This window comes from Pteronotus mesoamericanus, unplaced genomic scaffold (assembly GCF_021234165.1).
Source record: "Pteronotus mesoamericanus isolate MK-2021 breed Mesoamerican mustached bat unplaced genomic scaffold, CSHL_Meso_final contig_101, whole genome shotgun sequence".
Lineage (NCBI taxonomy): Eukaryota > Metazoa > Chordata > Mammalia > Chiroptera > Mormoopidae > Pteronotus > Pteronotus mesoamericanus.
The window spans coordinates 16,939,047-16,993,136 of record NW_026555001.1 but is presented as its reverse complement, the minus strand read 5'-3'; the positions used below and the strand labels follow the sequence as shown (position 1 = coordinate 16,993,136).

The 54,090-nt window shown below is 43.0% G+C and overlaps 1 protein-coding gene across 1 annotated transcript; it reads right to left on the bottom strand.

Annotated features, from left to right (window-relative positions):
- Nucleotides 1-18,666: 18,666 nt before the first annotated feature.
- Nucleotides 18,667-47,469, bottom strand: DNAJC27 (DnaJ heat shock protein family (Hsp40) member C27). The gene is made up of 7 exons (XM_054566363.1): nt 47,230-47,469; nt 40,102-40,184; nt 36,547-36,616; nt 26,398-26,562; nt 25,598-25,720; nt 23,567-23,727; nt 18,667-19,804 (listed from the first exon to the last, which is right to left on the bottom strand). The coding sequence occupies exons 1-7, from the start codon at nt 47,314-47,316 to the stop codon at nt 19,672-19,674; spliced, it is 822 nt and encodes a 273-aa protein (XP_054422338.1). The 5' UTR covers nt 47,317-47,469; the 3' UTR covers nt 18,667-19,671.
- Between the last annotated feature and the right edge of the window lie 6,621 nt (nt 47,470-54,090).

The window sequence follows — 54,090 nt, the reverse complement described above, 5'->3', positions numbered from 1 at the left end:
ATCCACTGACAAGACAGACCCTCAGCTGTGTACGGGGGCAGCCAGGGGAACCTGAAACAGGGCCTTTCAGGGCTGGAGGGAAGGATCTGATCAGGTGACTGGAGCCTCCTGGCAAAGTCTCAACAACAGGACAGCACCCATCACAGCACATCCCCATCACTGCTGTGCATTCTGGGTTGTGGACACAGCCCTTCCCTGTGGATGTGGGAACCCCCTCTGGTCAGCTGCAACCCTCCCCGTGCCTTCCTGGGAGCCAGAGGCTACTAAGTAAAGATTCCAGAGCAAGAGAGCCGCTTGAGGTCCTGCCCACAGAGCAGATCAGGATAATACAGCTAATTGGAGATAGGCAGCCGGGCCAAGAGCCTCCTCCGTCTCTCTCACAGCTGCTTCTCCAATACATGACACCCAACGGGTACTCGAAACAGCCATTGAATGAGCATGGTTGCCCTAAGAAGAAATGGCACTCTGTAGGTGCACTGGCTGTCATGAGGGGAACAACAGGCCTCATTGATGTTGAAACTGTCCTGGCCCAGGGACAGTTAAATATAACCACAATCAAGAAAAAAGCTATACATTTTGCATCGTTGTAATCTAGATGATCGGCATACATTGCTTTTACAATGAAAAGATACAATAAGTCTGCCCTGACCAGTGTGGCTCAGTTGGTTTGCCATCGTACCGCAAAGCAAAAGGTCACCAGTTTGGTTCCTAGTCAGGGCACATGCCTGGGCTGCGAGTTTGGTCCTTGGTCAGGGCACATTCGAGAGGCAAAATGATCGAAGTTTCTCTCACACATCACTGTTTCTCTCCCTCTCTTTCTCCCTCCCTTCCTCTCTCTCTCCAAAAACAAAAAACAAAAAAAAAAAAACCCCAATAAATCTATCTTTAAAACACGCACACATGCATGCATGCACCCACACAACCCAAGACCATGAATGGCTACATGGGTGACTTGTCTATGACACGTGTCCCACAGTGAACACAGAGTCATGGACTTGGGTAGACACATGGAGGGCATCCTGACCCCCATCCTATCCCTATCTCAGGATCCGCTTGGATAGGATACCTTTTGGTGGAAGGCATCTTTTGTTTATATGGTTTGAGAATAGAGATGATTGCTTAGAATTACCTGTTATTGGATAAACAAGAGTGATTTGCCCCCTGGGGAAGTGTGGTGGCTCCGGAATCCAGCAAACAATAGATCAGAGCAGAGCCCTGGAGTCCTGGGGAAAGAGAAGTGGGAGGAGCGAAGATCATTGGCTCCCCTGGTGCTGGGCCCGGGAGAGCCTGGTTTGAGGCTTTAGCTGAACGCTGAACCTGAGACCGGGGCCCCAGCAAGCAACTTAATTGGGAGGCGATTCCTGGGAAAAGGCGGCACAAAAGCTGGGGAATGTGAGTGAGACAGAGCAGCTGCTGCTGTGGGCAGGGGGGAGCCGCCCCTCTGGGACCCCCCCAGGAGCCCCAGAGAAGGCACCTCAAAGTTTTTCACTGGGGCCAGAAGAGAACGTTCACCCACCTGCACCCCTCCCCCATCGGTTAGGGTCACCAGCTGGGGTGTCCACTCCCGAGTACTCCCAGGTGGGTACAAGTCTCAGGTGGTGCCAGGATGGAGAGGCAAGCAGCCTGCAGGGTGTACCTGCAGCAGTGACAGGTGGCCTGCAGGGATGTGGCACCTGACACACAAGTGTCCCAACAGGGCCCAGAGGGTTGGATTGTGTACCAGGAGGAGAGAGACACATGGCACAGGAGAAAGGGTGCACGCTCATTAATGGAAAGCTCAGCCTGTGCTCTGCCCCTGATGCTCCATGGGACCTTTGGACAAATTATTCAACGTCCTCAAACCTCAGGGTCCTGGTGGTGTGATGGCCGGGTACTATCCCCGGGAAACAGAGCCATTGGGAGGAAGGAGGGATTAATGGGAACCAAAACGTTTGGCAAATCTCCACAGGACAAGTCAAGTGGAAGCTACTGTTCCCTCCTCCGCTGGACCCCCGCAGAGCTCTGGCCATTTCTGACCTGCACAGGGCAGGGATGGGGGCTGCCTCCCGGGGCCCTTTCCGCAGTTACGTCCGGGAACCTCTCGGGTTCCATTGCCACTTCCCTCTCTGATGTCGTTGGCCTGTCCTCCACACCTTCGTCTCTCTCTGTCTGTCTGTGTCTCTCAGTCTGCCTCCATGTTAGGGTCTTCCTGACTCTGCCTCTGTCACTCACTGGGCCACGGTGTGTGTATGTGCGTGTGTGTATAAGCATGTAAGTGTGAGGGAGTCATGTATGCATGTGAGTATATGTGATTTTTTAAGAGTATTGTGCATATGTTTTATATTAATAAGTTTGCACATGTGTGAGTGCATGTGAGTGTGATCTGTGTGCTTGAGCATGTGTGCAATCAATGTGTCTGATCAGTACACGTGTGAGTGAGCATGTGTCACTTTGTGCGCATGTGCAATGAGTGTGAGTGAGCGTGCACACGCTCACGGTTCAGCTGCACTGCCCTGCCCTTGCAGATCCGCCCCCGGCCTCCCCGCCGCCTCCCCCGTCTCCAGCTGCTGTGCCCATCTGCACAGGCCTGTGCCAGGCTCACTGCCCAGGGCACAAGGAAGCCCCCCATCCATGCTCTGGTCTTCCTGGGCTGGGTGGGTTTTGGGATCTGTCTCCTCTACCATGTCCCCCTCTTACAAGTGAGAAGAAAACCTAGGGCTCAGGGACATGAGGTAACTTGCTCTCGACCCCACGGCTAGGAAGAGGCCAAGGGAGGGTGGGTTCCAGGCGCTCTGACCGCGCCTGAGTCCGGAGGCTTCCTCCGGTCAGGAACTGCTTCTCTAACCCCTGGGACACCACGCTCTCAGGCTCGATGCCAATCAACAGCCAGGGAAGCCTGGAGAATCGCAGCTCTCTGGATGTCAGCGCTGAAACGTGAAATGCCATTCTGCGCCAGCCCAGAGCGGGGTGCTGCAGCCCAGACAGGTCAAATTTGGGGAGAGGAAGAAACACGCCCAAGGAGCATGAAGCAACATGTGAATGCTGAGTAATCGTGAAGCCTCCGCGGAAATGTCACGTTTCCAAAAGCACTCAAGCCAAGGCCCCTCTGGGAAGAAGTACCATAGAAATATGCACTAACAAGCCTCTCCCCAGCCTGTTGGGGATAAGAAGGAGCAGAAAAAGATTTTAGAACAACAGGAGATGGCTGAGGAAGGCCCAGGCCGGGAGGAGATGGGGCTTCCACCTCCATGGTCCTTCTCAAGGGTAGAAAGCCGCCAGTACCCAGGAGAGTGAGGCTAAGAGACCCCTGGGGGCGGGGGTGAAACTGGAGGGACTTACAAAGGGTGGGTGCAGATTCCTCAATGCAGATAAAAAACAATCTACCATCCCAGGAGCTGCCCCCCCACCTCCCTCATCTCAGGAATCACCCTTGACCACCCCGTCCTCTCACCTCCCCCCGCCCATTCTCTATACCCCAACCAGGGCAATTGATCCAAGTCGAATCTCGCCTTGTCCCCCAAATCATGGGAACCTGTGAAGGCGGTCTTATTTGGAGTCTCTGCTGATGTAAGTAAATTATCTCGAGATGGGTCATCCTGGATTACCTGGATGGTCCTCAATCCACTGAGTGATGTCCTTAGGAGAAACAGGCACGGAGGAGGAGGTGACGTGAAGAGGGCGGTCAAGGTTGGAGGGATGTGGCCACAAGCCAGGATACATGTGGAGCCACCAAAAGCCGGAAGAGGCAAGGACAGGTCCTGCTCCTGAGCCTCCCAGGAGCGTACAGCCCTGGTGGCCGTCTTCATTCCAGCCTTCAGGACTCCAGCCTGTGAGAGAATGGATTTCTGTTGTTTCCAGCCACCAGTTTGTGGTACCCTGTGCCACAGGAACCAGGATCCAATTGCACATTTTCTATACCTATAGTTAACACTTGCTAGCATTTGTTGTGATTTTACATGACTGCCACCCCGCTCACTGGACTTTGAGCCCAAGGTCAAGGCCTTTATTCATCTTTGGACCTGGGATGCAAGCCCAGGGAGAGTCTCAAAAAACCTTGTTGAATTAAAAAAAAAAAAAATCTGTTGGACTCTCTCCAACGACAGAGCCCCTTCGGTTAGGGTCATGTACCCCCAGGTTAGCCCAAGACGGGCCAGTGGGTGGCAGAAACCACCAAGCCCACCTTGTAGTTTATTCCTGGACTCCAATTTCCCTGGAAGCAATTTTTTTCCTCCTTGGAGGGAAGTTGAGTGATTTAACTGGTAAGTAATTTTAATCACTATTTTTACTGTGAAACCATCGGGGATTGATTGTAGAGTGGAATGCGCACATTTCTATCTGTTTTAAGGAACGAGGCAAGGCTGCAGGAAAATGGAGACACAGTCTCTGTGGATCACACCCCAGACCTCTGCTGGGCCCTTTCTCTCCGTCTGCAGGAATCCTGGAGACGCCCAAGGCCCACGCCGAACCCCGGGGCTGTTCTGCGGGGGAGCCACGAGCTCCTCCGTTCTGAGCATGCTCTTCCTGCCCTCGTCATTTTGAATATGCTGTTCCCTTTGCTCAGGTCTCCAATCCCCTCGTTCACCCACCTGACGAACCGCTACCCATCCTCAAAGTGCCCCTTCCCATGTCACCGGCTCTGTGAGGTCTTCTCTGGTCCCCAGGCATGGGCGGCCCCTGGGGAACCTGCTGTGAGGACAGACTGCTTGTCCGTCTTCCACTCAGGATCGGTCCCTCAAGCGGGGACAGTGTGTTACATAGCCCACCCCCACACTCTGCTTTCTATTTCTTCGCAGTGCATTCTGCCTGAAACGACAGCGTGTCATTGTTTATACACTTTGTTTCTCCCTGCTGAACGTGAGTTCAGTTGGAGAAAGGACCTAGCCTTGTTTTGGTTTTCTAACTATGGATTCCCCTGTGCTAAGCACCAAGTTGGCCCACAGTAAGTGTATCCATGTGCTGTAGCTGCCCTAACAGATGACCACAAACAGAGGGTCTAAACAGTGCAAATTTACTCTCACAGTTCCAGAGAGCAGGCATCCAAAATGGGCCTCACTGGGCTAATGTTGCAGCGTTGGCAGGGCTTTGTGCTTTTCTAAAGATTCCTGGGGACAGCCTGTCCCTTCTCCCGCTTCAAGAGGCCACCCGCATCCCTTGGTTTGTGGCTCCTTCCTCCATCTTCAAAACCAGCAATGTCACGTCTCTGACTATACTTCCGTAGCCACAGCTCCCGCTGATCACAGCTGGGAGAGGCTTCTAATTTTAAGGACCCATGTGCTAAGTTTGGATCCACATGGATAATGTCCCCATCTCAAGGTTCTTAATCACATTTGCCAAATCCCTGTTGCCATATAAGGCAGCATAGTCACAGTTTCTGGAGAACAGGATGACAATGGATGTGTGTGTGGAGGGGAGCCCATGATTCTGCCTATCACAGTGGGCTCCTCATACACCCCGGCAGGGCTGGTTAGAACGAGGACCCAGTTAGTTCATCTCCCCATGCAAATCTTCCCCAGAGGTTTCTAATCTTAATGCTGCACTAAATGACACCAGAAGGTTAAAAGTAGAGGTTGTAAGCATCATAACGGTCTGGGAGAAGGTGCTTTTTTGTTGTTTGTTTTTGAGAGGAAAGAGACTCTTGACATCTTCTCACGCAAGAGAAAGCTGTAGAAGGAACATGCTCCCCGGTGGCTCTCCCTGCCCCCGATCCATGTTACCTGAGCCTCAGGAACAAGGCAGCTCCGACATTCCACCACGGCTCGGGGGGAGCCAGGAAAGACCTGGCACAGCCCAGGAATGGCTGGCTGAGGCTCACAGGATTCACCTCAAGGCGCTTCTCCACACCCCCCACCCTTTGCCACGGTTGGAACTCTCTCCCAGGAGCACAGTGTAAACTGTTTCGCTCCCTCTGAAGTGTCTATGGTTTTCCTACTTCCTTTAGCTTCAATTCTAAAAGCCTTAGCATCCAGGATATTTCTTGGTTGGGTCCCAACTTTCTTAGCTCATGCAATCTTCATCAAATTCCTATGGTATAAATATAATCACTACGTCCATTATACAGATGAGAAAACTGAGTCTAGGCTCATAACTTGCCCAAGGTCAAGGGCACTGCCAAGTGTACACCCATACGTCTGACCCCACGGCCCAATACCTAGGCCCTGTGCAATCTGACCTGCCCAGCCTCATTGCTGGAGGACTGACTGAGTGCGTGGCGTGCCCCTCTGGATGGGGGTCAAGTTAGCCCTGGACCCCAGGGAGCAGGTCAGGGGAAAGCAAAGCCGGAGCGAGCAGTACAGAGGGAAGCTGGGCCTTTGCCTGAAGGGCATAGCTGTTCAAATCCGGAGCCATCCTCCCCACCCGGGAGGGAGGAAGGCAGCCCGGTCGGTCGGAGGGGTGGCGAGCCAGACCGGGGTGCAGAGCAGGTCCACCACCAGGCAACACCGGAGAGGAGGCCGGTCACCTGGTCAGGAAGGACTCTGGCCAGTATGGTTCACATTCTACTGAACCATTTCCATATTTTAAAATAAGAGCCACTTAGTACATGCTCCAGAAATTATATTCATCAGGACAGAGCAGAGTGAGGCCCAGGCTTATGATGCTGAGGTTTATCTGCCCACCTTGGTTTTTTGGGACACCCTCCCTGCCCCCCTCGCCCAGTGCCTGAGCCTCTCCCCCTCCTTTCTTCTTCCCTTCTTCCTCCTCAAAACATAGTGGCAGGACCAGATCCCAGCGATCCCTGAGGGGCTGGAGGGATTTGAATGTTACTGCTGAGGTCTCGGGACAATCCTTAATTCTGCCTCTGCCTGCTCCCACCTCCGAATGACTTAGGAAGTAGACCCAGGAATCAGGCAGCGGAGGCACACAGATCGGCTCCATAGGGATGGACGCTGGGTTGGAAGCTGGGGCTCAGGCGGGTGGCCACAGCCTGGGATACTGCTTCACTCCAGACGTGAACCCCTCTCCCAGTCCCAGGTACGAGGGGTGATCGCAGCCTCCTGGGAGGGGTGGGGCCTGCTCTGGGCAAAGGGAGATGAGAGGACAAAATGTACCCCACTTCCTCAGCCAGGCAACACATGCGAAATGACAGGGCCAAGCAGATGGGGCTCAGTTCCTGCTCCCCATTTCACCAGCGGAAAAGTTAGTGAGGCCACGAGAGCATTCGAAGGGGGAGGCTCTATGAAACAGGAGACCAGAGGGAGGGCCTCCACTGACAGAGATCTACACACACACACACACACACACGCACACACGCACGCACGCACGCACGCATATGCACATAGGCTCACCCCTTTGATCCATAGCCAAAGCCACCTTGAGTCAAAGGAGTAAGTCAGAAGGGTGGTGTTCCAGGTTTTCGCTCAGTAAGTAGGGAAGAAGGTATTTGTGGGCAAGGTGGCCTCCCACCCCCTACCCCCATCATCTCACATCGTCTCACAGCACAGATGACCCAGGAAGTGCAGTGGAGATTGTGGGGAGGAGGTCCCACCGCCCGCATCCCCCTCGGGGTCTTCCCCTTCTCTCCTGGCACTTGCAAGACCTAAAGCTTCTCCCATCCTAAAACAAACAGCGCTTTTCGCCTCTCATCCCCCTCCCCCCCACCAGCTGCCACCTGGGTTCCTCCTTCCTTCCGGGTCAAACTTCTCACGGGAGTTTCCTAAACTGCATGGCGAACAGTGTTCCTACTGTTGACTGCAAGGCCGTGGACAGAAGAGGCTCCGTGCGGCAGGGCGCACTGAGAAGGAAGAGGGAGAGAGTGTTTGCCCGCAGATGCCGAAAGGGCCCCTGGGAAAGGGGAACAGTGTGAGCAGAGGCGGGGAGGCAGGGGCGCCCGGGGAGGCCGGGGGGGGGGGGGGGCGGTGAGCGAGGATGGGCAGCGGGAAGGGGGCGGAAGGGAAGGGGCCAGGCAAGAGGGGCAGGGAGGGCCGGGGCCACAGAAAGCCTTGAATGTCGAGCTGAAACTACTTTCTACTTCACGGCTGTTGGCAATCCATTTGAGCAAATGTCGTGGCCTGGCCAGGCACATTATTTCAGAGGATTGATTTGGGATAAAAGAGGGTTTGGAGAAAAGAGGCTGTTAAGAGAAAACTGGCAACAAGGCACAAAATAGAAGCCAGTGACCCAAATTCAAGACTCTAGGATTCATCCCACAAAGTCCCCAGGCATCACGCAAGAAAGGCCAGGCCGACTACACGCGACTTCGACACCGTCAAGTTTTTGGTTGACCCTCTCCAGGTGTCTTCAGAGATAATAATTTTCGGATAAATAATTCATGCTGGCATTGCCTTTCCTCGTGTTCTTAAAGATGCTGTTCACTACGCGAGCGGTAGTGGGAGTACATTAGCGACGCATTTCGCCACCCTTTGCAGTCCTTCCGCGCCACACGGGGAGGCCGGCACGGCCAGGCACCGCGCCTTCCGAAAGCATTACATTCAGCACAATACATGCTGAGCTTTTTCAAAACCTTTAAAAATGTGGTTATTTTAAAAAAAAACCTCAGCTTTCATTTTAACATTCTTTTCCCCACTCTATTAAAACTCATCTCACCGAAGTGGGTTTCGGCAATTCCGCCTCTCACCCACGCGCTCTTCAGGACGCCTCGGGCTGTCCTCGCGCCCGTCCTGCCGAGGGGCGGCGAGTGGCGGCTTGACCCGTAGCTGAGCAAGGACCCAGAGGCCCCGTGTAACGCTCCCGGGTCAAGACGGCTCTAACCCTTCCAGTCATGAATAGCCCTGCAGCCCCGCGCTACCTGCCAGCTTTAAATTTGTCTGGACAGGAAAGTTTATGACCCTGCTCCGCTATTTTTAGCCCCTGCCAGGTTGAGTCAGTCTTTCTGCAGGCTTGGGGCGCCCTGCTCGGCCTCTCTCACGCTGCTGGGGCCTCGCTCACCTCTGCGGCCGGGAGCGAGGCTCCTGTCTCCCTCGCCCACGCAGCTTTCACCTACCCCGCTCTGTACCCACTTCGTCGGGCAGGGGCGGGTGAAGGGTCTGTGCTTCTTTGCTTCTCTTGGTAAAAGCCTCCCCAGAAGTCATCATGTACCTTGGAGGGAGCTGGAGACTTTTCATCTTATTCACAATTTTGCATTAAGTCTAAGTTCAAATATGCCTTTAAATGAAAATAATTATGTTAAAATAACTTCAGAGAGGAGGATTTAAATGATAGCTATAAATTGATACTCATTGTTCATCATTTGTGATCCCAGAGTATAGCAGAATGACTGGCATAGAGAAGGCACTTAAATGCTTAATGGAGGAAGGAATGCTTAGGAATAAATGAATAAATTCAAAGGTCTTAAAAGCCCCGTGATTTAGCCCTCTCAAGGGTAAGACTTGTAATTTAACATGAAACTTTTCTTTAATAAGTTGCAAATGGTGGAGTTCTCAGGCACTTCTCCTGTGGAAGGGCTAGAGGTATTGTTGGCTGTTGGGTTGACTTCTGTCCTAAGTCACCCCACATCCCACTCAAAGTGGCTTAAACAGTATAGAAAGTGTGTAAGAGTCTCTGAATAGGACCTCTACCCAGTCTTTGGGTAGAGCAGGTCTAAGGTTGGTTATTCAGAAGCTGAAAACCAACGTTAAGGCCCACGTCACTTCCCATCTCTGCCCTGTTCCTCTTCTTCTGTGGGACGATATCCTATCTGCAGGCTGTGAGATGGCACCACAATCCAGCGTCACATGCAGATATGACATTGTCCCACAGAGGAAGAGGAACTGTTTTCTTCCATGTCTCACCTTTCAGGAGTGCAAAATTCTTTCCCAGAAGCTCCCTAGGAGAATGCCCAGTATGTGCTTTTGGCTACAAAAGAGTCACATGCCCACTTCTGAACCAATCACTGGCCACAGCATTGGTACCACTGTGAATGCTTCAGCCACTCACGATGGACCAGAGCCACGTAGTAGAGGGAGGGGCAAGGAGCAAGGGAGGACTGGCTCTTGGAAGGCCATCAACAGCGTTGGCTCTGATGCCCTTCAAAGGCCAGGCCTGATTCCCAGGAAAGCCAACTCTCCTGTCATTTTTCCAAGGAACTTCCCTCAACCAGGCAAACACTTAAACAAATTTCTTCAAGAAAATTACACCAAGATTTGATTATTGAGCAACATATTTGGGTGCTAAGGGCATTCATACTTTTCTTATTTTCTTACACTCTCTGGCTCCTTTTTTTTTTTTTTTTTTAAATCAATGTTCAGTTGTGTTCTCTGACTTTTTTTCATAATCTGTTGGGAAGTATGTGGTTAAAGGATCTGTAATCTATTTTACATTTCAGCAAAGAGGTTGTTCATTCATTCATTTATTAAATAGTTACTGTGCTTTTATTCAGCACCAAAGACACAAAGGTAGGAAAGATAAGGTCTTTGTCTGCCAAGAAGTAGTACATTGGAAATGAAACTAGACCACCTTCTAACCCCACACACAAGAATAAATTCAAAATGGATTAAAGACTTTCATGTTACAACCGAAACCACAAAAATTGTAGAAGAAAACATAGGCAGCAAAATCTTGGACATTGCTCATAGCAGTATTGTATTGGTTATATCTCCCCAGACAAGGGAAACAAAAAAAATAAACAAATGGGTCTACATCAAACTAAAAAGTTTTTGCACAGCAAAGGAAAACATCAACAAAATGAAAAGACAACCCACAGAATGGAAGAACATATTCACCGATATATCTGATAAGGGTTTAATATCCAAAATTTATAAAGAACTCATAAAACTCAACACCAAACAAACAAACAACCCAATTTAAAAAAGAGCAAAGGACCTGAATAGACACTTTTCCAAAGAGGACATGCAGATGACCAATAGACACATGAAAAGATGCTTAACATCACTAATCATCAGAGAAATGCAAATTAAAACCACAGTGAGATACCATCTCACACCTCTCAGAATGTCTATCAATAAATCAACAAACAGCAAGTGTTGACTAAGATGTGGAGAAAGGGGAATTCTTTTGCACTGTTAGGAAGAATGCAGACTGGTACAGCCACTGTGGAGAGCAGTATGGAGATGTCTCAAAAAATTAAAAATGGATCTGCCTTTTGACCCAGTGATCCCACCTCTGGGAATATATCTGAAGGAACCCAAAACACTAATTCAAAAGAATACAAGCACCACTATGTTCATTGCAGCATTATTTATGATTACCAAGATATGGAAGCAGCCCAAGTATCCATCAGTAGATGAATGGATAAAACAACTACAGGATATTTACACAATGAGATGCTACTCAGTTGTAAAAAAAAAAGAAAGAAAGAAAGAAAATTTTACTATTTGCAACACTATGGATAGACCTGGAAAACATTATGCTAAGCAAACGAAGCCAGTCAAAGACAAATACCATATTATTTCACTCATATATAGAATCTAATGAACAAACTGAGCTAACAAGCAAAATAGAGACAGACACAGAGAGCAGGATGACAGCAAGGGGCAGGGGCAGGGAGGGGGTGGAGGGATTGAGCAAAAAGGAAAAAGTACTCATGGACAACAGTGTGGTGATCATGGGGGCGGGGGAGGGAGGTATAAGGGGACAAAATGGTAAATAAGTAAGTAAGTAAATAAATAAATAAAACAAGAAGTAGTATATTGTGGAGGCCCCTACCCTGCTAAGGAGAAAAATCTAAATGTGCCCGGGCAACAAAGGTGAGTCTAGAAAAATTTCAGAGAAGGCATTTTGAGCTGGATATAAAAGTTCAATAAGAGTTTGCCAGGCCAAGAGACAGGCTGCTGTCACAAAGTAGCACAACCTGGGTGGCTTAAACAACAGACAGTTCCATCTCACAGTTCTGGAGGCTGGCAGTCCAAGACCAAGGCACCAGGGGATTCAGTTCCTGATGAGGGCTCCCCTCCTGGCCGGCGGTTGTCTTCACGTGACCCAGACAGGAAGCTCTGATATCTCATCCTCTCCTCTCACTGGTCCCATTTTGAGGGCTCCACCCTCATGACCTCATCTGAACCTAATCCCCCCCAATACTATCACATGGGGGGTCAGGGCTTTAATGTGTGAATTTAGGGGGTGCCCAAACATTCAGTTCATAACAGCATGGCAGGTCGCAGCACTGCAATTGCAGAGGCCCAAGGCTGTGGACAGCATAGTGTGTTGAGACAATGCCAGCGAGTCCCATGCACCTAGGGCACAGAGCAGGGTGAAGAGGTGCAAGTGTAGAGACGGAGGATGGAAGGGGGGCTGGCTGGAGCCAGGCAGAGGCAGCGTGGTGGTGCCACAGCAGAGAGACGGGCTCCAGTCCAGCCCCGGGTTGAACCCAGGTTCCACTCTGACCCCGGCTCGATGGCAATGTGTCCTGGAGAAGGTTCCATGTGCAGTGAAGAAGAAGACATGAATGCTTTTAGATGGAATGTTCCATATGTATCTAAGAAGTTCATATCATTGAATGTGTCCTTTAAGCCTGATGTTTCCTTATTGATTTTCTGTCTGCCCCTCCCCTCCAACCTCACCCCAAGTTACTTCTTCGATTCTCAGGTTTACTTAGCTTTTAGTTGCTGGCTTGAGTGAATATCCCTTAACATATCATTTTCAAGCTGTTCTGGAGGTGTAAGTGGTTCTACAAGAGTCAATTCAAAATTCACTAAAAATAAACCCTGTTAATAAATATATTCAAATATACTGTCCTCTGTATTTTAAACACACTGTTAACTTCAGTTGTTATATTAACTTCCTCTTGGCTTGGGCACACCCCAGAAAGAACTTTCTTTCATTCCTACTCACTCATGCAGGATTTGCACTTGTGTCAATGATGAGGAAAATTTTACCTCTGTGGTCTTTTTAAAAATACAGGCCTGTTTATGTCCATGTAAGCAACATGGAATGAGCAGGGACAATATTATGAGTGTGAAGCAGACTATTTTAAAATCTGGATCCTGAGGCTGGCAGCATAGTCAAGGAGCCTGGGTTCTCAAGGTGGGCAAGTTTGGGCTTGAATAGCTTTCTGTGTGGCCTTGAGCAAGTCACTTCCCTCTCTGAGCCTCAGTTTTCTCATCTCTAAAACAGCGGTAACATGGTAGAAGACATCCATACTCAAAAAAGCCCTTCAGTTCTGCCACTGGGGAGCGCTCTTTGGCTTCCTTTCTAATACTATCCAATATTTAGTGATTTTTAGTATCTAGTACCTTTCCCATTATCCTCCTCAGTCCCACCCCCTTTTGTGCCATCTAAACCTTTCTTCCTCTTCCTGTGGACAGCTCCAACCCCTAGAAGTCCTGTTCATGTCTGACGATGAGCAGCTCAGCTCTTTTCCTCTTACGCAAAGCCAAGGCACTTGACCCTGCAATGAAAATGTTTAACATTTCATTGGGACACCCCATGAAGTCGAGTCCCTGTCTAGCACTGTCATCAGTAGGGCACCTGGCCGGAGCCTTACCTTTTCTTGAATCTGATCCCTTTAAGGCACCTCCTCGCCAGCACCTGTGAGGACGAGGGCGTCGCCTGGGGTTCATCATGTCCTGATATAAATGCTGCCATCTCCCTGAGGGGGAAGGGCTGCCTGGTGATTACTTTTATATAGTGATGTTAAAAGGGTGAATTCATCCTGATAAGATGTTGCTCTTAACTCTTGTTTACATAGAGGTCCCCTGTTGGAGTTCACTAGAAATTTAGCGTTCTGTCACTAAAAAACATGAGACAACCACTGACTTGGGCCTTTTCTATTTGCTCCCTTCTAGTCAGAACAGAGGAATTTTCTTTTGTTTCCTTTTATTTTGCTACTGAGCCACTAAGATGCCTTTTCTTTCCTTAGCATTTATTTTATTAACCTCTTTGTTTTCTCTCAAACTCAGAAACCAGCAGAATGTTCATGGAATGTTCATGTAGTGACATCTGAGGCAGGGAGACACTTGTCATGTTAATTTCTCTCATCACAGCAGACTTTTACTGTCTCTTCTCTGGTACAAATGCTTTTATGGGCTGTATCTGCTGATTTTATAATTATCACTAACAACTGGTTTGGAGGCAGGGAGGAATAATTTTCCTAAAGTCATAATATCCTTTAGAACAGTTAACTTATCACAGGTGCACACTATGCATTTAACTAAAACAACAATTGAGATTCTAGATATTTTCTTTTAAAATGAATACAGCCATAACAACTGCTTTGGAAGAATATACTAATATTGTGGTTATAATTATAAAATACATAAAGAAATGCCTGAAGTCTAGAACTATATGCTCCGGGCCCCACGTGAACGACAGCTTTGTGTAATGATAACATTCTAAAAAAAAAAAATTAGTACCCCATTTTACCAGCCTCCATGGTCTTCTGTATGTAGTAGCAATCAGTGTTAATTATAAAACTGCATATAAGAAAGAAAACTATAGAAACTAAACCTAGAAGAAAAAAAGAACTTTCTTCAAAACTCCACAAATTTAAAAGAGAAAAAATGGAACTATAATATAAGCTCCATAGGGCAGAGATTTTTGTCAGTTCTGTGCTCTGCTATGTCCCAAGTGCCTAAAACAGGGCCAGCACATAGTAGGTGCTCAATAAATATATACATGGTGAATGACTTTTTAACAATAAAATTTGATCAGAAATTTAAGAAATTAGAAGTGCCCCTGACAGGCAATGGATGAAATAGAAACTAAAAAGCTAGATAAAATGTGACATTTTAAATTGACCCTGAAAGAAAATGAATAAACCTAATATTTCTTTTCAGTTTACGACTGGTTATTATTGGTTTAAAACATAGTCAACGACTCCAGGTAAGAAGCACCAAGTATTTGGCTATATTTTAATATACAAAACGTTAAAACAAAGCTATCAAATACCGTGTCAGTCTATAGACTCCAGCTGCCTCATCCCTGCTTACAATCCTTAGTGTCTATTACTATCTAGCGTTCTGTTAGTTGCAAGTAACAGAAAACAAACTACCTAACTGAAGCAGAAAAAGGGAGGTGGAGGTTTATTGGAGGGATTCTGGGGTGGCTGAGGGGCTTGAAGAACAACCAGTTTAGAGACCTAGAAGGAGCGTCTTAGCCACCAGGGCTCTCTCTTTCTGAATGTCTGCTTCACTCTTGAATTTTTTCCTTGAGGGTATAATCAAGGTTGCCAGCATCAGCAAACCCTTTCTGTCTTCCTTTCCCGAGAGGAAGTTTGTTTTCATAGATCCAATTAGAGAGATTCCAGGAAGGGGTGCCAATTGGTTCAGCTCGGGTGACATTCCTGTCTCATGGACCAATCTCTGCGGCCAGGGAGGCAGGGTGGCACATAGCAGGACTGGGCAGCTCCTTCAAAGCATGGTAGCAGCGTAGAGCTAGAGCAGCTCCCCCCGGCGAGTGGTGGACATTCTTGGTGAGAACAATGTCCTTCACAACGAAAATTCAGGCTCCCGTTGGGAGGCTCCATAGACAGACTGCCTTCTGGAGGTTGGCCTTACTAGGCTTTCCACTTCCAGTTTCTGGGTTCACAGAGGTCTATTGCTTTAGGATTCTTGTGGCCCAGAGACGAGTTAACTGAACTATTAAGATCTGCATTATTAAAATGAGATAACAACATGCCCTGGCCAGGTACCTCAGTTGGTTAGAGCATCATCCCATACACCAAAAGATTGTGGGTTCGATCCCTGTTCAGGGCTCATGCCTGGGTTGTGGGTTTGGTCTCTGGCTGGGGTGCATGTGGGGTGTGGAGGATCAATGTTTCTCTTTCACATCAATGTTTCTCTCTCTCTTCCCCTTCCTCTCTCTCTAAAATCAATGGGCACGTCCTTGGATGAATATTTAAAAATAAAAAAAAAGTTTTATCTGAATTAAAAAGGCAAACATGATATTAGTATCTTTAAGTGATCAAAATACTTTCATCACAACTTAGTAAGGTTAGATTAGCCTGATGCATTGACGAATAAAAGTCTCTTCCATTTTACCAACTGGAAACTGAAGCCAGATGTCTTACTTGAGGTTGCAGTTGGTGAGGAACTAGACTGGCTTGTAGACTAGCATGTTTCACGTTAAAGACCAATGTTTCAACAAATAAGTGCAGCTCACAGACCAGTGTTTGATATTTGGCTTTACTTTATAAAAATACACAACTTAAATACATATGGCACTCTCTATACAAGACATAAACAACTGTTAGATTTAACATCTTCAGTTATTTTAACAGAAAGCAAATATGTAAATCAGTTTCTTCAGAGACTCTGCATTCACAGTCAAAGGGACAAATGCCCCCTTGAGCAATAAATGCAGGGAAGTAACCCAAATTATCCAACTTTCCAATAGGTCAATTCACCAACAGGGCCTGTATTGCACAGCTTAATATTGCACTGCTTGTTAGACACAATCTAATGTATCACATCACAAGTTTAAACTTCTGTCTTATCTAGAGATGTTTAATGGAAAAACCAATGCACAAATAGCATTAACTATGTCTTACAATTGTGCCAAATAGCGATCACAAGAAGTGCGAACTTCCTTTCACGTTGCAAAACTTGCAATGGAAGGTGGTTAGGTATATTTTGCAGCTAAATTCATTTTCAAGTCTTACCAACTCAGCAGCAGACTGGGTGAGCTGGATGGAGTGCAGTGGAGAAGTGATAGTTCGGCACCTATTGCGGGTGCTGTCAGAAGGGCGCTGCCAAGTGTCAGACACAACGTGCACCCAGCCCCGCCCTCTCTGACTTGAACCTGCACCGCCTGCCCCCCTCCAGGCTGTGTTCTGCGGGGAGCAAGCAGCGCCCTCCTCGTGGGTGCTGCATCCCTCCTCGACTGCCTCTCGGAAATTCTGCTGCCTTATCGATGGCTCATTTAACGAACAGTGAATTAGGTTCTAGTTTATGGGTATAAAGAAATATTTACCAGTTGAGAATTCGATGCTGAGAACATACTAGAGTAAGTTTCCTGAGGTACCTGTGAGCCTTAAGGGACAGGGTGCAAGCCAGCGGGTCAGAGCAGTTTATGTTGGGGGCGGCAGAATGCCCGGGTCTGGACTTTTCAGCTGGCAGGCTCCCAAAGCCAAGGACGTGTGGAGGTGAGGAAGCAGGTGACAAGGCTGAAGTAAGAGAAACGTTGACAGCTGGGAACATCAATCCAAAAGGAGGCAGGAAAGAGGAACTGAGGAACAAAAGGCGGGTGTCTTTTGAAGCACTTGGGTAGGTAGGAGGCTGATGGGAGGTCCCCCTGGGGATTTCTAACAAGTTTTAAACGTGTTAATTCTCGGTGACTCAGACAAGGAAGAAATGGCTTTTCTTTAATAATAGCTGTTCAAACTTTTTATCTTTTTTTGAAAAACAAGATTCTCTATAATTTTTTTTTTAGCCATTGAAATTATTCTGCAAGTTGTTACTTTCACTGATGTATTTTGAAATCCTAACTGGCTGAATAATTTTTAAGGATGAACTACAAAAGGTACATTTGCACCACGAAGTTAATGTACATAGGTCTGTAAAGTCTGTATGAAGTACTACCAAAAAATTTTTCATTGCAGATCAATCTTCATTATCATTTGATATTCTTCTCAAGAATTATGAAATCAGAAAAATTCTAGGACCTTGAAGCTTAACTTTCTCCCTTTCTTTTACATAAATAAAGTAGTACATGGCCATCCTTAATATTCATCGTGATGGTGCTGGGAACTGAGTCCCAAGACCTAAGAATCAAGATTAGGCTGAACTTCAGCAGGTCACTCGTTGCATAAGGATGTGAATGGGAAGCCCTAGAGAACTCTCTGTTGTACTTGCTCATCTGTACGCTTTCACTGAATAGGGTGCCAATCTGGTGTTTAATAACTGGCACCTGCTTTTTACACAAAGGCCTCACACTCAGTGAGCTGTTAACTCGATTTGGGCTGACGCTACCATGTATGATCCCTCATTCATGCGACTCCTAAATTCTGTTGCAAGAACAGATCGATGTTTAATTACTGTCAGCATGATGAAGGCCTTAAGCGACACTTAGGTCCTGAAGAACTTTGGATTGGAGTTCTGCCGTCCCAGGGCTAGTTAAAATTAAAAGGCCAGAGGAAAATCCCCCAAGAAATCGTATCTTAGATCTCAATTCATAATGAAGAACATTTTCAGCATCGCCAAGATGGAAACTCATACTAGAAAACAATGCTCTGGTTTACAGACAAGCTCCCTGCGGCCCAAGTGCAGCCGCATGGAGGAAGCTGCTTTGCTGAGGGGAAGAATCCGGAATAATCCGGAAGACCGTGTGGGCTTGAATTAAATGAAAGTGGCTTTCCTCCTGAGGTGGTTAGCTAGGCTACCTGGCGGTCAATATGCAAGAGCTGTTTAAAAGTCAGACAGTAACGTCCTGTCTATTGTAAAGCCCCGATGAGTGCCGTGGTCACAGCTCTAAGTGTGGGCATCCCAACGAGAGTGACGAGGTCACGAGCAGCAGTGAGAACGGCCGTGTGAGCTCCGGAAGAAAGGTCAGTCCTAACACTTAGTCTTCATTCATCCCTTGCAGACGGAGGGGGAAGACTATGGCAAGAAATTGCTTTTCTCTATTGAAATGTTCATAACCTGTAGTTAAAAAATAGGACTATTCGGAAATTTGGAACCTAAGCAAAAGCATGGAGATTCCTCCCCTACCAGCTTTAAGATCTCTCCCTCCACCGCTACCCGAAGGATCCATACTTGTCTCTGGTCAATCAGGCCCAAAGGTTGGAGGAGACGGTGGCTGGAAGCCGGTGCGGGGTGGGGCGGGGAGGGGGGGGTGCGCCAAGAAGAGAGAAATGGTGGCAGATGTGGTGTATGAACAAACAGGAGGGGAAGTAACACTGTGAGGAAGCGGAGCGGGGCCTGGCTTGCCGAGAGGCACCCCGCCTTTCCCTCCGGTCTGTGGCGAATGAGGCAGACACACAACACAAGGCAGAAGCCTCACACGGGGGCTCCCCTACGGCAGCAACGCGCCGAGCGAGCTGGCTGTGCACGCACAGGACGGTCGCGCAGCCTGGCCTGGCCTGCCCGCACCGTCCCGGGTCTCATTCCTGATCCCCAGGCGATGATGCTGCGCACAGAATCAGCACCCGCCTGCACAGCCAGGGAAAGGCCTCCGGTCCAGGAGCACGACGAGCAGCACAGTGCACCCCTAAGGGAGGCTGCCATTGCTTTGACTCACTTAGGACTGGCCTGTCTCTCCCCCTAGTGGCTGGAGAAGGGAACGCGCTCCATGTCATAAATGGGCTGCTTAATTCAGAACTGTGTCACTTTGTTTCACAAACTTCCAAAGGGCTGCTGCTGAGTTAATTAATTTTTGATTGATGTTTAAAATAGCACCTAAGGAACTCATTCTGAAAGGAGCGACTTGCTTGTGAGGTCACACCAAACTTTCAGGGGCTTTGATATTGTCTGCTTCTGTTTTTCTTGTTTTTTTCTCTGATGTTGGAGGGAAGGAGGGAAGAAGGGAAGGAAGAAGGGAGGGAGCGGGGGAGGGAGGGAGGGTCCTCCTGTTCTCTCTCCTCCTCCCTGAAACCTCAGGGACTTCCCGAGGGAGGGGCCTAGGGGAGCCCTTGACTTCAGTTTGGAAATATGAACTGAACTCCAGTGTTCAGGTGGCGCTTGGTTCTCTTCATTTCATCTCCCTGTAAAAATGGTAACAGGCCCCTGAATCATCGATTTACAAATGACAACAGATGAGTGAAAAGAGCGGTAAGAATCTGTGGAGGAAATAACCCACGTTGGCTATTCCACCTCCAGGGAAAGTCTGTTGGCACTGGAGCCCGACACCTGTCTTTTTTCCTCGTTTCTACTTGATATTTTTCAGGAGGGCTGTCCGGGCATTCACCACCGCTTTGAAGGCATCTTCGCTGCCAGGCGCTACGCACTTGTCAGGGTGGAGCAGCACGGCGAGCTTCCGATATGCTTTGTTGACTTCATCCCTGCGAAAGCAAGCAAAGCTCTCTGTCAGCGGCAGGGGCCGCGCCACACACTGCATTTAGCCGTTTGGGTACTGTAATAGCTTTTGCCTTGAGCATCTCTCTACCCTTTCCAACCACTACCCTTTCCAAAGAAGGGACTAGGAAACAAGCGACTAACAAACAAATAATACGTAACATACAAGTAGCAAAAACTACAACGCAAAATGGTATATAAATGCCAAGGAAACGCCTGGTAAAGGAAAGATCAGATGAAGGCTGACAGCGCCAGGCACCTCGCAGGCACGCAGCACGCCTCCGCGGACTGCAGGAACGAGGACACGGGGGTCGGGGCAGGCCCCCGGACCACGTGGGGGACCCGGGCTCCAACAGGTGGGCCTGGGGGTTCCCACAGGGGTGGGAAGTACAGAGCAGTGTGGCGACCGGTGGGGGCTGGGAACGGAGCATGCGCAGGCGTGGAAAGTAGGAGAAACCAAGTGGGTGGGGCAGGGGCGAGTAAGTGACGGTGGTGAAGGCCAAACAACAGGAAAGCTAGGTTTGATCAACACAATAGCAGGCGTTTCATGACAAAATGCTGCTGGGGATGCTGTTTCTTGGAGCTAGGAGACAGGTAGGAGGAGGTTGTTACCACATCCCAACCAGAGTGTAAGAGTTTAGATTACAGTGTTTGTGGAAGGGAAGGGAAGAGGGAATGTAAAGAACGAGCTGGCAGAAGCAGGTGATGAGCTGGGCCTACAGGTTGATAAGATGTGAGGGAAAGGGCCGGAATGAGTTCCAGGGTTACAGGGAGTCTGAGGCCAGGGCAAGGTGGTGACACTGATGACCACAAAGGGGGCACAGAAGGGGCACCTGAGACCAAAGGAAAAACGAAGGGCATTACTCTTATCTAGAGAAGAAAGGAGCAGTAACAATGAGCACTTCTCCAAAGACCAGCAGAGCCCCAGGGGAGGCCTCTGGGCCTCTGAGCTCCTCAGAGAACAGGAACCGGTGGGGAGGGGCCTGGGGGCCGCCTTCCTGTAGCTGCCCTGCTCTTCATCCTCAGGGGTCAGGCCTCGAGAGGCTCTGCACTCCCAGCCACTACCCTGGTCAGAGTCTGGCTTGGTCGCCACCAGACGGTTTTCTTTCCTTTTGTAACTCAGGGTTCCCGTTGCCCTATAAGCTGGGATACGGTGCTTTCCCGAATGCTCTGACTTTTCTCCTTCATTTTGTACCAGGACTTCTAGTTTGGCTCTGCAAATTAGGGAGACGGACTTTGACATCTTAGACGTAACAGAAAGTCTGCGTGTCGGCTTGGAGAGGCAGAGGTCCTGGGCCACGTTAACAGTTCCCCACGGCTTGGGCATCCATTCTAAGGCTTTTTCTGTTGTCTGTTTTTAGGGGAGTCCTGAATTTTCCTGTTTTTATTTGCACGTAGCTTTTCTACATAGGTGCTTTTGATATTAGCTAACAAGGATCGCATTCCCTGCAAAAGACTCCCTGTCCTGAGGCAGGAACAGCTTCCCCCTGCCCCGCCCAGGGAGTGCTGGGCCGGCCCAGCCCCGCTGCTTCCCACGGGAGCGGGCAGGCGGCCCCTGCGCCACAGTCGGGCTGGGGCTCTGCGCTAGCAGGGCTTTTAAATGCTCTCAGCAGCAGGGGAGACTTGCAAGGAAAATTTGGAGAAACAAGACTCAGTCAAGTGTGTAAGAAATGTATCAATTCTACTGAAGATGAAGATTTTCCTAAAGTTCAAGAATAGTAAACAGGACTGAACAAACATTAAAACTCTCTGTAACTTAAAAAAGTCTCCAGGTTTTATCTAAAAGTGTTCAATGCCATTCAAAATTAGTTTGATATACCCAAAGAGCAAAGGTAAGAAAAGTACGTGTTGCCCTGGAAGGCTCAGTTGGTTGGGTGTCATCCCGCAAACCAAAAGGTCATGGTTCAATTCCTGGTCAGGGCGTGCGCCTGGGTTGCAGGTTTGGTCCCCAGTCAGGGCACATGCAAGAGGCAACTAAGTGATGTTTCTCTTTTACATTGATGTTTCTCTCTTTCTCTTTCTCCTTGCCTTCCCTCTGTCTAGAATCAATAAAAGATTTTTTTTTTAAAAAAAAGAAACTACATGTTTATATTGGTTAAGAGAATTTACAGAGGTCCTGTAAATTTTGGTAGATTCCAATTAACCACAGTGAATAAACAAGAAACCAAAGTTTCTTTTTCCTTAATATTGTTCTAAGTTAATTCATAAGTAAAGTAATATTTTCTTAGTTTTAGAGCCAATGTTCCTTGAGGATCAAATGGAAGAATTTAGAATGAGACCATGGAAAGTCTAAAGGGACTTCTAAAAGACACCGGCTAACTTTGTGTCATGTACACGGGGCCATCTGAATTCCCTCTTGGGGCGGAAGCGGCTGCAGCAGTGCCTGGCCAGTCACAGGTGACCAGCAACTACCTTCCTCTCCCCTCCCTCTTTCATTCTGGACTGAAGATCTGCTGTGAGACAAAAGTGGAGAAGAGATGTTTAATGCTGTTGATGCAGGCAAGGCCATTTCCAGATGTACCTTTCTGAGTGTGGGAATCAAGGTGAGAGAGTAGAAAGGGAGAGCCGTGGAGAGGAAAGCTACAGTGGGAAACATAAAGATCGGGGAATTTGTCAGTTGTACCATGCACAGTAATAGCAGTATTATGTAGTAAAAGTTCATGGAAACATAGAAAGTTCTTAAGAGAGAAGATCCCAAGAGTTCTCATTACAATGAAGCTTTTTCTTTTTTTTCTATATGAGAGGATGGATATTAACTAAACTTGTAACTTTTTCATAATATATGTAAGTCAAATCATTAAGCTATATACCTTAAACTTATACAATGCTGTATGGGAATTATATTTCAAGAAATTGGAAAAGAAGTTATATAACCATACTAAACATGATTTATTCTTGCACAGCAACAAAGAGTAGTGATTTATTTATTGTTCTCTGAAATAATTCTTTTGGCTAAAATAACAAACACACAGATGAAGTAGCAGGACTTTTGAAAAAGACAGACAGACAGACAGACACACACACACACACACATACACACACACACACACACTGTTCAGGGTCAAAAACCAATTTTACCACTAACTCATGAGGTTATTGAATGTGTTTAATCACTAAGTCCCAGTTTTGCCACCTATAAAATGAAATGTTTGGACAAGTTGGTTGTTAACGTTCCTTCCTCCTCTATAATTTTATAATTTAAGAATTCTCTTTTGTAAGGTATTTTTAAAAAAGATTTTGTTTACTTATTTTTAGAGAGAGGGGAAGGGAGAAAGAGAGGGAGAGAAACCTTGATGCACAAGAGAAACATAGATTGGTTGCCTCTCGCACGCCCCCAACTGGGGACCTGGCCCGCCACCCAGGTATGTGGCCTGCCTGGGAAATGAACCGGCCGGCTACCTTTCTGTTCACAGGCTGGCATTCAATCCACTGAGCCACACTAGCCAGGGCTATAAGGTATTTTTTTTAAGGATACATTAGCTTTAAGGCTTTTATTCAACAAAAGCAGAGCATACCATTTCAGAAAGTATTTATGCATATACACTACATAGTTCCCACATTAGGCAACTGCTATCAACTGAATAACTGATACTCAGTTAATTCAGTGAAAGAGCATTATTAAGTAATCTATTTCCCCACATCTTCATATTTCTAGACAATTACAAGAAGATGTATTGTGCCTATAATTTGGACAACTGAGCCTTTCTCTATAATAGAGCTCAGCACCAGTATCACAGAGCCCTGCTTACCTTGAGGCCCCAGGTTTGACTCCCAACATGTCCCAACTGTCTTTGCTATTTCGAATTCTGCGAATGGTGTCGGCCTGTTCCTTGGTGAAGCTAGTACTGCTATTTGTGATGGGACGCTTCCCTCCATTTTCACATAATTCGACTATGGATGCATAAAAGGTCTGCAAAAAGAAAACACATCCCACAGTAGAACCGATTTTGCAAAAATAGGAATTGCCTTTAAGCATTATCTTAAAAGATTTTAATATATTCCAATACCTTAAAATTCATAATAAAGCAAATATTTCAGAGATAAAAGAAAACATGATCAAATAATTAGAGGAAAATATACTCTTAATGAGTAGATAAAGAATCTCAAGAGAGAATTGGGAACTACACAAAAGAACCAAATGCAAATTCTAGAAGTGAAAAATACTGAGTTAAAAAATTCAGTGGATTTAACAGCAATTGAAGTCAAAGCAATAGAGATTATGCAATCTGAAAAACAGAGAAAAAAATGGAAAATAAACATAATCTCAAGGATTTTGGGACAAAATCAACTGATACATATTACGCATATATAGAGAAATAAAGGTAAAAAAAATCTCCCCAAATTTAAGGGAAAACACTTGCACACCCATCTGAGAAACTCACCAAGCCCCAGTTAGGGTAAATATGAAGAGAACCACACCCAGGCACAAAGCACAAAAATAAAGAGAAACTCTTGAAAGTAGCTAGAAGGGGAAAAAAGACATTATACACAAAGATGTAAGAGTAAGAACAGGTGCTAACATCTCAGGAGACAACAGACAGCAAGAGAATGGACTAGCATCTTTAAAGTGCTGATTTAATCTTTAACAATTATTATTTATCACTCTTGGACAAATTACTACTACTCTTAGGTGCCCTCATATCTGAAACAAGTATGATACCTGACAGACATTAAGAGTGCTGAATGTGATGAAATATGTAAACTCCTCCAGAATTGTAAAGTACTAGTCAAATGGGTAAGGATTATTATTGCATATATATAGGCACAAACCCACAAAAGTCTGTGTACTCAAAAGAATACAAATGTGGCAATCCAACCTCAACCTTATTTGGCCTTGAAACAGAAGCTATTGATGCCCAATTTCACCTGTCAGTCAAAGATGAAACCTGTCTTCTAATAGGAGGGGTGACAGCTTGTGAGAAGAAAATTCAGCATAAAAGGTTAAGTAAAATCCCACTCAATGATTAAGAACAACTCTTTATAGTATAGCTACATTATCTGAAGTGCTAAAAATTCCCAGAGTATCAGATATATTCAGAAGAAGAATGCATTATTCATTCCACCACTTCCAAATGGATTTATAATCAAGAGTTAACTTGACTTTATAAATTAAGTGTTTAAATACCTTCCTCCCCTTAAAATTATTCAAGATTAGTAAATTTTAAAAAGTGACCATCTACGCGGGTTGCAGCGTGAGTACAGCCTTCTACGGCCCACTTGATTGGCAGACCTAATGTTTACATGTGTCTGGCTGGATGCCGCACTGACGCCCGTTCTCCACCTGCACGCCCAGGGGCACAGCCCTGGGTTCCCTTAGCTTCAGCAAGGCGGGTCTGCAAAGTGAGGCTTCCGCTTCCTTCTGCATACAAGCGTAACCAAAGGTAGTTTGGAAGTAATCCTTTGTTCCAGTTCAGTATATAATGTTGTTAAACTTGACGATCATCAGAATCACCTAGAAAGCTTTCGCAAAATAATAGATTCCTGGCTCCTTCACAACATTAAACTTCCAGTAGCTCTGGAATCCAGCAATCTGTATTTTGAAATTTCCCCACGTAATTCTGATGATCAGCTAGGTCTGGTCTAAAATAGACAGCAGACAGGTATCACACGTACACACATACGCATATTCATATCCTCGCTCTTTTTGTTTCTCTCACCAGCTTCTGAAAAGAAAGCGCTTATTCTAATGAAACATTCCTTTTTTGCTTCTCATGATTTAAACTAAACTTTGGCGCGGGCTGCCTGGACACAGTGTCTACAACAGCACACTGCTGGGTTACCTGGAACATCTCATTAATTCCTTCTCCAGTTTGTGCTGAAGTTTCAAAGTACAGGAAGCCTCTGCTTTCGGCCCAGAGACGCCCTTCGCTTTCATCGACGCAGCGGTGCTTGGCACAGTCGATCTGAAACAGTAAATGGAGGGGCAGGGAAGGGTCCAGCCTTGTCCCGCCAGAGAAGGCCCAGGGAGGTCTCTGTCTTTCTTTTACCAAGTGAACACTAGTCTTACATGAGTCCCAGCACTAGCACCTAACACCACCAGGACCAAAAGGGACAGAACATTTACTGATGTTGGATGCGGGCTGATTTTCTGTGGCAAAGTGAGTGCCTGTTACTGCATTTTCAACTTTGTCCCTTGGGAAAACTCCTGCTGTTTACACTCAAGGGGCTTGGTCTGCTTTTCCCACCCTTCCATAGTCCTCTTTTCACCTAACGACCACCCCTCCTCCAACCAGATTAAAGCGTGATAATTAGGATCCATGTCTCCCCCTCAGCCACCAATATCATTTCCAACTATGGCACCAGCCACATTAAAAATGGATAAGGTTACATTAGCTTCAAGGCTCTTATTCAACAGAAGCAGGATACCATTTCAGGAAGTATTTATGCATATACACTAAAATCTGATATACCAGATTAAAAAGAAAAAAGTTCTTGTTTTAGGGATACGTTTTGAAAAGTTGTTCCTTTATCATCAAATAAGGACTTTTTCTTTTCTCTTTATCCGTTCCTCTCAACTCAGAGCTGCACTGGTCCCAGTATAAATCTAGAAAGGTGAGCATGCCGTTTCCAAAGCAGGTACCTTGTTGGCACACACGGCAAACACAATGTTCTCCATGTTTCCGTGAGGTCCAAGGTCTTGCTTCATTTCTGCCAGCCACGCATCCAGGGCGTCAAAGGAGTCTTTCTGCCCAACATCATAGACCAGTATCACACCCTGCGTGTCCTTGTAAAACTCATTACGGACCTTCACATAAAAGAACAGATGTACAAAATCTGAAACAGTAAGTTAGGGGGTTTGTGATTTTATAAAAATGTATCTCAGTCATTAACTTAGCAAAGTTATTGTTCTTTTGTGTATTCACGGTATTTGCTGCTGTATTTCAATATCTGGTCTTTCAGGGACTTTTTATAAAATCAAAATAACATAATAATAAAAAAAAGGATGTGTAATGGACACAAGGCTTCCTGCCCTACCCTTCCTCACCTCCAGTCCCCCTCTCCAGAGGCAATGGATCTTTAAGTGTTGTTAGTAGACCTTAAAAGAATACAAATTCATAAAGTTCTTCTCAGGAACAATTAAAAAGCACGTAAGGCAAAAATGACACAAATATCAGCAACGGGCACAATCACCGACATATCACACCCAAAGCTGGCTTCCCCAGGAGGCCAGGCGGCTTCCCTGTGAGCCTGGGACCCGGACACCAGCTTCAGAACTCCAGACTCAGAGCCTCAGTGGAATGTAGCGGGAAAGAGCTCAGGCTCAGGAGTCAGACACGTCTCGGTTCACACTTACTTACTAGTTGTGTGGTCTTGGGCAAGCCACTTAACCTCTCTGCGTCTCAGTTTCCTCATCTGTAAAATGGGGATAATACCACTTACTCCACGGGGTTATTATGAAGATCAAATGAGATAATGAAGGCGAAGCACCCACATGGTGCCCAGAAAACAACAGGTATTAGCACCTTCTCCCTTCCTTCCTTGCATTCATTCTCCAACTGTCCTCCTTTGATGTTTTCATCAGAAATGGCAGCCCACCTCTGGGGCACCCCTTTTAGCCTACAGTCCTGGGAAGAGGCACCACGAAGTACAGGGCGCACGGACGGGGCCGAGGCAATGGCAGGCGGAGCGGGTGAGGAGCAGCGTGGACAGACTGGGGGTTTCAGTGACAGAGGCCATGCATTATGAATTCTTTTCAAAGTATTCCAGCATGCTTTCAGAGTCACACTGGACATAGAGTCAGAAATAAAGCCATCTCATACACGTCAGGCGTGAAGTGCCTCTGGTTTTCTGAGCATAGACAGCTGGACCAAGAATGTGTCTATTAAATAACAGAAACGTAAGAAGCTATCCCCTGAAACTAAACCCAACAAAATCAGTAAGAATTTAAAGTGCTGAGGACCAGGGGCCTTCCCCCTCCGCCCTCCCGGTCCTTAGCCCGCCTGTGGTGGTGAAAACGAGACTCCCCTTCCCGGGAACCTTGCTGCCTGGGCCTCCGTAGGCCGCATTCCCTCCCCGGGTCCTCACACCTCGTGCACCGGCTCCCCTTCTCGCCACGGTTCCCACCCCAGCCTGCCACCATCGTGCCCGGATCCTGGCCTGGGCCCCCTTCCTGTCTCTTTTCCTTCTTCCCTGTCTCTTTTCCTCCTGTCCAGTGGGAGCGCAGTCTCGACCACTCTCACAGTTTCAGTTGTAGGAACCTTCAGGATGAGCCCTTTCATCTCTGCTCCCAGGCCTGCATTTCCAGTTAGCTCTAGACGCTTCCAGCGGAAGGGGATCTCAAGTTCAGTCTGTACAACAGGAAACTCTGCCGCTCATTCCCCCTAGGCTTTTCCTCCTCGTGAACGTCTAATGATGGAAGTAGCAGGCCACTCTCTCGGTCACTTGGGTTGACAGACTGGTGTCAATCTTTGCTGCTTCCCTCTCCCTTTGGTCAGCAGATTCAAATAATCCTGCAGAAGCCACCTCTGCCACATTTCTTGTGCCTGTCACTTCCTTTCCATTTCCACTGCCAATGTTATCTCTGCAAGTCTTCTAAGTAATCTCCCTAGCAACATTATACACTGTGCATATTAATCTTTTTAAAACCATGGCTCAAAAATTCTTTTATTAAAATTATATTTTATTGATTATGCTATTACAGTTGTCCTGATTTTTCCCCTTTGCCCCTCCATCCAGCACCTCCCATTCCCTCAGGCAATTCGTCATCATTGTTCTGTCCAAGGGTAATGCGTATAAGTTCTTTCACTACTCCATTTACTATATTGTACTATATCCCCATGGCTATTCTGTGACTACCTATTTGTATTTCTTAATCCCCTCACCTCTCCACCCATTCCCCCATACCCCCTCCTATCTGGCAACCATCAAAATGCTCTCCATATCCATGATTCTGTCTCTCTTCTTGTTTGCTTAGTTTGTTTTTTAGATTTGATTGTTGATAGATATGTATTTATTACCGCTTTATTGTTCACAGTTTTGATCTTCTTTTTCTTAAATAAGTTCCTTTAACATGTCATATAATAATGGTTGGGTGATGATGAACTCCTTTAGTTTTTTATTGTCTGGGAAGCTGTTTATTTGCCCTTCTATTCTAAATAATAGCTTTGCTGGGTACAGCAATATTAGGTGTAGGTCACTGTTTTTCATGACTTTGAATATTTCTTGCCAACCCCTTCTGGCCTGCAAAGTTTCTTTTGAGAAATCACCTGTAGGTAATTAACTTCTTTTCTCTTGCTGCTTTTAAGATTCTCTCTTTATCTTTAACCTTTGGCATTTTCATTATGATGTGTCTTGGGGTGAGCCTCTTTGCATCCATCTTGTTTGGGGCTCTCTGTGTTTCCTGGACTTGCATGTTTATTTCCTTCATCAAATTAGGGAAGTTTTCTTTCATTATTTTTTCAAATAGAGTTCCAATTTCTTGATCTTTCTCTTTTCCTTCTGGCGCCCCTATGAAGTGAATGTTGCATCACTTAAAGTTGTCCCAGGGACTGCTTCTATTACACTCATCTTTTTGGATTCTTTTTCCTTCTTGTTGTTCTGATTGTTTGTTTTTTGCTTCCTTATGTTCCAAATTATTGATCTGATTCTCAGCTTCATCCACTCTACTCTTGTTTCCTTGTAAATTGTTCTTTATTTCAATTAGTGTATCCTTCGTTTCTGACTGGATCTTTTTTATGCTGTTGAGGTCCTCATTAAGCTCCTTGAACATCCTTATAACCAGTGTTTTGAACTCTGCATCTGATATAGACTGCTTATCTCCATTTCATTTAGCTCTTTTTCTAGAGTTTTGATCTGTTCTTTCATTTGGGTCTTATGTCTTTGTCTCCTTGTTGTGGCAGCCTCCCTGTGTTTGTTTCTATGTCTTAGACAGAGCTGTTTTGATCCGTGCCTTGGTAGTGTGGCCTAATGTAGTAGGTGTCCTACAGGGCCCAGTAGCACAGCCTCTCCTATCACTCAAGCTGTGTACTTGAGGTGTGCCCTTTGTGTGAACTGAGTACAACTTCCACTTGTAGTTGAGCCTTGATTGCTATTGGCAGGTCAATGGGAGGGATTTTCTCAGGCCAGTCAGCTGCAAGGACTGGCTGTGACCACTGACCACCACCCTCTCTCCTCTGTGGAGGACCAGCTGTGCAGGGGCAGGGTGGTGGTTCTCTGATGTGGTCTGTAGCTGTCCAGTGGGAGCTCAGACTCTGGGGTTTCCCGGGTGGTGCAGGGCAAGGTCAGCAGCTCCCTGTGCTTTGCCCAGGGCCACACTACCTGAGCTATTAAGCAATCTGGGATGGCTGCCACTTATGCTGGGCTTGGAGATTCCCAGGCAAAGCCAAGTTGTTAATCTAGGCTGGCTGCTGCTAGTGTTGGGCCTGGGACTCATTGAGGCCAACTGTTGCTTGTTTGATAGGATTTAGGAAGTTGTGAAGCATGAGCCAAGACCAGCCATTCATATGCAAAAGCAGCTTGGGCGGGGTAGAGCGTCAGGACCTCCAGGGTGGGGCAATCAGTGTTAGCCAAGTTGATGGGAGTCTCAGAAATAGCACCAGCTTGCCGGCTTTATTAGGAGGAGAGTACAGAAAAGGGACAATGGCCTCTGCTCACCTTTGATGCCAGGTACTGTAATTCCTCCCTGTATGCCACTGGTGCCTTTCAAGCTGCTACCAGGTGCTGGAGCTCAGAGAGAGTGAGTCTGAGGAGGTGAGCCCACATGTGGGTTAAGAGGAACTGCTTGGGGCTGCAGCAGTTTCTTCTACCGACTCCATCCCCACTAGATTTTACAGGCAGAAGTTGTGTGGACTTAACTTTCTGGCACTGGAACCCTGTGCTGGGGGTGCCTGGTATGGGGTTTGGACTCTTCAGTCCTGAGATATCCCTCCTGAATTTTTATTCACCACACATGGATGTGGGACCAGACCGTTCTGCATCCGTGCTCCTCCTGCCAGTCTGGATGGATGTGGTTTCTTTAATTCTGTAGTTGTCAGACTTCTATTCAACTAGATTTCTGATGGTTCTGAGTGACGGGTGTCCTTTATTTTAGTTGTAATTTTGATGTGGTTGTGGGAGGAGGCGAGCCACGTTGGCCTATGCCACCATCTTGACTGGAAGTCCCAAAAATTCTTTAGTGTTTTTCCACTGCCTGCTCCTCAAAGTTCAAACTCTCTTTATTGATGTTACAAGTTTCTGATCAATCCTCTCCCAACTTCTTAGTCTCATCCTCCTCCTAACTCCTGTACTTCAGACTGGATAATCGCTCATCCCCAAAGCTGCCCTATGTCTTCTTAGCTCCATCTGGAAATGGACACCACTTTATCTTCAATCTCTTAAAGTCTACTTACAATACGGTACCTTTCACATAGTTTTCTGCCCTGTTCCTCACCATTGAACTCCTTACCCCTGTCAAACAGAACATAATCTCTAACTCCCCTAGAATATCACGGCATTTTGTACTTTTTAGAGTGCCCTTTCTAGTTTTACAGTTTACAGCACACCCGGCTGCCTCCTCACTCGACTGTAAGCTGCACGGAGGCAGCATCTTGATGCCTCTGTCTTTGTGTCACCCACTGAGCCCAGGAGGTTCAGACATATTTGCTCAGTCAAATGGCTGAATGCACTTTGGAGGAGAACAAAATAGAGGTCAAAGGGGGAAAGAAGTTCAAAACATGGATCTTGAGGGGGATTTGTGTATAAAAAGAGACTTAAGTAAGTGATTTTACTACCTCAAACCTTAGTTTCCTCATCTGTAAACTGAAAAGGCCAAAGAAGATGTCTCAATGGTCCCCTACCACTCTATTGTTCCTGTCTCCCCAGACAGCCTTCTACTCTTAATCTTGGCAGACCTGCTACATCCAAAGTTTAATTAAATAGGATGCTAAAGAAATTGGTATTATTTAATTCTTAATGCAAAGATGGCAAACTTTCTAGCTTGTAGGTTAGAAAAAGTTGTTTAATATCACTCAGGCCTCAGAAAGTTTCTGCGGACCCACTAACTCCCACCAAGAGACCCCAGTGGAAGCAAGACGGGTGGTGAGAGTCAGGCCCCGCTGCTCCGTTGACAGTCATCTCTTTGACACTTGCCTCTGAGGTTGTTGCCTCACAGGCTAAGCAGACTGTCTTTTTACAGTAGGCCCTTTGGGCAAAGCTGTTGAGAGAACGGGTGACAGGGGAGGCTTCCGTACAGGATGGGCAACAAGAACTGGAGGAAGCCAGGGGTGACGACGATGGCTGGGAGCGCTCCCCGAGGTGGGTGCTCCGAGAAAAGGCACACCTGGGCGGCCTGGAGCTTCGGGAGAGGGGATGGCTTTGGTCTTGTCAAAAACGAAGGTTTGAGCTACAGATAGCAAATATTTGACAGCAAAGGAGAGATCAAGGCAATTTTGCAGAAAGGCCTCTTTAAAAGTGATGATTTCAAGGAGCTTCTATTAAGCACACTACCATCTTTATGAGCTGCTGAAAAAAAGCTATTACAGTTTCTGGTCGCATTACTGAGAGTCTAGTGTCTCATGATAGAAAGTAACAGAACACTTGGTGTTTTTCACTAGTTAGACAGTATCTGGAATGTCCTTCAGTTCTCAGCTCCCTGCCTAACTAGAGTTCATTCACAAAAGATGCTGATAGGTCTAGCTGTGGCAGGAATTAAAAATATATATATTTTACCGGGATAGGAACAAATGAACACATATTAGAAAGGCTCTCTTGTAGAAGAACCAACTCAGTCTATGTTGCTTCAAAATCAAGGTGAAATCAGTGGCGAAAGTCAAAGGATGGCAGGCTTCAGAAGGGAGTTGTTCATCTAAAGTTTTTAACTCTGTAAAACAGTAACTTGTGAAGCAGCGAGACCCCATCATTAGAGATCCTCACTCTCCAGCCTCTTACAGTCTGCACCACTCAAAACTGTCCCATGTACGGTATTGTCTCTGCATTCCCACCAACCTACAGCGCTCTTACTTATCCGCCTGCACTCAGCTTCCATTAACAGCACTTCCTGACCCTCATAAGCTGGGTCTGGGTTTTAAGTGCTCCCAAGCATTCTGTCCTTTGTTTAACATGTGTCTTCTCTGACATATTTATGTTCCATGACAGCAGAGGCTATGCATTTCCAGTGTTGACCACAGAAATTGGCATACTGGTATCTGGTGAATGAATAAGGCCATCAATCAAGAATGCCACAGAAAGAAACCTTACAATAGGCAGGGGTCAGGACCACATTAATTCTCAGGCTTCTTCTGACTCGGTTTTACATGATTTGGTGTAATCTAAGATTTGTGTCAGCACTTCTGGGAGTTGGGATGCATGTCAACCTTGTGGTCATCCAGAACCTCCATGCTTTTTCCAACAACAATGCTTGTGAAATTGATTTAGCCCACTGTAGAGGTTCACATTTAAATGGGTATATTTATACTCTTTTTTGGGTATATTCACCAGATGAAAGATTATTCAGCCATTAAAAGTTAGGTTTCCTCCAGGAAGATGGAACAGATGTAATTTTCCCTATTCCTTCTTCTAAGCACAAGTAAAAACCCTGGACATTACAGATATAAAATATACATAAGAAGACTCTGGAAGGTGGAGAGAAAAAGGCAGACAAGCTAGGAACCTCAGGACCTGAGGAACAAGACAGTGGTAGGTTTCCTTAGCTTTCTTTTGCCTCATATATCCATGACTTGAAGTTGAGGAAGTCCGACTTGGAAATGCCAAAGGGTGCGGACAACCAGAAGCCCCCCAAAAGCCTGCTCTCTTTAGACTAAAGAGCAGAGGGCAGCAGCCTCACAAGGTAAGAAACTTCAGACCACAACCATTCTACTTCAGCTAGACACCTCAACAAATTCTGTCTCTCTACCCCCACCACTCGAGCAAAGGCTGAGTGGAAATTTTAGAAAAATAAATTACTGAAAAATACAATAACTGAAGTAAAAAAGCTTAGAGACTGAACTCAACAACAAATGGAAGGGACAGTGGAAAGAATCAGAGAACTAGGAGGCAGCACAATAAAAATTACCCAATCTAAGCAATAGAGAGAAGTAAAACTAACTAATTAACTCATTAGTTAATAGAACAGAGCCTCAGGGACACACTGGACCACAACAAGACCAGGGTTCCCGTGGGAGAGGAGACACAGGGTAGGGCTGAGAAAGTGTTCAAAGAAATAACGGCTGAAAACTTCCCAAGTTTGGCAAGAGACATAAACCTACAGATTCAAGAAGGTCAGAAAACCCCAAACAGAAAAAATACTCCAAGTCATTCATGCCAACATATATGAATTAAACCTCTAACATTAAAGACAAAGGAAAAATCATGAAAGTAGCCAGAGGAAAAAACGATACCCCTCATGAGAAAAAACATTTCAAATGACGGCAGATTTCACATCAGAAATTGGGGAGGCCAGAGGATCTGCAAGTGCTGAAAGAAAAGATGTACCAACCCAGAATCCTGTAACCTGCAAAAATGTTCTTCAGGAATGAAGGGGAAATCAAATAATTCTCAATTAAGGAAAACTAAAAGGATGGCCAAAGAAGTTCTCTAAACAGAAAGGAAGTAACAGAAAGGAACCTTGGAAAATAATGGGATGATAGAATAGAGTAACCAAATACGGGTGAATATAATTGGCTTTCCTTCTCGCTTAAGTTTTCTAAATTATGCTTGACAGTTAAGCAAAAAGTAAACACTGTCTGACGTGGATCTAAATGTATGTAGAGAAAATATTTAAGGCAATTTTATTATAAAAAGGGGAGGATAAAGGAATATAAAAGGAAGAAAAATTATAGTACTACACTCAAACTGTTAAAATGACGACACTAGTAGCCTGTGATAACTTATATCCAGTAAAAGAGCTACATAGCAAAATTTTCTAAAAACATTATAGACAAATCAAAATAGATTTCAAAAAGTGTTTCTGTAACCCACAGGGAGGCAGAAAAAGAAGAAAACAGAAATGAAAAACAGAAAACAAAAAACAAAATGGTAGAGTTAAACCCTAACATGTAACAATTATATTAAATGTAAGTGGTCTCAATACACCAATTAAAAGACGGAAACTGGCATAATAGATTAAAAACACGCTACAACAATGTACTGTCCATATGAGAGTCATTTCAAATACAATGATGTAAGCAGGCCAAAAGTAAAAGGACAGAAAAAGATGTATCATGTAAACATTAATGAAAGTAAAGCAGAAATGTCTATATTAATGTTAGCTAAAGTAGATATTAGAACAAAGAAAACTTCCAGAGACAGAGGGGGACATTATATAATAATAAAATCATATAACAAAGACAACGCAATCCTAAATGTTTTTGTACCAAACAACAGGGTTGCAAAATACGTCAAGCAAAAACTGATAGAAGTGAAAGGAGAAAGAGACAAATCCACAATTATGGTTGAAAACTTAGACACCCCTCTCTCAGCAATTAATAGAACAACTAAACAGAAAATCAGCGAGGACATAAAAAATTTCAACAACATTACTGAACAACAGAATCCAATAAATGCTTATAGAACACTCCATCCAAAACAGCAGAATACTCTCAAGTGGAATGTATACCAAGATAGACCATACACTGGGCCATGAAGAAAAACCCCAAACCTTAAACAAATGTAAAAGAATCAAAATCATATACTGTGCTCTCTGATCACAATGGAATTAAACTAGAAATCAATGACAGAAAGATATCAGAAAAAAATCTCTAAATACTTGGGAACTTAAACACTTCTAAATAATCCATAGTTCGAAGTCTGAAGGAAAAAAAAATATATATTTAAATCCTCACTTGATATGTTTTTATTGATTTTAGAGAGAGAGGAAGAGCGAGAGAGAGAGAGACCCATCGATATGAGAGAGAAACATTAATCAGATGCCCCCACACGTGCCCTGACCAGGGATCAAACCCGCAATCTAGGTATGTGCCCCAACTGGGAATCAAACCCACAACCCTTTGGTGTATGGGACAACATTCCAACCCACTGAGCTACCCGGCCAGGGCGTGAAGGGAAATAAAAGGACATACTGAATGTATGAAATGAAATATGAATGAAAATTAAAATACAATATATCAAAATTTGTGGGACACGGCTAAGCAGTGCTGGGAGGAGAATTTATAGCACTAACTATGTACATTAGAAAAGAAGAAAGTCTCAAATTAATCATCTAAGCTCCCACCTCAGGAACACAGAACACGATAAACCTAAAGCGTGTAAAAGGAAGGAAATAATAAAGATAAGAACTGAAGTGAAAGGCCAGATTACAAAAGAGCAAAAAGGAAGCAAAAGGAAGGAAATAATAAAGATAAGAACTGAAGCGAAAGGCCAGGTTACAAAAGAGCAAAAAGCTTCCTTAGGGAAAATGAAAAACCCAGGGAAGGAAAAACAGGAGAGAATGGTCATGAGATGCGTTTTAAGACTACTTAGGGCTGAACAACAGGTGCAAGTAAACGAGTGGGGCTCTCTCCGGGGACGGAGCTTGCACGGCTGAGGCGCGGACCGGAGAGGTCCCTCCAGGACCCTGCTATGAAAGCAGTCACATTACGTGATCCTTAGGCCCAAGTATGAATGTAAGTATCCTTTCACATTCTGAGCTAAGGTATTAAGTAAAAGGCAACAGTCCTTTGAGGGTTAAAATGTCTTACACCAGCTACATTTACCTGTTTTTACACAGCATTTGATATGGGTTGTTTCGGAAAATTTAGGATCTTTCCCTAAACCACTGACAATACTAGATACAAGTTTTCTCAAAAGGCTTTCTTACCTCATAGAAGAACGGGTGTCCAGCCATATCAAAGATGTTAACTTTGACTTCTCTGTCTCTGACTTGTACCCTGAAATGTTCAAATGGAAAAAGATCCCTAAGAAGGTCATGGTTTCTGCATTCACATTAATATTATTGGTGACTTACACACTTCAAAAGCGTATGTGTATGAAATTTAAAAGAACTTAGCACCTCTTCTTAATTCCAGGTAATCTTCACAGCAGGAGCCAGCAGCTTCTGTGTTTTAACAACGCTGCACCCACTTGGAAAAAGCACCCTCATTTTCCTCAATAATTCACCTCAAGACACTCAGTCTGTACCCCTTACTAACAAACGGTGGCAACTACTATGGTACTAAGAAAAACTGATTTGTGACAAGTAGGAGGGAGATGAAAGGAAAACAAAATATTTTATTTCATTTAGTAAGACATCTTATTTACTACTGGTTATACCTGGTTACCATGCAGAACAGGAACAAAGATTCTATTATTAACAACGTCTGTTTAATTTTCTTGTGATCTCCATTTATTTGTGAGCAATTACAATAGTCAATTTGTTTTCAGAAATTTGAAAATAGAGAAAAGAACCAAAAAGTAAACAATCATTTGTATTAGAATTAACTGCTGTTAACATCATAGCATATATACTGCTAGTCCATTTTAAAAAAATCACTACTGGAAAGTGAATGAATAAAACATTACAAATAATTCAAACTAAAGGAAACTACAAAGATGAAAGCTTAAAACTAAACCCAAATCATATCACCCAGAAAAAAACCTTCATTAATATAGATGAAAATCACTGCAGATCCTTTTTATGCATAGGTAGGACTAAAAACCAAACATTTTAATAAATATGGGATTATACTATTTTAAAATAAAAAGGAATAAAATTTACTTTTTATTGAATTTAACAACAACAACAAAAAAGAAACTGAAGTGAACTGGGAGGAATTATTGAGCTTTAAATATAAATGTGTCCTTACTACAGAAATATTATTTCCTAAAATATTTCTCTAAGGTTAAAGAATAGAGATTATTAACAATAAATTAACAAATCAGAGACTTTAAAAAAAATAACGATTTCAGTTTTAGACACCATTGCTCTGACCCCCTCCTGTGGAATATGAGGACGTCGGCACTTGCTCTCACTGACCCTATCCTCTCTCCCGGTTTATTTCTTATTATTCTTTGTCCAAATATATAGCATCTACTTTCAGTTCTGAAACCCTAATTCCCACAGTTTTATATTACTTGTATAAAATTAATCAACCACCACTGATAATCCTACCATGATTTCTTCACTGCTGAATTCTCTACCATATTTTCATCAAGTTTAAGATGCGTTTTTGTAAAATAAGAATCCATCTTATAAAAGAGTGTGAGAATAGCAAAACAAAACAAAATAATAACAGCATTTGAGAGCATCTAGAGAAGATCTGGTATAATAATTCATATTAGAAAATTTTACTCTAAAGAGACAGCATTTGAGAAAAGATAGAACCGAAATATATGAGAGTCAGGAAGTAACATAAATGTGTTCACACGCTGAAACTCAAAAGAGGTCTATTTGATTTGGAAGCCAGAGAAAATTACCTCAAGAAACATGGCAATTCACTACCTCATGGCTGCGCTTTCCTAAGTTCTGGCCTGAAGACCACCAGCATCATGATTAAGGGAAGGGGGTGTTACAAATGCCCCACCTCTGACCCAGTGAACCTTCATAGGTAGGTATCAGGAATCTGTTTTGACAAACTCTACAAGTAATTCTTAAGCATACTGAAATTCAAGCTTCACCGTATTGAAAACAGGACAGAAGGAAAGGGCATCTATTGCTTTGCGGGACCAAAAGAGCACTTGTACCACCCCTCACCCCTTTATTCCCCCAACTGTGGTTCAAATGGGTTCTGCCATGTTCTTAGTGACCCCACAGCTGAGCTGGGGAAAGGAGTCTGTCCCCACCTGACAACCAAACCTTCCCTGGGAGCTTTAAGCTTGGAACACTAGTTTGGTCCCTCTCTGGAAGTAAAATTTACAGCGTGAGCCTGAGAGCTGCTGGCGGCTGTTCAGAGAAAGCCAAAAGGCAGCGAGAGAGATGCAGTGAAATGACGTGGCTCTGTTCTGTCCTTGGTTCGGCTGTCTCTGAGGCCCAGCTACCTCTGTGTGATAGGATTATGTGGGTTGATTAATGTTCTTTTAAAATACTTTTATTTTGAGTTCGTTTGAGTTGGGTTTCTGTCAATTACATCCTCCTGACTCGCACAGGACAACCATCTTCTCCAAAAAAATGTCAGCCAGAAACAGAATGATCTGCTGAATAAACCGCAGTTCTGTGGCATAATATGGTGGTTCTCATTTCTGGATGAATAAACTAGCTACTTGTATGATTCAAAACAAAACTGCCTTAAATAGGAAATCCTACCACATCACTGGTGAAATACTGTGTGCCCTGAAATGTAGATACACCCCACACCACTTTATCTACCTTTTTGAATGTTGCTCTAATATTCTAATCTTGCAAAATTCCTACTTAGATATACCCATCTTACCTCACAATAAATATTTATTGAGTATCTACTATGTACAAGCGCTGTGCCAGGAACCTGGAGATAATTTACGCAACTGCCCCCTTTTGTGGAGTTTATAATCTAGCAGGAGACATTAAATACATACAAATAATAACACAAGACAATTTATGATAAGTTCTATAAGTAGCAGAGAATTTTAATATTTCTGTCATTCGCAACCAAAGTGAGTCCTGCCTGGTAAAGGAGGCATTCAGAAGGCCTAAGGGGAACATTTTACCCCAGAGGGACAGACAGGTGGGGAGCTGAGGGGAAAGGCCATTTCAGGTGGACAGAGTGAACAATGGCACTGAGACAGGAAAGCATGACAGCCGTTCAGCGTGGATGGAGAATAAAGCGTGAAAGGAACGTAAGAGGAGAGAAGGCGGGGCAGGTTGGGACCAGGAGAGTGGGTGCCTGAGATTCCACCCTCAGGGGGTGCGCTGTCTCCCTCAGCTCTGCCCTTTGGCAGTGTTAGCTCCTATAGTGTAATACTATCTCCCCAAGCTCAACCTCTCTTGATTCATCTTCAAATAACTCCCTAATTACACCCAATTTCACCCTTCCTGGATCATTTTTTTCTCAAGTCCAATAGGCTATAAAGACCACAAGTCAATAAAGTTCTCTGATAGAACATTTTCCACATAACATTTAGACTTTTTAGAGAGAATATTTCAAAATGCTCTAAAAACATACCTGCTAATAGGACCTCCTTCTATAGAAACAAGTTTCCTGAAAAGTGTATTTGCCAGTTAGGGTCTGTGTTGACACGCTCAACACTGCACATCCTATACCTAACACAAGACCCGGTGACTAGGATGTGCTCCATGAAGAACTGATAGTGATGAACGATAAGATCTCTACTTAACTGTAAAGGTTTCATTCCTATTCTTTCCCAATTTATCTTCAGAATCTCTATTTAAAGACAGATCATTTTAGAAGGGTTCTGAATTTCTATGTACTTTACAAGCCCAAAGAAAAGATATACTCACTTTGTGACTCCATAGTCAATTCCAATTGTTGCAAGGTATTTAGAGACAAATCTTTTCTCACAGTATCGCTTTATAATACAGCTCTAAAAAGGTGAAAATACATGCTTTTAGTAAATATTTTCTGAGAACATATGCAAAATAAAGACATTTCTTCATTATGGTTTCTTTATTCATCACTATGAGAAAGCATTTTTAAACCCCAAAAGTATAAAATAACTGAAACAAATGCCAAAAGTGAAGATTTTAAAGAAAAATTATTTAAATTCTTCCCTTAATGTCAACCATGGGTACACTCTTAGTTTAGTTCTCAATCCTTGTGTTCTTTTCTTTGAAGGCCTCTTCTATTGGACTTTCAGCAATATAACCAAAATAGCGAAGCCTAGCCTTGACCTCCCTCCCAAGACCCAATGCCCATCTCCAAATATCTGCCGGACTACTTTCTACTTAGATGTCCTGCTGTTCCCTCAAATTCAACAAGCCCAAAAATAAACTAATCTCACAGTCAATACATAAAACAGCTCATCCTGCTGACATCCTAGTTCTGTTAATAATACTACCATTTTCCCAGTCACAGAGGATCAAAATATTAATGTCATGTTTAATTCTGAGCCTCTCTAAATCTTCTTCCAAATGTTTCTTCCACCTTTCTCTCTGTCCCGGCTGTCATTGATGCTGCTTTGGTTTAGGTCATCATTCGCTCCTGGACAACTGTAGGAACTTCTTTATCGGTCTCTTTCTGCCTTCTTTTCCTCCCAACTTCAGCCACTAATGCATACCACTAACATTATTTCAACTCAGAAATCTTCAGTGACATCTCACTGCCAAGAGTTCAAAGTCCATGTTCCTTTGTCTGTTACTCAAGGTCTTCCAATAACCTGGCCCTAATCTGTCTTCTCTGTCTAAACTCTTCTATACAAACTCTCCATCCATTTCTGCAAAATTCCCAGGACATGACTTTCAGAATAAGCTTTCTCTCATCTTTTCAAATCTTAGTCATCCCTTAAGGCTCAGCTCAAACTCTGAGTACTCAGGTTATAGGAGATCTTGTCTGCATCTGAATTCCTCTAGCTCTTGACATATACACTATTACACACACACACACACACACACACACACACACAATGCATTTGCCATTAGTCACACACTGCCTTGTATTGTTGATTACCTGTTCACATGTGTATATTTGCCTCATTTCTAAAGCTAGACAGTAAACTATGTGAGGGCAACACCAGTGTTTTTCTTCTTTATATCTTTTGCAGAATTAGCTCTGTGCCAATGATAAAAAAATTAAAAAGCCTTATATATTAATAATAATCCTTAGCACTTACGAAACCTATAATTTCCTTGGAGTGCTGGTAATAGAGTTTATTGTGCTTAAATCCTTTCCTGATGAACCACAATCTGAATTAAATAGGACAGTTACTATAAAAAGGACTTAGTAAGCTCATTGTGAACGGAAGGAAAAACTTGTTTGAAGTGACTACACTTTTTAAAAACACATTATAGCTTGAAAGTACTTCACAAATGTTTTCTCTCACAATATACTAAAAAATAAATACAGTCTTTCTCTAAATTATTCATGAGATTGAGGGGCCTAGAAGTCCTTTAACTCTAGTATGATATTTCAACACTAGTCCAAAGTGTTTAAAGAGACACACATTTAAACACTAGTGTTAATAACAACTCCCTATAACACGAAGGGACAGGGGTCCTGGTCCTTAGGCTCTGAGGAGCTAAGTTAAATAACATAAAATAGATTTTTTTTGCTTTCGATAGTTTTCTTAAATAGATTTTAAGGCACTCCTCTTTTTTTAATGAAATTCCAGTTAAAATCTTAACAGGTTTGAGTCTTTAAAAAAAATATAATTATCCTAAAATTCATATGAAGGAACAACTGAGAAGAACTAATCAAAGTATGAAAAATAAGAGGGATTTGCCTTGACAGATATTAAAATATACACTGAAACCAATTCAGACAGTATTACATTGGCATAAGAGTAGACAAATAAGTCAGTGGAACAAAACGGAGAGCCCAGAAATAGATCTCATTATGTAAGGAAATTTAAAAAGTGATGAAGGGCACATTCAAAATCAATGGGACAGAATGATTTATCTGGTTAAATGCTACTGGCACAATTGATTATCCATCTGGAAAAAAATTAAGTTGGGTGCTTAACTTCCCTATATACAAAAATAAATTACAGATGAATTTATGATTTAAGTATCTAAAAATAAAACAACACAAGTTTCAGGAGAAAATGTGCAACATATGTACAGCCTTAGCAAAACTTTTTCAATCAAGAAAGGAAACCCAGAAACCATAAAAGAAAATATAGACATAATTGAGTACATATAAATAATAAACAATAAAAACAATTGTATGGTAAAATATCTATAAGAATATTAAAAGGTAAATAACATACTTGGTCAAACATTTGTAACTAATATGACTGGTAAAAAGTTAATGTCCCTAAGTCTCCAAACTAGAAAACTTGAGTACAGGGAGTGTAAAATCGGGCAATACACAGAGGAGGAAATCCAAATATCCAATAAGCATATGAAAAGATGTTCCACTTCATCTGTAGGCAGTGAAATGCAAATTAAAGTAACAATAAAGTTACTTCTCATTAATTAAAAGAATGACAACACCTGTTTAGGCAGGGATTTGGGGGGAAAGGGTACCTGCCTACTAGTGATAGAAATACACCTTTCTGAAGAACAATTGGCATAACTACTAAAATTTAGAAATGTGTTCTTCAATTCAGCAATTCTACCCCGGGAATCTAGTCCATAGAAATCAGAATACCAGTATTTAAGGATATATATACAGGCATACGTTGGAGATAGAGCAGGTTTGATTCCAGACCACAGCAATAAAGCAAATGTGGCATTAAAGCGAGTGACACACATTTTTTGGTTTCCCAGTGCATGTAAAAGTTATGTTTACACTATACTGTAGTCTATTAAGTGTGATCAATAGCATTATGTCTATAAAACAATGTACAATATTTAATTTAAAAATACTCCACTGCTAAAAAATGCTGAACATTATCTGAGCCTCCAGCAAGTCACAATATTTTTGCACGTGGCCTATCTTCCAAGGTATAAAAAACAACAATATCTGTGAGGCCCTATAAATCAAGGTCTGCCTATATTTATACACACAGACCCACAACAGTATTTATTGCAAAACTGTGGTAGGGAAAAAGCTGGAAATAAAGTGAATTCTCATCAATAGAGGGACTGCTTGTATATTATGGACTATTATGCAACCATGAAGAAGAGTGAGTTATTTGTCAGGTAACTTGGAAGAATTGCCATAATCTATCATTACGAGAGAAAAGCAAACTCCAGAGAAGTATATATTACAATAGTGTATGGTGGGGGTACTTCTGACTGCAAGTAAGAGAAACCAAATTCAACAGGAAGGTATTTATTTACTACAAATGGAAATCTAGAATTAGGGCAAGCTTCAGAGCTGGTTGATATAAAGATTCAGTGGTAAGTATATTAGACAAGTTCAGATCCTAGAGGACCCCGAGAACTGGGGTGGGGCTCTGGGAGCAGGTTGACTGCCAATGCTGCACGTTGAGTTGGATATAAACAAACCACACAGAGAAACCTCAGGATTCTCCCAGAGGGCATATTGAGCCCTTTGGAATCTTTTTCTTGTTGCATCTCCAGAACCTCCAAAATGCAATGCTAAATAATAAAGGAAAATAGCAAGTATCCTTTTTTTTGTACCTGTATTTCATGGAAATGGCCTTAGCATTTTACCATTTGGTATGTTTGCTTTGATTGATCACAAATATTGTTTTATCATAAAGCGTTTATTAGAATTGACTTGATTATATCAAATGTTTTTACAGTACATACTATAAATATTTCCTCCAGTAATCTGTTGATATAACAAATTATGTTGATTGACATCTTGATATTGAACCATATTTGCATTCATATAATAAACCCTATTTTTTAATAGTGAATTACTTTTATATATCGCTGAATTCTATTTGTTGGTATTTAGAAATTATGCATCTCTATGTATATGTGAAATTGGTATATGCTTTTCTTTTTTGACACTTATTGAGTTTTGCTATTTAGGTTACCATGATTTTATATAGTAAATTGGAATCCTGTTCATATTTTTCTTTGCCTTGGAATAACTTAAGAAACTGAAATCATGTGTTATTTAAAGCTTAAATGATGCTTCTTAATGAAGCCACCTGATCCTGATACCTTTTTAAATGGTAAATCTCTAAATTTATTTTGTAATTTCTCCTGGGGTAACTGGTCAGTTGGGTTTTCTACTTCTTTTTTAGTCAATTTTGGTAATTTATATTTTTCTAGGAAATCCTCCATTTTCTCTACATTTTTAAATGCATTCTCACAGAATTGCACGTAGTATTCTCTAATCATTCTTTTAATCTCTTCCAGAAAGTGACTGTCTCCTTTTCAGTACAAATCTTATAGTTTTTTCCTTTCTCTATTTTTTTAAAACAGATTTTTAGGCACTTTTTCATTAATCTTTCCAGAAAATTCTCTTTTAGTTTATTTTGTGTCCTTTTTCTAATATAGTAAGTTCCTCTAGTTTTTTAAATTGAGATATACCATACCATAAAATTCACACTTTAAAAGTGTATACTTCATGGTTTTTAGTATACTCACAAAGTTGTGTAACCATTAAATTCCTTTAGTTTTTATCTCTCTTCTTTAGAAATGAATAAAATAATGCATTTTCCTTTGACTACAGCTTTAATTTTGTCCTGAAGGTTTTTATATAGATTCTATCCTTTTAATTGCTTTATAGTTATTTTTGTCATTTGCTTTGATTTGCCTTTTGATCCAAGGATTATTTACAAGAGCATTCCTTAATTTTTAACTTAAAACTGTTTATCTGTATATCTTTCTATATTTTCCAAATTCTTTGAAGTGAGTTTGTGCTACTAACTTAATAAAAAAAAATTTTAAGTAACATTTAAATCTTTTATTCACATAAAATTTATTTTTGAGAGAGAAATGCAATAGGAATCTACTCTACTTCCAAACAGTAGGTACTTGTTCCAGTAGTACTGATTATCCCATGATTTAATTACAACTTTTGTAAACTGAATTTCCTTATACATTTGGGTTTATTTCTGGACACTATTCTATTCCAGTGATGTCCCTATATTTTCTTTCCAGTATCAATAGGAAAATCGTGGTAACTTTAAAATGTGTTTTAATATCTGGTAGTGTTATCCTCTCATATCTTTTTTCACAGTTTTCTTGGCTATTCCCATGTTTAATTTTTCATAAGGACTTTTAGTACCTTTTATGTTGTGAAGAAAAACCGTATTGGTAATTTAACTGGAACTCAATTATATTTGTGTATTTTTTTTTAAAGATCTGACATCTCTACGATATTGAGTGGTCCTAATTAAGGAGAAATATCTTTCCATTAGCCTAAGTAATTTTATGTCTCTCATAGAGTCTGAAATTTTTCTTCATATAGGTCCTACCTATTTCTCCTCAATTTTAAACCTAGGCACTTTATTTTGGTTTTCACTGTAAATTAGTTTTTCAATTATATATTCCAAACAATTATAATTTTGTATAGTAAAGCTATTAATTTTTGTATATTAGTTTTTCATTGCTAAATTTTATTATTGTTTCTAATAGCTTTTCAGTTAATTCTCTTTGGGTTTCTACATAAACAATCATATCATTAGCAAATAATGATAATGTTGCCTTCTTTGCAGTGCTTCATATTTTATTTGTCTGTTATCTAATTGTACTGGCTAATAAATCTAGAACAATGTTAAATGAATGTAGTGACGTGGCATTTGGGGTTATTTCTAATGTTGCACCATTAAGCATAGTAAAATTATAAAAGTGATGCATGCTCACTTTGCTAGTTTAGTATATAACCTTCTAGAGGCATTTTATTCTTTTCTTTCCAATGCCTGGCACATAGCTGATGCTCAGTAAACGTTGCCTTTCAGTGAATGCTATGTTAGTATGTGTGTGTGTGTGTGTGTGTGTGTGTGTGTATTTATATACCATTTATTTACCATTTATATATATATTTACCATAAATATTATATATTTATTTACCATTTATATGTGGTAAACATAAATGGTAAAAGGCTGCTAAATAGAAAGAAAAGACACTAATAAACATTTAATGAGCATTAACCAGATGCAAGGCACAGGCGGAAACACTCTCATTGACAGCTCTTTCAGCAGGGAGAGCCTATTCCCAGCTGATTTTGACAGCATGCAAATCAGGGAAAGAGCTCGGCTGTGAGAGTGTGAAGACGCAGGTTCTAATCTGTCTCTGTCACTAATTTTATGACCTTGAGACGTTCTTAACCGACAGCTTCCACTCGCCCAGGAGAGACAATGTGGGCGAAGAGGAAGCAGTCTTAGAAATCATTTAGGTAAAGACCTCCGGTCACCTCTCGCCTTCGAATCCCCCTCACCCCACATACAATGCGAGAGCTTGTAGGGGATACCCAGTAGGCTGAGGAAAAGGAAAAGGCAGTGGAACTAAGGCATCTTTGAGGGGACGGACGTGGTGACACTGCCAAAATAAAAACAAAACAAACACGCACAACAACATAACACAGGCTCCTTGACATCCACTGCACCTCCCTGGGAAACATCTCAGTATCAGTTACACTATTTACGACTAAAATGCTGGATTCTGGGCTCCAGGACTGCAGAGAAACATCTTACAAATCCTCAACCCCCACAAGCACACACGAGGGAAGTTTCCTTCGGCTCCAAGCACTGCTTGGGGCAACTAAACTTTTATTCGCCACCTCTAAGTCCTGGATGGGTCACCTAGAACGCAGATACGGTATCTAAGCAGATGGTCTGACGTTAGAATCTAGGCCTCCTTGGATTAAGGGTCATGGGAGACACCCTTTTAGAGAGAGTGACGTCAGTGGAAGATGTGACAACTCAAAGGTCAAGAAGGCCAGGAGAGTTTTCCTCGAGGAGCCCCATCTCCCAGGGGTAGACCAGGGCCTTCTCAGGGGCGGGGAGGAGGCTGGGCCCCAGGCTGTTGAGTGGCCGCCCTCGCAGCCAATCGGCACGTCGTTCCACTGTGCTGAGGTCCCGCCCCTACAAGCAGATACTCACTTTTCCCACTTCAGCGTTGCCCATGGAGATGACTTTGATGCGCAGGGACTTGCCAGGCTCCTTCCGCTTCGGCATGTTGGCCTCCATTGCCCTCGCTCTCTCGGGGCCACACGCCTCAGCTTCTCCTTGTTCACCACGCCGGCCCGTCCCTCAAGCCTCCTCATCCAATGGCGGAATCGCTGCTATCGTCACCGCCTGGACTCTGCGGCTCGCCATCCCCGCCACTGCACGGGAGCCGGCACCGGCGGTTGGGAGAGCAGGGCTGCGGGGGGGTGGGGGGAGGAGGTTGGGGGGGCGAAGAGTCTCGCGATGCTAGAAAGGGGAGGCGTGACGTCATCGCCAGGCCCTGGAGTTGAGGTTGTGATTACCTGAATTTGGGATCTGGAGACCGTGTCCCTGGGCAGGAAGGCAGCGGGCAGAGGTGGCTGAGTTTAGCCTTCACAGAGTTTGCGGCTTTGTGCCCATGGGCGCCAGGACATAGGCGTTTGTTACGTTCCCTGTTAAGTGGTGGAAATTTATGGGCTGTTTAGGGCAGATCCTCCTCCTGGGATCCCCTGGAATTATGGATTAACTAGTTCGAGGATCAGCAAGCTGAAAATTTGAAGTAGACCATGGTCCGTTTGCGGAGTTTTCCAAGTTCTTCAGTCCACCCTGGCCTGTCCACTCACTCCTCACCGTCCAATATTGTTTCCCCTGTTCTCACTCCCAAAGAGACAGAGTCAGGAGCCACAGAGATGGGGAAGTTGGGTCCCTGGTCCTGGTTCCACGACCCTAGAATAGAGGTTGGGAGAAAAAGGTGCCTGCCCCAATCCAATGCCAATGTTGAAGGTGGGCACAGGTAACAAGATTCTTGGTGATCATGGACAAAGAATTGAACCGAACACAGAAGTTATAGCAGCAAGAGCGCAGATGTATTAAGTGATAGTACATTCCACAGAACGTGGGAGAAGGCCAACTCCAAGCAGAGACTGACCTCAGGGGCTGGAGAGATTCTATTAATATAGGGTGGATATTTCTTGGCTAGTTTTGGCGGGTATTTGTTGCGTAGGTACAAGTAGTTATATTACTTTAAAGCTACTGTGCATGTAGTCTCCCATAGTTTTCCTTGATTGGCCACCAGGGAAGAGGGGTCCCCAATGTTAATTTATTATAATGCTATTATAATGAAACAGGGGTTAGGTAGCATCTTCTTATCAGGTGTATCCATGATTCACCATGATTCAGCACTTCTTCAGAAAACAGGAACTGGTTTTAGAACAGGATCTCTGCCCTCCATCAGATGGCCTTTATCTTAGCCGCGGGTCACCTCCAGAGTTTCCTCCCTCCTAACTCTCTCCTGCTTCACCAATAGGAGTCCCAATTCTGGGGTACAAAGTAGTCTTTATTCAGGTGGACAATTCACAGACTGGGAAAACACAGCCACCCAAGAAAACCAAAGATGCACTCCCTCCAGACAATGGAGGAAGGGAGGCCCTCTTATATATAGGGAAACTGGCTACCTGGCCCCTGATTGGTCTATTTTTATGCAAATAAGTGATCCAAATTTTCACAGTTTAACGAGCCCAAAGAGCACTGTCCCTATTTTTCAGAATCATGCATTCTGCTTGGTTGTTATGCAGCTGCTCTGATTGGTCAGTAAAGATACAAATGACTATGTAGTTGTTCCAGGCTGACTGAAAGGGCAGATCTCAGCTTATTGGTCAAAATAGAATTCCAAGAACTCCTTTATAATATGGTTTTTGGGCAGAAAAACAGTGCAGGAGGCTTGGCAGCTACATCTGTGAGTTTCCCCTGATAGAGAGAGAGAGACAGGCCACTGTAAACAATGGCTGCTAGACTCTGGACTATGAATTTGGACCCAGTTAACCACAAGGAGTCCTCAGGTTCAACAGGCCTTAGGGCAAGATCTCAATCCCATTCCTGTGATTAAAAAAAAAAAAGTTGTCCATTTAGAGTCAAGACAAGTTCAAGCTTAGTCCTTACTTTTTTATTATGTGGTTCTAATCCCTAGGAGAGACGCTCAGACTAGACATTTTTAAACTCTTCCAGCTCTATCAAGGTGTGCGTGCGTGTGTGAGTGTAGCTGTGCGTGCCTTCCTTCTTTTTCCTTCTCTCCCTGACAAACTTAGCCCCAACTTTTGTTCTCACCTCTCCTTCAGTTGACAATAAGGCAGTCAAATAATAATGAATTATAATATAACCACTTTTATGTTCTCTCATTCCAAGAGATAAGAAAAGCATCTGCTTGATAAAATCATTCTGAAAGGGACTGTAATTTTTTTAGTCAATATATTCAGTTACAGAAGATAAATAGAACTTAACAAATGATTATTTAGTGCTCTGAGAAAGAATGGCTGCCAATTTCCCAGTAACTTATAAGGGCAAAGGTAGTATTCCTTGTGTTCCCACATAGCTTTAAGCACCTTAAATGCATTGCAGGAAGACAGTAAATAAAGGCTCAAAATTTCAAAATAGTTATTTTAAGTTTGATTTTCAAATATTCCAATTTAAATTTTTAGTTTTAAAATATTATATGCTTTTAAAGAAAAATACCTATTCTGGCTTGGTTTCATAATCAACAAGTAATACAACATTTCAGTAAAGCTTCTAAAATTCTTTACAACGATGAAATATAAGTCATGGCTAGAGTTTTGATAGTTTTAAGCTTAGAGAAATTGGATTTAAACTGGTTCTCCAGATGCTGATCTCTCAGTGTGATTTAATACAATCAAGAAGCATGTATTTCTTTGACAGTTTACCTTTGACCCTATATATAGAACTGGTACTGTGGTAGAATAATTGCAAAATGCCAAGTCTTTAGCTATAAAGACTGGTTGGGTATGATACTTTTGAGCAAAAGAGCAATAAAACCTACCAAAATTTAAAATTTTTTACCATTTTTTCATATTGATGTTTTCAAGACTTGAATATGAATAGCCATGTTTTCTACTGGAGGTGTTAAATTAGTTTGGAGTTCAAAAAGCAAGAAAGTGGCTTTCTTTTCCAGTCTTGAGTGTAGAAAGAAGAAAGAGAAACGTGAATTCGCTGTGCATAGTGTGGAGCTGGGAGAGGTAAGGGGGTTGGCGCCTGAGTGCTGCAGTTGGCTCTGCTACCCAACCCCCCCCCCCCAGTGCTGCAGTTGGCTGTGCTACCCTCTGTGCTGCTGTGTCGCAGAGGGTGCTGCTGAGAGGGGCTGCCAGAGATGATGCCCGCGAAGCACTTGGTAACCCCCAATAACCAGTAGTCGTATGCATTCACTTACTTGTGTGTGTGTTATTTTTTAATTTATGTATGGAGAAAGATTCATATTTTAAACCTGTATTTTAAAAGTAAGTTAGGAAATACTGGACATGCTTAAAGGTATAAAGAATAACATAATGAATGCCTGTGTATCTACCACGTTGCATAAGAAATAAAACATCACGGATACTGTGTGTACTCTTCCCCAATACGTCCCTACTCCCTCTCTAGAAAAGATTGTAACTGACTGAATTGGTGCTTTTCACTTCCAGGCATTTGAAAATTGTTTCACTACACATGTGTATACACCTTAAAATGTAGTGTTGTGTTGTATTTTTAAGAAATTGATTTTGAAATAATTTCACTCAGAAAAGTTTTAAGAATAGGAGAAAGTCTTATATACCAATCATCCAGATTCATCAATTAACATTTTGTCTTGTTTACTATATCAGTTGTTCTATTTATCTGTTAATCTGTCTGCATTTTTTTCTGAATCGTTTGAGAGTGATTAGTAGTTATGTTTCTTTATCCATAAATACTTCAACATATATTTCCTAAGACAAGAACTTTCTCTTACATAGCAACTGTGTATGTATCAAAATCAGGAAATGGGACACAGATACAGCTCTATTATCTAACCCTGTGGTTCTCGTACTGCGTGCTGAGGTGCCCCGCAGCCCCCCATGAATTCAGTTCACCCGAGGATATCTTACATTCTAAATTAATCCTCAAGGCAAATAAAAAAACCCCCAACACTATGCAAATCTACTTGCTCGAGATTGTTTACAATTTCTACAGTAGATGGCGCCATATTCCTTATATTTGTCGTGTATTTGGGAAGCTGGGTTTTTTTTCCGTTACTGTGGAAAAAACCAAGCACAGTGCAGAAATCAGTGTGGAACAGGAAATCGGGGTGGTCTCATCCAACTTGATTCCGAGGTTTGAGAAGTTGTGCGGTGCCCAACACGTGCACAAATCCCATTGGTAAGTAATTATGGTTAAGAATGATATAAAAAATATTTTCATTCAATTTACATGTATTATTTTTTCAAGTAGTAATTAAATTGTTAGGGCATAAATACTTAATAAGTTGTTTGAATCTAGATATTTCTTTTGGCCAAGGAAGACTGAAAAAATTATTGAGACACTGAAGGTGTCTTGAAACAAGAATATTTGGGAAACTTTGATCTAACCCACAGTTCATTTTCAAATTTCACCATTGGTCCCAAAATATCCTTTATAACTATATTCCCTGCCCTCTGGTCTGGAGTCTAATTCAGTATCATTTAGTTGTCATATACGTTTAGTATTTTATCTGGTATGGTCCCTCAGCTTTTCTTTATCGTCCAAAATGACAGGTATTTTTATAATATTCCTCATTTGGTGTTTGGTGTATTCTTGTGATTAAATTCAGTTATGTTTGGCTGGAATATCACAGAAAAGACATAATGTCCTTTTAAGGACATCAATATCTGAAGGTTGGTGATTCAATTTGTTCCGCTTACTAATGATGTTAATTTTATTTAGTTGGTTAAGGTATAAGGCAGTGTTCACTAAAGTGAGTTTTTCCCTTTCTAATAATTATTTTGTGAGGGAATATTTTGAAGTTATGTAGATACCCTTTCTTCATTGAACTTTCACCTACAAATTTTTATACTCTAATGATGATTCACAACTGAAGATATTATTGCCATGACAGATGCAAAATTATGATTTTCTAACTTCATTATTCCTCCTACAGTTATTACTTGATATTTTACCTTGAAGGAGAGCTTTCCTTTCTCCTTCATTAATTTATTAATATATATCAGTTTGGACTCATGTACTTATATTACTTCATGAATATTGCTTTATTACTATTACTTCTTTGATACACAAGCTGACTCATTATGTCTTTTTAATGTGTCCCCACCATTTTTTATCATTTTCTTGCTTTCTGGCAGAACTACATGCCCTAGTTCCTAAGTCCTTTTGGTGGAGAATGGTGTTTAGAAACCAGCATCTGGGTGTTAGGTGTGCTCATTGACGCTAGGGTGTCTTTGCTTCTGGACCTTTTTAGTTGACTGAGCCAAAAAAAATTTCCATACATACATGCATCTAAATCCATATATTAAAACATAGTTCATACTGATATCCCCAATTTATTTTAGCACAACAGGACTCGAGCTAGTCTTCTCCCTTTCCATATTTGTGACTCCCTTTTTCACTGGTGAGAAACGTGGCTCTCATCATCCTCAATATATTTACTTATTTGATCAATTTTACGATATACAGGAAGTAGTTTAAGGATTGCTAATCCATACCATTTCAAAAAACAGTAACACTTTGAATTAGAATTCACTATTTGTTTATGGTTATTTTTGCCTTAACCTGACAAATAAAGTTTGATATATAGTGTCAGGCAGTTTGGATTTTGTGTTTAAAGGTTAATTGGGTTAACCGCCCCCCCCCACGCCCCTCAGCATGGTTATGGTTTTCATTTGAAATATAGTTAAGTTCATTTATTCCAGTTTATACTTAATGTGGTTTTTCCTCTGTTTCTGTTAACATCATTTTGTTAATTTTTGAATGTGTAAAATGTTAATGTCGTTCCCAAAGTCAAAATGATACATACTTTCATACTCAGAAAAGTGTCACTTTCCCCTGGTGCCAGTCCTCTTCACCTCTTCCCACCTACCTGCTGTGGGCAACCGATCACCCTGGTTTATTCCTTCTTTTGTTTCTGTTTAGAAAAACTTAGCAGTTACATGTATATTTTCTTGTTTCTCCTTCTTTCTTACACAAAAGATAACTAACTATGTACGTGTGTGCCTTTGAACTTTGCTTTTTTCACTTAATAATACATCCTGGAAAGCGCTCCCACTAGGTCACAACCACGTAGTGCCCACTGTGCAGGCGTGCCATGGTCTTTTTCAATCAATATATTTGGCATTCATGTATTTTCGTATTGTTGTGGGTGTGTCTTCAGGGTAAATTTCTTAAAAAGTGGGATTAGTCAAAGGTAAATATATACATAGTTTTGTTGTATATTTTCAAATTTTGTAAGAACATTTTGAGAATTTCTGTATCAGGGTCTTAAGGGGTAATGGAATTAGGTAAAATTCATAAGTAATATAAACTAAGTACTTCGTGCTACCTTTCCCTAGCTTAAATATTAATGTTATGCTTGCTTTGTAAAAAACATTTGGAAGTTTTATTTCCTAGTCTGTGCTCTGGAATAATTTATGTGACAAAATTCATACCTGTGCAACAGCAGGGACAGCGAGGTAGTCTGCACTTCACACAATCAGTTTCCAGCTTGTGTGCAACCTTGTTTCATCTACACTCCCCGTGCAGGTTATTTTGAACCAAAGATCTACAACAGTGCTTATTTATGTATCTTTAGACGATAAAGCCCTTAATTGCAAACATACCCACGATACAGCAGGCACACTTTTATAGGCCAAATTCCCTACAGACCAGCTCTCCCGCTGATAGCTATAAACTGAAAAAAACAAAACAAAACACAAAAAACCCCAAAACAACTGCCTGGGGATTCTGAAGAGTAATAAAAAATCAGGGAGATGACAAAATAGAGTAAAAAACTTGGATAAGCTACTGGCATGAGATGAGTTTCTCCCG

Coding starts and splice junctions, on each gene's coding strand:
- DNAJC27 (XM_054566363.1), bottom strand. CDS start 47,316: ATGGAGGCCAACATGCCGAAGCGGAAGGAGCCTGGCAAGTCCCTGCGC. Junction 25,721..26,397: donor TTGCCGTGTGTGCCAACAAG/GTACCTGCTTTG, acceptor TTACTGTTTCAG/ATCGACTGTGCCAAGCACCG. Junction 19,805..23,566: donor GTCAAACCTGGGGCCTCAAG/GTAAGCAGGGCT, acceptor TTGCTTTCGCAG/GGATGAAGTCAACAAAGCAT.